The sequence below is a fragment of the Tetrao urogallus genome (genome assembly GCF_951394365.1).
Source record: "Tetrao urogallus genome assembly, chromosome: 9".
Lineage (NCBI taxonomy): Eukaryota > Metazoa > Chordata > Aves > Galliformes > Phasianidae > Tetrao > Tetrao urogallus.
Window position 1 is genome coordinate 6,821,684 of NC_136822.1, and position 72,089 is coordinate 6,893,772.

Here is a 72,089-nt window from a genome sequence, read left to right on the forward strand (position 1 = left end):
CTGCCATGGCCAAAAGCTTCTGCCCAGCAGGAAAGATAGAAAACACTGCTCTAAACTATACGTAAGAAATGATCATTAATAAAGAGTGAAGAGTAAATAGGTAGTATAAAAGCTTTTTTTAAACAAAGATTTCAAGCATATTACAAAATTAGCTTGACACAGTGATCCCTTATGGTATGGAATAATTTATACGCAAAGTTAAACAAAGAAGCCCATGCCACAGTTTTCACATTTTTCATCGTTATTACTATTTGCTGTGTATTTGAAAGGCTCTATCATGTGTTAGATACAGCCATGTGAGAGTGGAGCTTGATACACAGAATTAACCATTAAGATTGCATTGATATGACTTTTCCTTATGAAATCTTCCATGTCTAAAACAAATGAAATGTTATATTCTTCTCTATGGCCTCATTGATGACTCTGTTTTGCAGAAGGAATAAATTTTGCATCATGTAATTCCGTACACTGAACTGTGTACTGTGGCAGATCTATAACAGCTGAAGATCTCCTACAGACTTTGGTGAACAAGAATGCCAGCATTGAGATGGACAGAGTAAATTTCTTCATTGTTACAATAGTGACAAATAGAAGCTAATCAAGTGTGTTAAATCCATCTAAAAGTTGCCTGGGTGAGAAGAGAGATAATGCAAAAAAAACAAACCCAGTGTTGCATGTTTGTAATGTGTCTGCTGGTACAAACATTTTGAGAATCTGTGCTCCTCCATAAACTACCTTTACCACTACAAGTCTAATAGGAACTTCATTTTCTTTAACCATTCCTATTCATTCAAGGAAAAATGACATAGCTGTCACCACTTTAGCTTATGCTGATAACGTCACTTCTTCTGAGGGAACTCCTGCCTCAAAGCTACTTCTGATCGTTTTAAAGAACTGCCAGTGCCACATCAATAGAGGAAGAGCAAGTGCCAAAATTCCTCTTGCAGATGCTTCCACTGTCTCCAAACTATCTCACACGGATTCTCAGATGTGGATCAGAAGCCAAGTTTCTCAGCGTTGTATCTAAGCTGCTTATTGGAAAGCATCACCTTTATTGGCAATAAAGAATACCTGGGACACAGACATTTTTAGGAATCATTGGTTTCAGTTTTAGAAATGTGCTGTAGTTATGAACCATTGATGTAAATTGCTATCTATTATGCCTGCAAAGTGGGTATTTTTGAAAATCTCTCAGTAACAGTGGTGTTGGTTTTTTTTAGCTGTATTATTTATTTGGATTTATCAAGAAAGCTTGCAAAGACAGCTGTTACTGGTAGAGAGTCTGTCATTTCCTGACAGTTTTCTTTCTCAGTGTGTGCTTGTGATAAAAGTGGCAACTGCCCACTTTCTCCCTAGTGTTTCTTACCTTCATTTACTTTTTCTTGATTTAGAATTTTGTTTTATCTCACTGTAAGTTTTAAAGGCCATACAAATTAGACAGCGATAAGGGAGGCGGTGTCAGGGATCAAGAACCCGCACATTTTCAAGATATTTTTAACAGGAGACCCAAATGCTGTATTTTGTACCCTTACTAAATGGAGCAATTTACTGAATTTCATTTTCTGTCAGCAGCTAGTGGAAAAGAACATACTAGTCTGAAATACCATGACTTGGTGGTGGTGGTTTTTTGTCTGTTTGTTTGTTTTTTTGTCTATACATTCCTAATAAATTCCATAAACACAGAGTTTTTTCTGACACCAGCTCAGCTGGTATTTCATCCTTTACCAAACTTGGCCTAGCATACACTACCCACGATTTTAAGGGAGTTCCAAAAAGAGCATGTTCACACATGAAAATTCAGCTGCTCCTCTGAATGGCCTTTATGGAGCTATAAGATACCCAAATGATGCCTGACTGATGACACTGTGGTATTTTTAATCCCTAAATGTTCTGCTAAATTTGTTCCTTCAGCATAACAAAAACATCCACTGTACTTTAGCCTGCTCCTTCTCAGCTGACAGTTAGTCACTTGCACAGTATCATAATAACTAAATAGCAAACAATTAATCATGAACTCAGGCTGTCAAAAGTGAATATTGAGTTAGGATTTTCTATTATTAATTAAGCACAGTTAGATGACAAATAGCCCATCTACATTACGGGTGATAACAACTGGCACATAGCAATTACACACTGTGGCAATTAAACGTAATGCAGCAGAACTGTGAGGATCAGCAAGGTCACAACAGTAAGATGTAAATGACTGATCACGAATCATATCAATCAAAGGTATTTTTTTCACCTAACAATATAAAACTTCCTAACTTGTCTCCAGTGCTATGTTAGCTGCTTTGTTAATAACATTTATGTTATTAATATATACAGGTCTCCCTCAGGTCAGAAAGATAGTTGCCTACTTAGCTGAAATTCAATGAATTCAATTAAATGCTGCAGCCTTGGGCTACTGTTCTAAAATATTATTCATTCGGAGGCTTTCTTACAGCCTTGGAATTTTTCCTTAATAGCGTTCAACATCCTCAGGGTCCTTGTATGTGAGAAAGGAAGGTTTGGGGTCTGAAACAAGCTGTATTTTCAGATTCACCACCAGATGTGTTTGTTTTAGATAAGACCAAATACATCCAGATCTGACAGGGCAGAAAGGAGGATAATTACTGGCACCATAATGGAAAAGTCACATGTCCTGAGTTTGATCTTCAGCTAGAGGAAACAGAAAGTAGCCAGATATTAGTTGACTTATGTACAGGTTCATCAGTGTATCTGGTCCTCTACTGTTAAGTGTATTTTGGATTATCTTTTGTTTCCATACCTGAAAAACTATGAAAGCAGACCTGTATGGTTTTTTGCATCCGGTAAAGTAAATACTGATAGAAGTTTATCTGTATTGAATTTGAATGAATCTTTTGTAAGATTCATTATTATTATTTCTAGAAATGTTCCTTTCTTGTTATTTTCTTTCATGCAATCATGGATAAATCTTTACAAAAGAAAAGCACAGAAGCAATGAAAGATTTCCAAAATTGAAAAGATTCATGGTGGATCATCATTTGCTCAAATAAGAGACCAAAATGAACTTCATTGAGAAACCCTACAACTTTTGCAGTCAATAAAGAGAAGCATGAGAGAAACATGATACTTCAGAGCCTTGAATTCCTTCCATCCAAATTCATTACAAGCCATAGATTAGTGGTTGACCTAGATTTTCCATACACTACATGTAATTGAGTGCTTTCCCTTAAAAACTTTAAACTTACAACAAAGATGATGCTTATGAATTAAGGCCTGAAGGCAAAGAACGTAAAATATGCTTAAATGCTAGCAACTTTTACTTTACAGATTGTGCAACGACTACAGAAGGTATAACTAACTCCTTAGATTAGAAAAGCGCACATACTTGATTTTACCAGGACTTACCAGCATTCCATGTGATTTGGTGGAAGAAAAACAATGTGGTCTCCTGATAACCTAGAATTTAAATACTCCTATAGCTTTAGGTAAGCACTGTCAGCTTAACAAAGTACTTGGTGAAGCATAGGTTCTGATTGTAAAAGTGCAATTTCAGAATTTCACAAACTAGAAAGCCTAGAAAGCTAAGCTTAGAGATAGCAGAGATGGGGGTAACAGAAAAGATGATAATTCCAGTATTTCTTTTGTTCTCATTACAAAATCAGGGTTCAAATAAAGTCACTACTCAGCCAAAGGAAAGGTAGTGTTGTCTATAAAGCTCATTATATTCATAAAATTTACAATGTCCTTAACCAGAAGGATTGCATTGTATTGCATTTTGAATGATTTTTTTGTGTGTTCAATGCAAAAAACTTATAACACTAATAAGATCCAAGCTAACAGCACAGCTGCTGTGTTTTAATAGCCAGGGTATAAATTCTCCAGATTGAAAAAATTAAGAGTTTTCACTTCTTCAGTATATTCATTTTGTTATCATGGGTCAGATTCTTAGCTGATATAAGTAAGTTTTCCTTGCTGAATTCCACAGAATCATCATAATTTACAGTGAATGAAGATATGACTTACTGTTTCAACATAAGTGATTGCTAAATTTATAGGGATATAATTGTGATACTTTAAAAAAAAAAAAAAAAAAGCTTTAAATTTCTCATTTACAATAGAAGTACAGGGTGTGGGGGAAAAAAAAAAAAAAAAAGGGACCATGAAATGATTAGACAGCTTGTGTGACTAATAGGAATGCGGTCCCTAAAGGGAAAGAACATCTTACCAATGCAAGTGCACTCAATTAGAGTTTTAAATCAGAGTGTAATTATGTTTTTTAGAGGAGGGGAAAAAAAAAAAAAAGAAGAAGAAAGGTTTCATCTTCTAGGTGGCCTTGTTTTAGCAAAAAGACAAATTTTGGAAGTGTTTTTACTAAGATGATGGTCTACATCCTTCATGAATTTGGATTGAATCCAGCCCCCAAAGGCTGGAAACAGTTCTATTAGCTTCCTTAAACCAGACTTTAAAAAAAAAAACACAAAACAGCACAAATATAATAACAAAAATGAAGAGCCTGCACAGCAGAATAGTCCATGTGCTCACATTATAGAATCACAGAATCCATAGAGTTGGGAGGGACCTTTAAAGGTCGTCTAGTCCAACTCCCCTGCAATGAAAAGGGATTCTTACTCAAATCTTAGTATTTGGAAAATGAAAGCATTGTTTATCCCAATTACATATGAAATATAATTACAGAATGGCTTAGATTTAAAGGGACTTCAAAGATCATGAAACATGCAGATTATTGCTTACAGGCAGCAGCACCAGTGAAGCAACAGAAAATCAAATGATAGGAAATCTCAGTGTGCGCAGATCTGAACGGCTGCTTCACATCTTCTCCGGTTTTATGCAAGCCATGTTGCATTTCTTGCATTTTGAGTCCTGCACAAATAATGAAGCTGTGGCTATTTCAGTGTCTTAGAGCTAGTATAATAAAATAATGTAGCTCACATTAGCTTAACCTAAATCCTGTAAAAATTAATTCCAGAGAAAAGCATACAGTGCCTGTCTGAAAACTATTTATTACCTTCTGCTGTGATTTTGTCAGTCTCCACAGGCTAAACATGGTTAGTACTTGGATGTAGGACCTTCTCCTTGATGCACTGGGCGGTGTTATGAGTAGTTCAGCAGGTGACTTGGAGTGTAGTGATGTGGCAGTGTGCAGTTTGAGATCTGAACTGAAATAATGATGGTATGTTTTTGTCAGAACTGAAAAATGAGAAAGAAGGAAAAAAAATACAATAGTCCACTGAAAACATGACGTTTTCTCCGGTATGTTTGATTTTGGGTGGGGGTTATTTAAAATTTTCAATGAATGCTTTTTATTTTTTCCTACCAAGATTTTAAGCATAGGATACAATCTCAAAATTCAAAGTGAAAGAAATCTATCTTCAGGATTTCTGAGAAAAAAGTCTTGAAGTTTCAGAGAAATGAATTAGAATGCAAAAATTGTTTAAATGATAGGGGCAGAAAGCAAATAAGTTATTAAACTACAGATCCGTTTGTCCAAATCCAACACAATAAATTAAAACAAAGAGAATTTCAGGCAAATGAGGTCAAGGAATAAATACTATGGTTCAGACTTGCCATTATCTGCAGTGGCTACAGGCTACATCTGAAAGAAGCTCTAGAGGAAGCTGAGCCATAATTTCAAATACACACGGGTGCTAAAAGGAACCACGTAAGTTAACGTTGAGCTTATCTTCAAATATAGATACTCTCACATATTAAGGCATCTAAGATTTCCCCAAACTTTCAGGCTTTAGGGATTCAGTCTGCCTAGCATATGCTCAGCTGCCAACTAAGATTGATTCCCACCAAAGTTACCACTTTGGTGGTATATTAAATATCCTATCCTTTAAACCCTAAGCAGCTTGACAGCCTGCTTCAGCAATTATAAAGGAAACAGCACAGCAAAATGGTACTAGAGACATACCCACTACCTTAAACCAATACCCAACTTTTTAATAAGCTATAAGTTATCAAAAATGTTTACATAAGGATATAAACCTGATTTTTTTCTTCCAAGAACAGTACTCCAGTTGATCTGTAAGATCTCGTACAGCCTGTATCTCTTTCTTCTTCTGAAGCCATTACCATTCATAGGGGAAAAAGACCTGAACCTCTTCAGTTAGTGCATCAGCCAGAGGAACTTGCAAGTAGTTTCTCTCCCACTGAAAAATGGAGAACAGAGGATAGAGACACCTCATCTCCTTGTGATACATGCAGAAAAGCACGTATCCTAGGTGTCCTAAAAGACACTTATTGCTTGTGATACATGCAGAAAAGCAAAGAGAACATCTTTGTGCAGAAACATGAAGCAAGCTCTAACTAGTCTAAGCTGAAGTGGTATTTAATTCCTTACCTTCAAATCATTAAAAATGTTAGCATATCTTTAAAGAAAGAAGAGTAATCAGTGCAGACTTGTGGGGGGCACAATAGAAACGAGAAGTTGAAGTCAAAATAAAAGCTTCTTCAATTATATGTTTATCAGATTAAAATAAGAATCAAGGAGAATGTGGATCCCTGAACCCAAAGAGGAAATTGGCAGTATAATGGAGGCAGGATCTGCATGTAAATATGTTGTGATCTCTATTCAAAAGTATCACTTGGCATTTTTGTATTTGCATCTATTCTCTGCTGGCATACAGCTAGCAGCTAAGGCATGAAGGCATTTCTAGCTTTCTTAGCTGTAAGTGCAGTGAAAATTGATTGACTGTATCCAATGTATTAGAGCAGATAACCAAGTAGATAATTGTATACATATCTAACAATCATTGGATTGGAAAGCTGTAAAAGTAAAAAAAGAGAAGGTAGAGGCATGGAGTGAAATGTGTTTTGGTGATTATCTGGGAAGATTATTAGATTGAGCTTTTTTTGAGATTGTACAAGAAAAGGAAATTTTCACCCATGTAATCTGAATGTAATGAATACTTTTTCACTTCTTTCATCTACCGTTTTGTCTTTCCTCTCTATAATAGGTTTGAAGCCTGCTATTTTTACCTCATGCCTTCATATAATATCAACTTTTATTGTAGAGTAAAAGTATTATCTCTTTACAGTAATATGTTTGGAAATGCTTTCCCAGTTATAACTTTAGTACTTTTATCAAAACAATACAATCCTAGCAGTAACCAAAATGATCTTGCAAAGGTATTCAAGCTTCCTTATTCCTTTCAGAACAGTTTATACCAGTAAGCCTAAGACTCTCTAGTTGGCACTCCAGAATATTCCACATATAGCCAGAGAATCAAGTCACCTGTACCCTGCAGAGGTCCAATCTCACATAAAACAAACCATGATTTTGTAAGTGCACTGCAAGTGTTCCCATATTCATGCAGCATGACTTTGAAGCAGGAAGCACAATGCTTTGACATAAATTGAAATCAGGTCATATTTGTCCTCTGTTTTCCTGTTTTTAGTAATTTCTAATTGTGACCATGAATCATACCATTAGAAGAATAGTGCAGCAAGGTAACAAATAAATCTTGTTATTTTTACTGTTGCCATAAATCAAGTTACCTGCCTTCTAATAAATCAGTCAGGATTCTGTTGTCTGAAGCAGCTTTAGGTTCTAATGGGAAATAATTTGTGTGTGATAGAACTTAATGACTCCAACAAGACAGTTCTTGCACAGGAAGTTAAGAGTTAGTTCCCTACATTGCTCAGAACATATTCAAAGTTGCTCTTAAAATTCTACAGTGTGAGCAAGCCTCACATCTAGTAGAACTCTTACAGCTTCCTGCTTAAGCTTTTCATCAGTGACACTATATGACCTTCAGAAGCTACCCTTCTGACTGCATTACTGTAAAAGATTATTTTAAGAATGTAAAATAAAAGCACACTACAAGTTCCTAAATGGACTGAATTCTTGGCTAGTTGCTGAGAACTATTCTGCTTTGCTTCACTGTACATACACTACTACTACTCGGTCTCATGCTTATTCATTGATATGCATCTAATTCTGCAATAAACAGATAAGCTCTTGGCATAAACAGTCCATCTTTGTACTGTTGCTCTAAGGCTAGACAAAATCTTGGTGCATAGGAAGAAACGCTGAGGAAAAACACTAGAGTGTGGTCTAGTTGGTCTGCAGAAATACAGCAGAGAAAGCCACTTGAATATCAGCACACATCTATTAGCTCAGTTGGTGTTTTTTAGATACTTGACACAAATCACATAGCGTGAACATGTAATCTCGTGCCTGGTCATATTCACTTGCCTTATCTGAAATAACAAATAATAATTATTTTCTATAATGGGATCAAGGTGCAAATAAGCTACATTGCCATCTCAGCTTTTTAGCTACGAGTCACAAGACTTCTTTCCCTTCCCCTGCAACTGAAGGGCAGATTGTTTAGGGTCACATTACCTGGGTCCAGATGGTCCCACCTACTGCAAAATCTGTACAGCTAGTTTATTTTGACATATTTCTTTCTGTACCTTGATCTTTTAACAGCTCTCTAGAGAAGGAAGGGGAAGAGTTTCTAGGTGCAGTATTTTGTATTGTCCTCACTGAATCTTTTCCCCTCATATTGGTGATGTTTTTTTCTTCATTTCAGTTTGTTACTTCATTGTTTTCCAGATAAAGAACTGAATACACTAGGATTCTATTGAAAAGAGAACATGATTATTAGGTTACCTAATGACCTCCTTCCCATTAGGGGAACACATGAAAATTATACTTACAGAAAGGGCAACAGCTCCTTGAAATGCAATTCTTCTCCAAAAGGTACATCTAAAAGCATTACTAGCAACTGCATATTTACCATTTATCAGTGATTCCATGGTAAATCTACTTAGCCTCACAGGGTAATTCAGATGGGAATGGACCTCTCAGGGGGTGTCTAACATCCTCTGGCTCAAAGCACAGTCACTGATGAGATCAGGCTGGGTTGCTCAGATTTCATATTTACATTAAAATGTGAATAACACCTTCACCTTAAGTTCACTCACAAAGAATACACATCACAACTCTGCAAGTGCAGCCCGATGGACTTTCTTCAGACATGCCCAAACTTACCAAGCAGTTGAATATATAATTTACCAAATATTAGCTAGCTTACTACATTTTCTGGTAGGATGCCAAAGTCAGGTCTCCATGTGGGTAGGAGATGGTCAGATTGGAAAGTTTATATGGAAGCTACCCATAAATGTGCCCTGCTTTTAATGTAGGGAAAACAACTCTTCAGTAATTATTTCCAAATTAGGTTCTTATTAAAGTTAATTAGAGCATAGTGCAGCAGTCTCAGAACAAAGATCAGCCTCAACTGGTGCATCCAAATGCTGCAGACATTGCAACTCTGGCTTTGACGATGTTAATACCACATGACTGTGCCTCAAAGGGCAATTCAAATCAATTAACTTGAGAGAAACCTGTGTTTATGATTTTCACATTTGTGGAGCAGGTAAAGTCTGGATATTGTTGTGGTCTAGATTACACCTTTGTGTGAAGACTACAAAGGTTGTTACGAAGGTTGTTCTTCAAGCCGGTTAACAAGCACTTTTTCATATACCAGGTATAAGGTCACTAACCACTGTGTCCCTGAGATGTCTTTGGGATTGGATTCCCTGTTGTGTTTGTATTTTAAAGATTTGGTTGAAACAGCATAGGCAGATTTTTTTCCCCTTCAGATATGATCTCACATCACCATATGAGCTGATTACTTTTTTTCACCTTTGTTTGGTATTTGCAATGAAACCTTGGAATGTTTATTCCCTTTTTATCTTTTCTGTTGCAAATACAGGCACCGTAAAAGAATCCAGTCCATGCAAACAGGCTAAAGCTACTGCAATTTAGTGAAGTGCCAGCTGATTATGTTTAAGCATGGTAACAAAAACTAAGATGCTGAAAAAATGAAAGGTTAACTAAACTCTATAAAGAACAGCAAATGCCATGAAAGATTTTAGCTCAGTTGGACAGTCAGTATTGTATTTCCACCTTTAATACATTTTTTTTAAGGATCAAATGTGTGCTTTAAGAATTCTTTTAAAATGCCATTTAGTAAAGTCCAGTTAGTGATGTTTGATAATATTAGAGTCTTGAAGACTTGGAAGGCAGCAACTATCCAACTCTAGTTGTCAAGATGGTATTTTCAGCAAGAAAGTAAGGCTACCTAGATATTAATCTGAATGATTGGCATGTTACAGGGAAGAAAAAAAAAAACAAAACCAGAAAAAAGGTAGAGAAAAAAAAGGCACATTTCCATACCCTGTTTGAAAGTTTCTCTGTGTATTATACACAGAGGATGCACATGTAATAACTTCCCATTAGCAGAAATATTTTACATAGCCCATGTAAAACATATGTGCCTTTTATAAAAATGAAATAAACCTCCAAACCTCTCACAGTCAATGATCCCTTTACTCACATAAATCAGTATGGTATGTACTCCTGCATCATCACTGTTCCTTTGCTGGAATGACAGTGCATACGAGCAGAGCATGAGAAATGAGATTCTGAGTACTCTATGGGTATGTCAAAAACTGGTGCTTATAGAGAAATTATTTCAATTTTTACAAAATTCTCACCAGACTCACTTAAACTCTTTTTATGTGTGCCTCTTCTATCTTCCCTGGCATCTGCTTGCAGTTACAAATGCAAGAATCATCAGAAAATTTAATTCAGTGGTTAAGGATCTCCTAGCAGAAATTCACTGGGGTAGATATTTATAACCAGTCCTTGATTTTTCAGGCATTCTCCAAGTTTGTCTCCACCACAGTCTCCCTCATTCTCGTGTAAAAGTCTCTCCTTTTTATGAGATCATTAAGGTAAATATTTAGATAGTTGTCAGATTCTGCACAGTTCTGATTCCTACATGCTGTGAATGTGAATTGCTTGTGTTATCTTGTTCTGTCAGTAAATGTCTGCTTTGCCAAATTCCAAGTAAGTGCAGAAAGCAACATGTGAAAAAATTAAGTCCTGAAATGCCAGTTCTGTTTGTGCCAGACCTTGCTGCTGGGTTCCTCAGCAGCTGCTTCCTGAGTCTGAATGTCATAGTGGATACAAAAGCATATAATAGAAGATTGGTGTAGGTGCCTCAGTGCTTCAACTTTTGTCAGCAAAATATTCAAATCTTCTCTCACCTTTTGCTCAAAAAGATGGAGAATTTCTACTGGAGCTTCACACCTCAGACGGGTCACCGGGAAATAAGGAATCCTTATAAATTCTCTTTCAGTAGCTAACCATTCAAACAACAGAGAGGAAGCATTTAAAAACATGTTTCTGCTTCAGGAGCACAGGACTATTTCAACAGAAGTCCAATCATTTGGATGCCACAAGTCTTCTAATATCAGAACTAAGACTTTTTTTTTTTTATTTTAAGTTGTATTATTGCTTTAATGTGGGAATTTTCTACATCCCAAAGCAAAATATTGAGCTTTTTTTATTCATCCTTTTCAATTCCCCTGCTAAATATCAGTAGTTCCCAGTGTCCCACTGGTTCCCAGTGTCCCAGTAGTTTCCAGTGTCCCAGTACCCTGGGATTAAAATGTGATTCAGTGAAACAGATTCAGACAGACTGATCTAAAATTATAGACTGATTCTCTTTTAAATGCTTATAGGAAGAAATTGCTATGCAGTTCCAGTTATTGCCTCATTGCTATCTGTGTTAATGGTAAACATTCCAAAGTGATTTTGAGTTTCTACTCTTAATCTGTCAAAATACTTATAGCCTTGACTTCATTGGTTAATGTTTATTTAACCAACATTAAGATCTTCTCATTTTGCAGCTGGAGAAAAAATTATTTACCTCATGTCTTTTTCAGTACAAATTATGTGATTAGCACAGGCTTTACATTTCTGCTTTTTAAAACTGGGAATATTTTGAAACACGTTTCGATTTACCAGCTTTCTCTCCTACAATGGTAAACATAAATGCAAGCACAAATGTACATCAGCAAAGCTGCACAAAAATGGCTGTTGGTGTGGAATTTTACAGGCCATATCCAGAATCATCACTATCCTGTTCTGCCTGTAGGACTTTTTAAGAAAATAACAACTTTTAAAAAAGAGGTCATACCCGTTGATGTATCTGTGAAGTAGCAGAGAATGGAAAAGCTTCATCAGATCCCCCTTTGATCAAAATATCTTGACCTGATGTCTTCATAGAGTATTCAAACAGTACTGCCTAGTCTTGGTCTAAACTGACAACCTTAATTGCATCCTTTTCTCTTGTTTTGTAGTAGGATGTTGGAGAAGCACTACAGTCCTAAAAGTCATAATTTGATATTCTTTTGACATTATCTCATGTAAATGATATTAACATACTACAGTGAATACACAACTATGAAAAAAATATGTCAAGAGTTTTGTTTGGGATTTATTTACTATTACCTATTAAATTACAGGATGATTATCTAGGGCCCTAGGTATGCACAGTCACCTATTCTGCATGATGTTACCAGGCATGAAACATCTCTCCATCAGGAGAAGGGACAGTAGGCAGAGAATATTACCTCTTTCTTTCTTCTTTATAATAAATAAAAGAGGAGGAAAGCAAGACAAAGAGAGCTGCTCACCTCCTAGGTTCTCAGGGTTCTCTTGGAAACTTAAAGAGCAAGAACACATTTTATATTACTCTGTTCAGAGTGATAATATTGAATAATATACATTATTCACAGCACTATCAGGATAATGAACTACTCAAGTTATCCATCTCCAGCACGTCTAAAACATTTTTCATTTTCATACATAGCAAATCTCAAAGTGTTTTTTAATTATTCAGGCCACTGATTGTATTTTTAGTCTCCATGATTCCTGTTCTATCCTTCTACTGTATCCCAGTGTTGGTAATACAGTTGTATAACTTTTTAGATGAATGCAGTATATCAACCACTAACATAAATAAAATAATTTTTTTAAAAAGATTTCAGAATTAATTTTTTAAGCTAGCAGAAAAACAGATCTCTCTAGAAATGTAGGACTGAACCAAGCATCCATTCTCTTCACAGTTTGCCATTTACAACCATTATAAACATACTTGTATGAAATGGCAGCAGAATCTCTCCCGCATTACAGAAGCCAAAGAACAGATTGTAATTGTGGCCCTATATATCTTCTGGTAATAACAGATCTGTTTTACTTTCCTTAGTATTTTCTCAAATGCTTACAGTCTGCCCTTCTCCCAGTCTGGGTGAACTGCTAAAATTAATTTTCACTTTGTGATAAGGTGACAACTGACGAACAGTGCACGCGTATAACTAATTTCTTTTTAAACCAATCATTCCTTTGCATTCGAGCAGAAAGAAAATGTTCTTCTCTATTGAAGACACCATGCACTTTTGGTATGGGTTAAAATAACCTCCTCCATCACTGACACTGACAGTACTCTCACTATTTCCTCAATGATTATATGATCTCTGCTGTATCTGGGACAGAAAATCCCTGTGCCTTACCAGTAAGAGGTCATTTCATAGGGCAGTATTAAATTAGTTTCCAAGATGATGACTACAAAGTGGCCAGTTTTGCTGGCTAGCTGAAGACACTAATGAAATCAAGAAATCGTGGTTGTCATTTGCAGTGGTACTTGATTCTTCTCAGAAAGACCTAATCTGAGAATCACAAGTTGACAGAGAAAATGTGACAGTGAGAAGAATGCAACTGGAAAAATCATTCATAAGCTTTTCCTAGTCTACTACTGTATCTAGCTTAATGGAACTAAAGTGTTCCTGGAAAGGCAGTCCTTTGTACTATATCTGTTGAATTCATCCCTCACAAATCGAGGTATTAATTTTGCTTTTGAAAAGTGTTCCTTAGGGTAGTGAACAAGAAAACATTACTTACAGGATTTACAGTTTAATGAGTTCTTAGTATGTGAACAAGCTGGCAAGATGTAAGCCAAACTATCTGTGGGCTAAGTGGTTTGGCTAGAAAAGTTTCAAGGCAGATCTGAACATTGACTTTGGTTTGGTAGAGGCAGAACAAGCCTATTACTGACTCTAGGCTTCTGGGTATGACTTAAGTGTGATTATCTCCTACCTTCCTGCACTGTCATGTTTTGAAATCTCACATATCTTAACTTCAGTCTTCATGGATGTTAAGATGGTTGCTTTCTTTAGACTGACCCACAGAAAGTCACCTAGGTACCCTTAAAAAAAATAAAGACACAACACGGGAGAGCTGTGCATTAACCTGAAGGAACCCCCTCAGTAAATATGTGAAAACAGAGAACAGTATAGGCTGGTTGCCTTCTGTGCGTCAACATGAAAGCACAAATTTAGTGAGCAACCAACCATTGTAACAGTAGTTTGTCCATCAATAAATCTATGTTACCAAGAGCCTCGTGTGTTTACTTAATTATCATTATTACCTAGCAGTTAAGGAAACCGAGATGCTTGGTATAACAGAGTTCTTTTGAATAGAGGAGGGAAAACACTTTTTTACACTATGCAGCTTTTTTAGTAAGTTGTTTGCCTCTTTTCCTTATCAAGATTTGTCAGCTGTTGGAGAAATGCTTGTTTATTTAGTTTTAATAAAACATGGAGAGTTTCAACAATAGGCCAGTGGATATTCCCTTTATGAAACACCACCACTTTGTCTATTTATGGAAGGAGACTTAAGGAATTTTGTGAAAATGTCGCTACTTTGAAGATAATACAAAGCAATCAAAGCCACCCAAACTCAGCTGAATATTTTTAAGACTGAGCCTAAGATAACAGGGGGTGGATTGGAAGAGATTTAGGTTTTGTATCTTACTAACAAATCCATCAGTGTTTTTCTGTTTCCTCTGAAAACCTTTAAATGAGATTAATACAGCTGATCTGTTTTATGTCTAGCCCAGACTTCAACTCATTCTCCCTCTGACAAAGCCATTAACTTGGATAAGGCTTACAGTACTTGCAATCTTGATTTTTCCTACATCTGCCTTGCAGGTTTACATGCATGACTTGTCTCTACTGTAGCCTGGAATATCCGTCAGGTCCATCCTCTTTTACAATACTAATAATCACATAAGATTTACAGATTTGCATACATACTAAAATAACATAAGATGTTCTGGAAAACATTTTTAACAAGGTCAGTAGCACTCTAGAAACAATGCATTTGATTCTGGCCTTTACTAACAAGATATATTTATTCATTTATAGAGAATTGTAAAAACTCATGCTGTTTGAAACTCATTTCAGAAGAAAGTAGCATCATTTGAAAGCCTTGTGAAAACAAAGGTCTGTGTTGGAAATACTCTTCTGTAATAGAAAGTATAATTATTTTCACTTAGTATTTCATCAGTTATGAGCAGCTAATTCATCATTTCTAATATGACAGAACATCTTGCTACTTTTAAAAAAAGTGAGGCCAAATAGTTGACCTGACAACCTGTTACCTCCAACAACTGCTACAGTGCCAAGTTGTGGGTGGAATGCTTATCTTATTTTCCATATTGCTTTATATCTGATATGCAGATCAAATTTAAGGGCTTGCGATTGCATGGCAAGTATTATAACTAAAAATGGAAGTATCACAAAACATGCCATTGATAAACTTTACTGAACTCAGTGTTTCTCATAACTTTCCTCTATCACCCATGATTTCCCTATGGAGTTAAATTTGAGCACTAATGTTAATGGCTTAATATAATGCGTGCAGATTCAGGTGTGCTTTGTGTAGTTTCACTCTGAAATGGGCAGTGCTGGGGAATGTAATGCAGAGCCGCTCACATGTTGCTTCATTTATACATATTTTTCCCTGAAGCAGACAGCCTTTCTCCAAACACTCTCTTCCATCTACTAAGCTTTGTCTATAGTTATCAGCTCAAGTACCACTCAAATGCATAAGATCTATAGCTTCCAATATTTCAATTATTTCTAATACTTGAGTACAGAAGATCTGTTACTTCCAAGTATTCAATTCACATAAGAATGTACTGTGTAAGTGAAGATGGCTTGTTTAGTGCTTACTTATGGATATGTACATCATACTGATCATTATTGGAAGCAAAGATGATAAGCAGGAAGTGGGCAACTGGGAGAATTTAGAGGCAAACAACACAAGAAACACAAAATAATTAACATAGTGATGTGGTCTATGGTTCAGTGGAAATCTATTGGTATAAAAATGCTGTTTGCAAGCAGAAAAGGCTTTTACAGTATACCTCTAAGATTGGCTTAGCACCATTATAAGACTTCTATTAAAATCCTCAACTTTATAACATTATAAGTTTGAAATGTGTAAGTTATATGTTTCATGTTGGAATTTAGAAGGTTTTAATCAAGTGCTCATAATCAATTAAGCATATTCATCAGTCAACATTCTTTAATTATTTCACTATCAAAAATTAACCTTGGAGTGTATTTTATGATCCTATAGTATATCTCCATGTATTGACCCCTGTATTATAGATTCACCAGCAAAAGTGTTCGAAAAAGCCCTAGTAGTCAAAAATAAGTATCTAAGTAACACATGTCCTTCTGTTTGCTCTCTGTGAAATCAAGAACATCTATTTAACTGACCACAGCATGACAGAAATGTCATGAAATATACCTATGAAGTAAAAATCGGCAATGTCTCTGCTTTAGTTTACTAAATCAGAAAAAAAGATTTCCTTATCACAACATCTATCTTAGAAATAAAATTTCACACCTGTTGTCATCAGTGGCAAATTCTGAACAGCTTCAGTTGAGTTAGGATTAAATTTCAGAAGTCTGATATATGCCACATAATTTCTTCATCTGAATTGTGTTTTCCATAATGCACTGAGGCAGCTTCTGTTGTTTGCTTTTTTATTTTATTTTATTTTTTTTAAACAAAGGTACGAGCTATCCAACCAGATCAAAACTATCCTGGCCATTGCTATGATAATTATTAATTAGGTCTTAGTTGTCATTAAGGTATTATTTCTCAAATCCTTATTTTGTTCGAACTCGCCAACATATTCGCTCAGAGAAATTGCTTCCCTCTGGTTTCCACATAGAAGCCTAGTGAAAACTTTGTGCGTACCTCAGATGGTGATTTAAGGAGATGCTATAAAGATGAAAAATATCTGCCAGTAAGAGACTTCCTGAACTGTTCATTCTCTGGTATTGTGGATGTTTTCCTTAAAGCATTCCCTCTAAGGGTCTAAATACAAAATTTTAATTCTCTGTGTAGTCATAACAAAAAAAAAAAAAAAAAAAAAAAAAAAAAAAAAAAAAAAAAAACACACCACGATTCTGAATGAGTACGTACTTTGATTCATTTTTTAGAGGATCTATTAACTGTCTTGCTCCTACCAAAATCATGAAAATTAGAGTAGCAAAGTTGGGCAGTGTGACAGCATCATACCTTGGCCAGTCTGGCTTTCAATGCCTGGAGCAGCAGACTCCCACCATTTTGTTTTGGATAGATTTCCTCAGGCCACTTTAGCATAGGATTGACAGTTTTGGCTGATATTTAATCATTAATTAAAAAGAAAGTTTGCTTTCTTTATTCTGTCACATTACACTTGGCTGTGGAGGTTTGTTAACTTTTATTTATGTGAGGATAAACATAAGAGGTAAGCGGTGAAGGCTGACAAACCCTTTGTAACAAACCACCCATGCCCTTAGATATTTTATGGAGGGAGACATCCATACAGTATACTTGTACACAATAGTTACAAACTTAATCTTTAACACTTATTCCTTTCCCAGGCCAGCTCCAGGATTATTTTTGATTGCTTTTTAAGATCATTCAGCACACAATCTACTGTGTGACAATCATATAAAACTGTGTCAGACTCAGGCACCGGCTTTAATTGTAACACAAATGTAATGTGACACGAACAACGCACCCTGGTGTTCTGAGGAATAGCGCCATGTGTCACAGTGGCAAAGTGTGAATCGGGCTTCTCCATTGTTATGGAAATTATGGCCTTCGGATGAAGCTACTGCAGCAGCAGCCCAAGAATCTGAGCTCAAGAGAGAGTCCTGTCAGTGTGCTTGTCAGCACTGAATTCTTCTCCATGATCTCCAAATAATTTTAAAATGATACTAACTGACCTGCACAGACTTCAAAAGATTTTAATCAAATGTTTGCTCTGAAGGCAATTTTATTTCTTTTTTTTCCCCCTCCTAACTGGAGTGTATTAGGTCTAATCTTGCTTGGCATTTCCAGAATTCGTCTTCCTTCTTACTCCCTTATTTACACATCTGTAAGAGTATCTATTCATATAAGCATTTTAACTCACAGACAATATGTACAAATTGTATACGTATACCTATTCTGTTTTCACAAATCTCATCAGAATTAGAGACACTACTGACTTCTGCAATGCCACGCTGGTTTCAGAATATTCTTTGGGACTCTGTGATTCCAAAATTCCCTGTGGGCAGAACCTCCACACAGATGCCAACGAGCGCCACACAAGACAGCATTCAGGGCTTGCTTTATGAGCTTGCTGTTTCCTCATTCCAACCAGACTAAGCCAACTTGAGATCTGAACCTGTGTGCAAGCCACTCTGGACTTCAGAGAGCATTTCTGGTCCCAGAGAAGTGTCTACCCGTGTTGCACCATCATAATTAGACTCTCTGGACTGCATGGAATTGGTGATTACTAAGCCTGTCAAATGTACTGAAAGAACTCAGAATTACCCCTTGCACCAGAGGTGTTCATGTAATTAATATCATCAAACAGGCAGTAATGTTCTCTTGCAGAATAATCTGATTTCAATTATACTGCAGTCAGGGCCCCACAAGGCTGCAGAACATCCCTATTTCTGCAGATTACACTATGTTAGTGATAGTAATATTCTGAATATTTGTCCTTTTGCATGGTTTTACCCCCAAGATAGATATGAGATAGATAGGGTTAATGTTCCCACAGGGGGCCTCATTGAGTGAATTACTAAGATAGTAGCCATGTCTGAAATACTTTAAAAGGTTTCTAGAGCCTTCATTTTGGCAGCTGGCATTTGTTTTTAAGACTAGTCTTCTCTGTCAAGCAATTCACTTAACCTTTGTGCTAGGACAATTTATTTATCAAAAAGTAGATGATTCTTTCATGTTCCACAACAGAAATATACAGAACTTAGGGAAATTACTTGATTACAATGAATAAAAAATACTGGCCAATAACAAATTATAGAAAGCATTCAAACATGTATGGACTTGCTTGGTATGACTTACATTAATACAACACTGGAAAAACGTGATGACTCTAAGGGAAGCAAAATTGCATGGTAGAGCAGATAAAGAAATGTCTGTTAACACTATTTGATGATGTAAAGACTTCAGACTTCTTCACAGCCACATAAGTCATTTGCTGCTTTCTTATCTGTCTTTCATTCCAGCCACAGAACTCTTCTAGATTAGAGTTTAAATCTGATGATGTTGTTTTAGCAATTCCTCTCGTCTTTTATCCCCACTGAAAGAGTAATACCAGAGGAAAGCCATATAGAATTACGGCACACCTTCTCGTTCTTCAAGGGTAGAAGGTAACTATGTAACGACAAAGTGTAAGGCCCTGGAATGCATTTCAGATAATAGGACTAGGACACAAGTCTCTAGAAGTGGCTGCTACCATCTTTTTATCTTTTCACTTTGCTTAAAAATAGATAGTAAATAATCATACAAGTAACTTCTCTAACAACAGACTGAACAGGAATCTTTCTGAACTGCTCAGATTAACTTTAACAGATCATAAAAGAAAGCCTTTTTGCAGAAGTATTGTTAGGATGCTCACTAATTCTGTACCCTTTCCTCGTTAAGGACCCAGAGGCCCATGAATTTTTTTTTGGATTAGTGATTTTTCTCATGAACATTTATCAGAGTATAAGAAGTTGAAAAGAATTAAGAATTAAAGTGGATTCTCAGGTAATTTTTTTATGTACTACAGAGCAAAAAACGTCTCTGAAATACTTACCCTTTTATGATGGACTGACTAGAAAAGGACATGACATATTTTGCTTTTTGCAGTGCTTGTAATTTCAGAATCGTAATGAGAAAGAGAATGGATGGAAGATGAATGTGTTTCTGAGCTGAGAGAAAAAGAGCTTAATGGATTTCTGTACATTTGTGTGAGTTCCCTAACATTTTCTGATTTGTGGCACACACAGACATCAGCCGTATCAGGAGTTACTATCTACCACTCTTCTCTGACAGGACTCTGAGGTTGATCTGACATCTCTGTAAATTTTCCCACTGTCTTCCAAAAACTTTGGAGTCTGACTTTGTCTGGACATTTAACTTGTTTTCCTGCTCTAGCCAGGATTTCAGAGTCTAACATTAAGAATTATTTATGTATTCAGATCAGGAGGGATATTAATGTCCGTATCTTTTGTTGTTATGGATAAAGAACAAAATAACAAGATTCTTAATTGGGGTGAAGCTCATCGTTAGATTGCAGCGTCATAGTAACATCATATGAACAAGAACAAAAAATTTACTTGATGGTCTCCACTGACTACTAATAAACTTTGCAAAGTCATTTGAATGGTTTGGAGTACAACAGTTGTTAGTAAATACAGAAAATAAATAAATATGTCAAAAGATAATAGCTATTGAAAAATTCCAGTAAGGAAAAATCTGGTAACCAAAAATTAGCATCAGCAATGCTTGTGTAATAACCACATTGTTTCATAGTTCAAGCACAACAGAGGGATTCAGTTTCATTATAACACATTGTGAAATGTGACAGTCACAACTACTTCAGTGACCTCCATCCAACAGGACGTTGGTTTGAATGTTCAGAAAGTGATCCTCATGAAAGTTTTGTATTATTAGATCTACCTGATATACTCCCACCACTTCATAAATACTGTTTGCTTTCTCTTCCATTTTTCCAATCAATTTCTTCTTATCATACTTTTTTTTACTGGCAATTTTCTATAGAATACAGTGATAAGAGCATAGAGAAAATGTAATGACGAAGTGTAATGGCAATGGTGCGTGAGGCAGGCTGGTAAAAACTCCAATCAAAGTCAGGAAATAAAAAAGAAGAGCATTTTAAATGCTGCACAGAATCTATAGGAAGAACATAGGCAAGCCTTTTCTACATTTTTTCCAAAGGAAACATAGGTATCTTATGCCAAACAACATCAACAAAAGAAACTAGGCAAAATGTTAGATAGCAAGATCATAAGGAAGCCATACAACTGTAAAACAGGACTATGATTCCCACAGCAAGGTCTCAATACCTACATTCCTAGTTCCTTCACATATTTTGAGATGTTTCAACCTCTTTAGCTAACATAGGTTTTTTTTCTACTTGGCTCTGAAACTTTCAGTTTGAAGACAACATAGAAGAAATGATTAACCAAATAAACTTTTCGAAGTGTTCATATTTTCTGAAAGAATAAAGCGTGGCTATACAGAAAGAAAGAACACTAGCTGTCACGAGTTTGACAAGCCCAGGTGGCCTTTTAGCTTTCTTCCTCACTCATTCACCCATTATTCCATCAGCAGCAAATCATATCACTAGCTGCTGCATGGAGAGGGTTAAATCCTCAAAACATGCCACAATACACATAGAAATTCACCAGCTGTAAGGAGAGCACTGTGACCTGGCAAAGCAACCACCACTTCCATCACACTGGGGCTGTGCCAATGTTACAAATGACTTAATGATGGAACATAAGTGGTTTCTGTGTTCAGAAGTAGTGTCCAAGTAAACTCCATCTTTCTGTGAACCCAGACACTATCTGAAAATAGGCACTGTATCATTATTTGCAAATACAATTCTGTTCCTCTGCTAGTTCAAGAGCATTCCTTTGTGGCTATTCAGCATTAAAATTTGCCGTCTTTTCAAGAAATAGACATAACCATATCTGTCACATTAATGAATTAAAAATACATATTTTTTTATAATTAGCCTCTACTATTAATATCTGCTAATGGTGCTTTACCTACTACTCGATGAACTAACCTACTAATTTACCTAGTAACCTATTAACATCTACTAATAGTTGTTAGTCACAAACAACGCAGTGCAATGTAGATAACTTAAGCTGCTTAATTTTTAGGACACATTACTGTGAATACTTGGGCACTGTGAGAATGATTTCAGATAAACTGGCTCTAGACTGGTCATCTCTCTTCCCTCCAGGCTTCTGAACCTTCTTTACTAATAGCAGCAGAAGATTTAGCCCATTTTTCTTCCCGTCTTCCCCTTAGTCAGCATTGACCATTTCAGCATGAATACAGGGGCTGTGCAACTTTCTCTCATTTTGTCTGTCAGAGAAAATTTTATCATTATTGTTATTCTACTGTAGAGAACAGCAGCAGCCATGATAAGTGTATAGTATGATATAACAACAGCAGGTAACATATTCTTGTAATCTCATCTGCACAGGAATTGTGAGCTTTCTTTCCCCACTGGTTATGCCAGGATCTCCCAGTGCCGTCAACAGTACTTCCCTCTTAACACCGCATCACAGTATCACAGTCTGCTATCACTCCTGAATACCCTGCACTCCTCAGTCTCAACGTTTTCAGTGTATTTCCAGTCTCAAAAGCCAATTCAGTGACTAGCACTTCAGGAAGGGGGGGCCTGGTGACATCTGTATCCTACCTGTCCTTCTCACTATGTCTTTTTCAGCCACCATCATTTTAGTGATGCTCATGGAGATCTTCACATAAATCACCTATCAGAGTCAGCATTTTGCAGGCATAATACTACTGTGCTCACATAAGCATTTACCACCACACATTTCCAGAGACTCAACCACTCCCTCAGCCCAGTATCGTCAATCCAGTTCACAAGCTATCCCACAGAAGCACAGTTACCTCCTCCCACTCTGAAGAGCTATATAAAGAAAGGCAAGCGTTACCTCATGGTAATTAGCAGGAATGATTAATATCTTCTCTATGCCTACTCTAGTCAGCTCGCTCACTAGGTGACATAATTGGTGAATATCTAGATTCATATTCTCATACGAGTGAAAATTCTCATAAGACTGAGTGAAAATACTCTGTTGCAGTACAACTAGCAAGCAAATACCTTGCTTGTAGGTGCCTAACTATTAACTTACCTGCAGGGCAAATGAAATAAGAATTTTCTTTAGTATTGCTTAGCTACCAAAAGACCATGAAACCGTGTTAGAGATTACCAGGCATACAGGTCGTAATTGTCCTTCTCCCAGTCCCACTTAAATGAATTTAAAGGCTGGATATCTTAAGTGGAGGTTGTAACTCACCTGCTTGGCTCAAGGCCATGAATGAATACGTACAATGAAATAGCTTGCAGTTGATGGTAAGAAAGAAAGAAAGAAGCCACGTGACACACAGGAAGAAAAAAAATTGATGCTTGTATTTCTTATATTCTTTCTCATAAGTTTAATTCATTTCAGCTGTTTTGACACAACTGAATCAAATAATTAATCTCCTTCTAGAGACCAGATGGCTGAAAAGTAGAAATAATGAAGGAAAATTGGTTTAACAAATAAGTATATCCCAATGACAACTTTCTTTGTAGGATTCATCCAACTTATATCAAACAGTCAAAATCTTACAACAAAGCTTGGGGAATATGGGACATATATTCCACTGCTGACATAATCCACTTTTTTTTCCTTTTTTTTTTTTTATTTTTTTTTTTTTTTACGATCTGCCCCTTTCACCTTAAAGAGAAATTCATGAAATTAAATGCTTCTACGGAAGGTCCACATCTGGGTCACAGTTTAAAGGCTGTTAAGATGATACCTTGTCAGCCACATGAATGAGCAGACACATATGCACACAACCAGGCACATTCAGGCAAGACATACCTGTCAGCCAGTGAGTCTTTGCAGTGATTTATTTGAATTTAGGGTTGACTCCTATTTTCTGTGCAGATTTCAAGGGAAATTGCAAACATATATATTCATCAGGCTCTGTCAAAGGAGGGTCAGAAAGAGGAATAAAATAAATAAGAATTGAATTTGATTGAAAATCACAAAACAAATGGAACAGCCTAAATAAATACAGCATTTTTTGTAAATTATGACCTTTCATGAACTTGGTATACAGATGTTGTGGTTTAAAGTGGCAGGTGGCTAAGCAGCACGCAGTCATTCATTCACTTCCCTCCCTTCCCAGTGGGATGGAGGAGTGAATCGGAGAAAAAAAAAGGAATTTGTGGGTTGAGATAAAACCATTTACTAATGTAGGGGAAAGGATAATAGTTATGACTATATATATACATATATATGTATATATATGTGTGTGTGTGTGTATTAATATATCTCAGAAGTGATGCACAAGCAATTGCTCACCACCCCACAACTGATGCCCAGCTAGTCCCCTAAGCAATAGAAGATGAACTCCCACCCCTTTAAAAATTCCTTCTGCATGATGTCAGATGGCATGGAATATCCCTTTGGCCAGTTTAAGTCAGCTGTCTTAATTCTATTCCCACTCAGCTCCTTAGGCCTTTTGCTGAGAATGGTCTTGGCTGTATACAACACTGCTTAGCAGCAGCTATGAACATCAGTGTCTTATCAGCATTGTTTTTCTCTCTAGAACCAAACACTGCATCATACTAAACACTCTGAAGAAAACAATTCCATCCCAGCTGAAACTCAGACAACAGATTGACAGCAGTTTTTTTCTGATTTTCTTATCCTTTTTAGGTATTTTAGTATGCTTTAGAGTAAAACCTACTGATATTTAGATCACTTTTATTTTACATTCAGACAGATCAAAAATCGAATGACTGTGTTAGATTTTGATTGTCTGTGGACTTACAACATTTTTGTTTCAACTTGAGTAAGGAATATATATATAGCCCTAAAGTGGTCAAGCAGTGAGACTAGATGATGATCATTGAAGGTCTCTACCAACTAAACTATTCATCTCATTTTTTCAGTAAATACCACTGCCTGTCTGACCTATTCCTATAAGCTGGACAACTGCAGGACCTAAACATCTCACAAATTCAGACTTACTCATCCTCACAACACCTACTAGAGCATTATTTTCCTGGTTTTTAAAGTTGGGAAACTGAAGAATTTGAGGGAAAAAGAAAAATAAGTTATATAAGTAATAGCAAATGATCCAAAAACTTTTAATATTTTAGTGGAAACTGCTGCCCAGATTAAGAGAAATATTAAGTGTCCAATTGCCTTTGATTTTAATGGAAAAAAAGATACTGCATTAAGATCAGTTTACAGCAATATTCATTTAGTATTATTGAATGTGAAATAGGAAGCAGCACTTAAGGACTTGCAGGAATAAAAGTTTTCTTAATAAAATTCTGCATAATGAAGTAAGTACATCTAATATATTATTATGTTTCCAAGTTTTGTATATGTAAAGCTTAGACAAAGGGAGGCAGATAAAGGTTAAAAGGGTAGACTAAGACACACTGAGGAAAAGTAAGTGCAATTTACCTCTTAGGATTATATCTCTTCTTTCTTTTTCCTGTCGGTGGAAGAATTGCTTTACTGACAGGGTCAAGAAATGAAAACAGAATATATAACTTAGATTTGCAAATGTCAGCTCCATACATCTCTGAACATCCAGCCGTTCAAACATTCCCTTTAGCTTACACCTCATGTTTCAGCATCATTCTCATTTACTTCTGATGTAGTTGCATACACTCAGTGTACACAACAAACATGTAGGGTACTATTTGCATCATGGCATGGTTGTGTATTGTGTAAATACATGCATATGTATTTTTAATGTAGGTGTAGCCAGCTGGAATGATTAATGGTGTACAACAGTGCATCTCCTCTATTTCTCTTCCTCTTTCATGCACTATGTTGCAAAGTCTTTCTTTAGTTTCATATCGCCTTTCATCCTCAGAGATCATTTTGTATGTACACAACTGAGCTTAAATACAACCACTTCAAAGTGCAAAGGAAATATTACGTAGTAGAAAGGGCAGTTGAGGAGACAGCCTTCAGATTCTGTCCCACCAAATTTGCATCTCTAGTGCCTACAGTGAACAAGAGTTTCGTTTTTAAAGCTTACTCTTGCAGAAGCACCACGTGCAGAGGATTGTATGGTTCACAGAATGCTGAGTGGCCAAAATTAGTTTTCATTTGTTCATGACTAAGCCAAAGGAACAGAGAAGCAACCCTATCAGTTCAAGTCCATCAAGCTCAATATTGCGTCTCTGACAAAGTCTACGGAGAGGACAAACTCCTAAGCTTCACTGTGTTGTCATTTTTATGTTGATTAGATAATCCAATAATATGTAAATTACTATTCATCTCTTAAAAGGAATTATTTCCATAAGCAACAGTGTAGTGAGGCCTGGTTTCCTCAGATATGTGCTTCCAAGTTTCTGGTGTTGTGAAGTGAGACCAAACTAAAGCTTTTCATAGGCTGGTGTTGCAACATTGCTGTGTTTTATAGATTCTCTATTATTTAGTAACTCATGAAAGTGTGCTGCAGATTATTAGGGGCTGTATGAGATCTTCTGTCTCTTCTGATTTTCATATTTTGAGACCCCCCCCAATCCTCTTGTCAAGTTGGTTGAAAAGTTGGATAAAACTGAATAAAATTTTGCAAGGACAGAATAGGCAAAGTGAGACTAGTAGCGCAGACACGCATTGCATAATTTGCATGAAATGTTTCAAATTGCACAGAAATTGTATGTCACATGCTTTATGATGTGCACACATAGTGGATCAAGAGAGGGAGCACTGGGTAATGGGATACATGATTCTTCTGTGTTATAATTTTCTTCAGAGTGGTTCTGAATCTTGTCCTATCCCTATGGCATGTTTTAGCCCTCTGTCTTGGCATAAAGGGAATTCTCTGATACTGCTTCCTAATCTAATGTTAAGGACCGTTCATTCTACCTTTTTTGCTTGAAGTGTTTGGATAGGTAGCTCAGTCGCATCCTTTTCTCTTTAATTTAGAACTCTGCAACTAAAGAAGATGAAAGGAGTTTAATGAAATTCCAGTTTGGCTAAATACTCTGCAAATAATTTGTATTTGTTAAAGATTCTTTGTAGAAATCTTCCAAATGTTGTGCCTCTTTACTATTGCATTCCCATCCCATTTTGTGGTGTATATGTATCAGCAGTCCTACAAATAATACAATGTAAAGTAGGAAGTGGCATTGAAAGCCAAATGCTATACAAAATTATAGAGTGATGAGCAATTTCCATTTACTTCACTGGATTTTGGATCAAGTCATTACAGCAGAGAATAAAGAACCAGATTCATCTCTTTTCAGATAAATAGTAAAATTGCTACTCAGTAGCAATGGAAGCACAAAGAGTGCTCTATCACTATAATTGCCTTTATCTTACCAAAAAGCAATTATCTCCGAAGAATTCCATAAACAATCTAGATATAAATCTACATAACGAACATATGACAGATATTTAACCTTAACATGCTTAATTTTCAAGTTTTCTTAATTTAAGAGTGCTTGAAACCCAGGTGTTTGCACAGGGCATCCAGGTTATCTGATTGTGTTTAAAAAAACATGCATGCAGTACTGTATTTTGGCACTATGTAAACCTTCATAAAACTATTATGAAAAGAAGCAAGCATTATTTATCTTTAAAATCCAGTAACTGAACTTGAATTTCCTCCTAGAAATTTTAATTAGCAATCTGAAAAACACTAAGGCAAAATATCTGCTCTTAGTTGTCTGTTTAGGTTAAATTAAATTATTTCTGAAAGTAATATAATTAAAATCCTTTTAGTTCTTAATCAATATTTTATTTACATTAATTTTCCTTTTAGTACTTGATTAGTTCTTTTGAAAGGGTATGGTAGCTTATTTTCTCCTTATTATATACTCATGAGATGCATCTGTACTTTTGTGCTCTTGCAGCACAGAAACACTGTAAAAATGATAAAATTGTATGTTTATTCAGGTGGGCAACTGGAATTCTACCATATCTCAAGAGAAATTAAGTTAATCCTTTTTTTTTTAGCTCAAGCTCCTACTTGAAAATATCCTTCACTGGAAATCATGTAAGATGATATATATTACACACGGCCTGATTCACCTAGTTTCACTTAAGCCCCTATAAAATGGAGTGAATAAGAAAAGTAAAAATCATAATTCTTATTTGAGAATCCAACATATTCAAATTAAAAAAAACTTAAACCGGGCAAAACTAAGTCCTACAGCTGCCACTGCTCCACTGATATCGGGAACTCCACGTAATTGTCCCTCAACAAACGTGCTTAATGATTAATCACACAACAGAGACTTTCCTACCCTTAATGTATAAAGCTAACACTGACCATATCAACAATTATTAAAATGGAAAGGTATTCCCTTATTTCAGTACAAGATTTCTGAAAACTTAGGTCAGTCTCTTCTTTATTTTCATCATCATATATAAATTAATCTGAAACTATGCTGTGCGTAGTGTTGTGAGTGCTAATTCCATTCAGGCTTCACTCTCAACAGAACATGGTTAGTTCAGAACACGGTGGGGGGACAGAATTATAAATTATGTTATTGTACACTTTGGAAAGTTTTTTCAGTTGTGCTAGCTAATCAGTATTTATTTCTCTACAAAGTCAAACTCTGTAGGGTTCTTGGGGGCTACAGTTGTTTTGCCCTGGGGGCAGGAGAAGTGGTGTGAGACTGATGTCTGAATATCTCCATGAAACTTTTAATCTGACATGAGGTTCTGTGTCACAAGAGTTTGGCAGATGACTGCAGCCAAGGAGCCAGCTCTCCACAAGTGATGTGAGGAGCCATGTCTGGCCTGCATGGTCCTGAAGAAGGGAGGAAGGCAATGGCTACCTAGCAGCACTTGAGTTGGAGGTATCAGATGTAACAAGGTGCCTCACTTTCATGCATACCGCTTAAGACTTGACAAGTCTGTTAAGGACTATCTCTGCTGGACACATAATGGTGCTCTCTTTAGCCCTCACTAATATGAGCATGACCCTTGACAGAACCAGAGATTAGAACATTAGAAAACAGCATTATATACAAGATATTTCAGTGCACTGGGTCATACTAGACACCAACATTTTAAGAGATTCTAAGAAACAAGAAATGTGCACTGCAAGTTTGAAAGGAAAACTCTACATCAGAGGTGATTCTCTGATAGTGCATGCTTTAGAGAAAAACTGTATTGAAGTATTTTAAAGTATGTCACAAGAAACTGGTTTCAAAAGAACAGAAAGCAAACAAAAGGACTGAGTTTGGAGTTAAATGATCCTGCCATCTCCTACAAATTTCTTCAGGCTAAATTATTTCTATTCCTTTTGCAAAGAACCATCATATGCCATCCCAGTCATTCAGTAGAGAAATAGCAACCAAAGCCTGCAAGTCTTCAGATAGATAGAGGATCTTAGACATATGAAATAAATGCACATGCATGCACACAAAACTAGAAAGAAACTACAGAAGAAATTGTGTATGAGTACAGTAGTAACTGGCTCAGAAATATCCACGATATCCAGATATGTCTTCACTCAGCATGAGTAAGATTCAGAAGACCTGACTACTTTCATATGAGATTGTAGGCTAATTAGATAAAGTATAAAAACCTCAAAAAACTCTGAATTTGATTTCAATTATATATTCTTTATCATATGAATACAACATAATTATATTAATAGGAACTATTCCTGATTACAGTAATATTGGAGGACGATGACCCTGAAGCCTTGTATTAAACTATTTTTAGGTCCTTATGTGTTACTTAAAAGTTAATATTATCATCAAAATAGAATTAATTCATTTAATAAATAATCATGTTATAGTTTCAAATAAGAAAACTGTGTCAGGACTTGAATAGCAATTTAATTTGCCCTAACATATTATTCTAAATTAATAAAAATGTTTTCTTTTTTTTTTTTTGCTAATGCTTTTCATTTGTGTTTTGACCATTTCCTGATGTTTCAATTAGTTTTGTTCACAGATGTGTACTAATGAGCATCAAGATCAAGGGTTACTAAAATTTATGACACTTACTCAGCCAACCCTTGAGCCCTGTTTGACTTCATATGACTCGATGTGTGTAAACACAGCTAATTCAGCTACTGTTACTTATGTACCTAATTAATATAATGTCATTTATGGAACTAGTCAGAAAATTTTGAACTAAATACTTTCTTCTCCAATTAACGTTATGCCAAAACTGGAACAATTTTGAAAACAAATACTGACTTTGATGAAGTTCTGACAGGATTATTTCTAAGCTCTACAATAGGCTTCCTAGAAGATGAGAGTAGAAGATAAACAGTTTCTGGAGCCAAACATGAACATTTCACCGAAGTCCCATTTTTGCCAAAAGTCTTTGTGCACTTGGTTTTCATTCCAGAGTGACACAAAAAGATCTTCAAAGCCACAGAAAAATGTTAAAAACTAGGAAGCCTTCCAATGAGCTCTAGCTCTTAGCTGTAATTGCCATCTTTGGCCCAAAGCAGTTTCTGTGGCTTTATAATATGTTCATTATTTGCATTAGTTGGAAAATCCTAAAAAACTGTGTTGGAGATGGAAGAAAGAAAGTGCTTCAAGTTGCAGCAAACTTTCTCCACAGACTGGATGACACTGAATTTTGTTGTCATTAGAAGAGGAAGGATCTATGCTCCCAATAGAGAAAGAGAAATTCAGGCATGAAAGCCTGGAGACAATCTGCAGTGCTGGACTCTAAGTCCTCTTGCTAAATTGATGAGAAGAATGAATGAATGTTCGTCTCAATGAGAATTATGTAGTCACTGATTTTGAACATTCAACCAGACATGGTTTCATCTTAAAATGTCTAAATAAATTTAATAAATCTCAATATAGGAGACAGAAACAGACACTATGCAGAAAGACAGAATTAAAATGTCCTAAACTAAAGGCAGGAAGGCCAAACCTGATTTGATAAACCAAGATCGAATGGTGGTTCAGAAGGTCAGGCTGATGAAGTCAAGGTTACTGAGAGACTTATTTTAAATACTGTATAAATAATTGGAAGAGAGGTCTTTGACATTTAGGGAAGCCAGAGATGGAGATCATACAGTACTGAAAAAGAGACAACAGAGATGTGACAGAGAGCACAGATGTCTCAATGGGAAAATAAGACATTAAGCACAGCCTAGCAACTGGAAAGCTCTGCAGGCAGCATGGATGTGGACAGGCAAAAAAAACCAACAAAACAACCTTAGCTCACAACCACGGATATAAAAATAGTAAACACAGGATACTGTAACCTGAAGACTTTCTGAAGTTGATTTCTGCAGCATTTTCTTATGTTCCACTTGGACACACAAGAAAGATCCCTGAAAACTCCTCATTTCTCCATTCCCTTGCAATTCAAAAGAAATATGAAAAAAAATATTGAAAAGCACTTTTCTTTGAATGGGTTTGCACCTAAGTAAGAGCTACAAGGTGTCCTCTCACTAAGTAACTGAATTAATACTTTCCTGGTATGAATTAGTGTTCTGCGTTGATTCCAAATGCCAGCAAACCATTTTCTGAAATGGAAAGTGGAGGCATCTCAGAGCAAACACAGTATCCCATGACTTACCAAGAACCATACGTTTATCACAGTGCTGCCACAGTTTATAGAAAAATTGCAAATGTTTTACGTAATTTCAAATTATTTATGAGGCAAACATTCAACTTCAAAAATGAGCTGTTTAAAAAGGAATTATCTTTCAGTCATAATTATTGCATTACATAAAGCTGTATCAATAGCATGCCATTCTAAGATCTAATCTAGTCGCAATCTTTTGCCACATAAAGTAATGATAGCTCAGATGTTTAAAATTTGTCCAGTTAATCATCCAGCTAACTATGCCCACAGCATGGGAAGACATACCTGTGACATTTAGAAGACAGCACACAGCTATTTGACTATGTAATTACCAATCTGCCTGACCTGATATGAGAAACGGATTCTACATTTAACCAGCAAAAGTATTCACAGTTATTACACTGAAAGTCCCACTGCTCTGCCTTGAGGTTAACTGGACATCAAATTCTGGCACAAATAAAGTTTCCTGGTCCTCCTGGTGAACTCTTTCAAATTTAAGAACATGTAAAAAAAAGAGTAACTACTATTCATATGGCTCAGGAATCTGAAACTATTTGTTTATTTTACAGAATGTTGGCTCAATTTTAATTTTTTGTCTGTTTTAAATAGCAGAGCAAACATCTGGGATATCTGATAGATGCTCTTACAAGAATAATGACCAACAGCCAGGTTAGAACAGGCTGCACAGTAATTCAGACATGATGAGCATATGTGTACATGTACACAAATTTCATATATAGGAGAAGCAAGAACAACAGCAAACCACTAATGTGATTATGGTTTCAATTCCTAGCCTGCACTGTTTCTAGCAGAAGTTAGCACTCTCTCAGCACTAATGCACAAAGAGCTACAATACCTGGTTCCGATGCTGCGGTATCAATCTCTCCTCTTCCCTCATATATTTCTTCAGCTTTATCCTGTAAAGTTTTAGAGGGAGATTATTATCATTAAGCCTTAAATTATCTTCTGTCTTTTTCTTGAATTTTTTAACCTTATTCTAAGTAGAAAATCTCTCTTCAAAGATTATTTCAAGTAGATGTAGGCTGCTCTAAAATTAATGCCTCCTATTGATTTCCACGGAAACTACAACTATTTGATAAAGCAAATTCTCAGCTACAAAAAATATATATTATATTAGTCACCAGCATTAGCTATGGATTTTTGCTAGCGATGAATAAGAGCTTGCATACTGTGCTTGTAAAATTCTGCACCAGCAGAGGTGACTTACCGTTTCACAGCACGATTGCTCGGAAAATGTTGCCCATGCAGTCCATCTTTCATCATCCCAAACAAACAGAAGTCAGAATGTGCCAAATTCAGACTATATAGTGGATGTGGTAGGACTCTCCAGCCAAGACTGGCAATGTGCTTCACTGTCTTCAAATTGGTATGGGGCCTGGCATTATTGTGTTGTGGGAGAAAGGTTGTCTTCTCCTCTGGCCATTTTGACTCTGGCTCATCACCAGTAATGAGAGTATCAAGGAAACTGTCATCTTTATCCTCATATTGGTTCAATAGGTGCTGATGAACATGCACACAGTATTCTTTCATGCTTATGTAAGCATTTGTGGGACCCATCTGGCCAAACTTTGTGAAATTCCAGTGTTGCCGCTATCATTTTCAATGTAATGGAATATTCAGCTCTATACACAATTCCCTCATCATAATCTACCAATTTGTGTAGATGAGCTGATCAAGACATTCTTCATTTTGTGGAGTGACAGTTCTGCAAGGCCACCTGGATCACAGCTTGTCTTTCACATCACTGTTGCCATTGCTGAAACTCACCGCCCAACTCCTCAGTGTGCGCACATTTACAGTTGGGTCTCCATAAACGTTCAGCAAGCACCAATGTTTGTCAGTGGGTGACATTTGTTTCCTCATGGTGGAATTCAATTCCACACCTTTGCTTCATACGCACTTCCATGTCAGATGCCGTCTTGTCAGACTGCTCCTCTGCTGCCATCTGTCACATGCAACAGAATGTAATAGAATATTTGTAAGAAGGTTCAGCCTCTGCTGCCATACCACTAATATCCACCTCTGATGGCGTGGGCCAACATAATAAAATAAGAGGTATTACTTCCAGAGCAGCCCTCATAGACTCTGGTTTCAGACTAGTTAGTTTTTCACTTAAAAGGAAATTGAAATAAATCACCTTGGTCCTTCATAACATCTATTGATCTACCAGACAATTTTACAATACAATACAATTTCATTTATAGGATATGTCATAATACCTACATCAACAAAATGACTTACAGTGAATTTCAAACACATTATCGTAACAAATCCATTGACTAAATTAGAAAAATATCCTTGGTTTATTTTTTCTAGAAATGCTAAATATAGAAATAAATCGTTTATCCTGAAGAAAGTAATTATCATTTTGCAAGAGTACAATGAGACAATAGCAGTTCATCGATAAGTATTTGGAGGAAGAAATTAACAGGTATGCTCAGATTGCTAAGACTTGTAATAAAATGAGTCTAATCTTCTTGTAAGAGTTATTTACAAAATGGCATGTAATACTCTTTATTTTCAAAACAGGAATGAATAAAAATGTCCCTATACAAGACGCTTGAGTATACCAGGCTATTTAGTGGATTGCAGAGAGCTTCCATAACAGAAACAGAGGGATGTTTATGCAAAATATGAAAATGAGTAAAAGTTTCTCCAAAATTTGCAAATCAGTAAGACTATGAAGATGTGTCTCCATCCACCATCCATCAGAATTGTCAAGGATTTCCATGTAATGTACAACATGAAAAAAAGCTAATACAAAAAACCAAAATCATTTATTTTCAAAGTGCAAATTCTATAGGGGGAAAAGTCAACTTTAGTGGTAATATAACTTTATCCATACCTGTTTTGGTCCCTACTGTTGTCATCCATTATGGCTTGGGAAGGGAACTAAGAAGAAAGGAAAGGAATATGGTGTCAGTGGAATAGCAAAGCTTGCATGGATTTCCTCCCAGGAACATAGGAGAACCAAGCACTAGGCCTAGAGCCTACGTGAAATGTATGAATTGCTCTGCAGTCTGTAGGAGAGAGGATAAGTGGGAAATTCTCACAAAGAATGCCTGCAACCTACTCAGATATCAGTCACCTCACATATGAGCACTGACTTGCATAGGACACTTGCTCACAACATAGCCACTAATTCTAATTTCAGTCTTTGGTACAGGGTCCTTGTATAAATATGCAAAGTTGCATTCAACAACATTAAATCAACCTAAAATTACAGGGACAAGGTCATGCAGATATGCCTAATTCAAAACATTTGCATTAAAAATAAGATTTAAAAAAATGACAATAATTTATTTCTGATAACATAATGGCAAAGCAAGTTCAAATCAAAATAGTGTATCTTGACAGTAGGAACAATCTATGCAATTATATTTTAATTCATCAATGTTTTTTTGCCATCAAAACCATAAAAGACAAAAAATTAACTCACTGTAAGAGCACCATAGATATGTACCACAGATGTGAATACAAAGGGAGTACAGATATTTATAAATTTCCATGAAGTATTTTGTATTTCTTTTCATGTCTACTCTGGCATAAGAATGTTGCATTTCTGTTTATTTTGGGGCAAGCTAGTGTATCTGTATGATTATTTTTAGTTGCTCCTTCTCTTGTCTTAGAGTGTTCATGACTTGTGATAGTGAGAGCACTGGAAGTAGTCTCTGTATTCTCTGTAACACGTTATGACCTATTTAACCACCACTCCAGCCTGCTCTGTCTGCACAAGGGAAATAAGCCCCTGGCTGGCTGTGGAGAACTCTTACTGTGCTCAGTAATTCCTGTCAGCGGTAAGAGGGGCCACCCTTTTGCAGAGGCGCGCATCTAAAACAGCAGAATCAAACTTGCAGTGTCGTAGCCATAAATGTGATTGTCTCTTCCTCTCCAACAATTCCTACATTTGCCCCTTTGCATTATATACCAATAAGCTATCTGTAACAAATAGGCATATATGGCCACCTCATCAGCCAATGTGAATTTGATTCAAAAAAGCTATTCTGAAGGGTATGTGTATTTTTCAGTATTTCTTCCATTGAACTATGCTGTAGTGATCTTTTCTTAAACACTGCAGCTTCTCATTTTTCAAGCTTAAATTCCAAAGTCATTTGATGCTGGGTAGGAGAGAGAGCAGACGTTTAAACACTGCTCTGCATGTGCTAGCTGCTGTTTCTATCTATATTTCAAGGGCCTGAAGATTTCTAGAGATACTTGTTTCTCCTCAGGATGATAATTTGCCCAAACTCCCACACGAGCATCTTGTAAGAATTTTACCAAAATAAGATATCATTCTTTGTTCAGCCAGCACAGGGAGCTCGGCAACATAAAAGCATGATGAATTTTCACATTTTTAATGTCTTACCCAATATCGTAATTTTAATTATTTCTGTTCTAGTTGTCACTATAACCATTAGGAAATCCATCAGTCACAGGTAGAGATAAAAAGAAATATCAGCTTCCAAAAGGCATTCGATACAGGCAGTTTAAGAATTAAACAGCATTGCATAATGTCTTCTCCACTTTTTTTGCAGTAGAATATATGACGACAGAAGTTAGAAGCAGTTGAGGAAGTAGCACTCTATTCTGCAATTAAAAATGATGGATAAAATGAGAGTAGAACTGCAAAGCTGTCATTTTTAGATATTAAAAAGACAAGCATTTTTCTAAGATGACTGGAAAAATCTTTCACTCATCTACTCATTCTGCTTAGATGTCAAAAAAATAAAAGCTTTATAACACTTAACATTTTAATAATAATTCATGGGGAAAGAAAAAAGAAAAAGGAAAGAAAACTTAGGCCTAAACTTCCTCTCTTTGAACAAAATGAGAAGTTCTGTCTTCAAATTCGAAGTAATCAGACTTAAATTCTTGGTTTTTAAAGTAAGTATTATCTCAGAAGATGTTAGTATAAATATGGAATAACATGTACTGTTCTGCTGGCATAAATCTGGAAATAAGAATAACATTTATTAGTGACAGCAAATTCGGAAAGATTACTTATTTTTATCTTTTTTTCCAGTTTACAAATTTTCTAAGCAGTTACATATCTATGAGGCAGACATCCAAAATCTGGGAAAGGAACCACCCAAGGGCCTCCTTATGAAAAAAAAAAAAAAGCCAGGCCCTACTTTCCATTTCCTCATTAGACCTTTTTTAGGCTTACAGCTGCCTGAATGCAAGGAGAGAAAATTGTGTTGAAACTTTGACCTTTGCAGTAGGCAGGGAGAGTTTGGGTTGTTGTTTTTCTCTGAAAGTAGGATAATTCCCTAGTTATATACAAATGCTTCAAATATGGGTCATTACAAGGAAATAGCACTGAAGAATCTAATTACAAATTTCCCAGTTTTTGAGAAGACCTGGTCAGTGAGAACTCACCTGGTAGAGTACATTTAGCACTCTGCCTGTCTGTTAGAAGTCTGCTTATTGCTATGATAGTCATGAAAAAATGGAAACTGTGGTTTGGGTTCTCAGCCCCTGGAAGAGTCATGGTTACAGTGGAGTACAAAGATTAATGTAGTTTTATACACACGTGAATGGGCCACCCAAAGCCATTAGAATATGCCCCAATGCTTGGCCTAAGAAAGCACAGAACAAACTGCAATGTTTATAGAATTTATAAAGTACAAGAAGGGCCACAGACATCCTCGCAACATTAACTGTTTGAATATTAATGTCCTGAAAAGAAGCCAGTGCACTGCTGCAAAAAAATAGTTTTTCCTAGAGGGATTCTGTGCCATAACAGCAGCTAACTGTTGCACTCCTCTGTTTGCTCTTCCTGATCAACTGTCTCCCTTCCAGCCCCTGTAATTCTGTGATATCATCACTGAGCTGTGTACCAAGTTAGGTGTCACTGAATATGGCCTTTTGTCATGGTGCACCTTCAAATTCCTGAGACAATATAATGATATTAAAAACCATCATCCTTATCTAATTACTTCTCTCTTTTCTGTGAAGAAAGTTAAATAATATATGCCAGCAGTAAATGAACAGCTAGAAATAATTTTGTCCCGACATCACTGTCCCAGATTGCGAATTACTACTCTACCAACCATGATGCCACTGTCACTACAGCATCACAGCTCTGCAGAAGCCTATTCCTTAGCCAGAGTAATTTTATACCATTCTTCAGGCTTTTCCCCCAGGAGTAAACCTGATGTTTCTACCTGTACTTTTATACTTCTGGTTCACATCAGTCCATGTCAAAGAACAATACAACGATAATATATAACTCTAGGGAATACTGATGTTATATAAACTGCAGCATAATACTTACCATATTAAATTCAATTTTTCAATTTAGCTATTCTCTGTCTGTTTTACTTGGCTTTAAAATAAACAAATCTCCAGTGCCAAATGCAGCAATTGGAACTGACCACCTACAGCACAGGATTAAGGAAATGAAAAAATGCTGTGTATTTGTTCTGAAGCTTAAACCTTCTTCTCTCCAGCTAAGGAACTTCATAGATTACAAACCACACTGCTCTAAATTAAATAAAATGGAAATATAATGAGCTATGGTGGAGTGAAATACAGTTTATTTAAAAGCGTTTTCAATCACATAAACTCTAAGGGAAGGTCACTCTTCTGTTAAAAGAATTTGCAGGCTTTTCTCTGGAAAAAAAGTCTGTTATCCTGGCAACTTTATTATAAAAGACAACAGAGTGCAAGGGACTGAAGTTGACTTCCATTCATTATTTTTATTTCTTTTTATTTCTTCTGTTTTCCCATCTGTATATAAAAATCTTATTGACAATATCACAACATTTGGGGTTCTGTGGAGCAAAACCCTACTTTGCTACTGCATTCAGACCCCTGAGTCATGTAGGTGGAAGACAGGAGACAGGTTTCATTGGCACTCAGACTTCTGAACTTTGTGAACATCTTTGTAGCTATCTAACATGAAGCAAGAACTCCACTTGCCTACCTTAAAAATGTGACTCGTGTTGATGTTATTCTAACTCAGGGGAGCCCACTGAGAAACCAGCATCAAGAGATAACAGATGATATCCAGACAAGGAGTGGCCATGTTACCTGTTCCCTACAAAAGGAAGCTCCAACTTTTCTTCTGAAGGTTGTAAGCTCACATTATTTGTAATGCTTACCCAACCATCTAAATCCAAACAAAAATTAAGCCATAGATTATTTCAGAAATATAATAGAAAATGACATGATGATTTTACTGGTTTTGTAGTCATTTCGATTATTTATAAATTACAGGTAGAGTTGACTGGAGGGTGTAATTGTTTAGTTAAAATATGCATATAAAGCTAAGTTCTATTAAAGTCAAAGGAAAGAATCCCAGTACAGTTTGTATGCTGAAGAATAGGAGTAATGTTATGGGTCCTTCTCTGTAAGCTCTCTCTCTTCCCCTCTGACTGAAAACCAGAATTCAATATACCATTCTGCATAGATTCTAATATTGTCCTCCACATTCACTGAAGAAGCAAGACTGAGAAATCTCCACAGTGTTCAACCCTCTTATACTGAAAATCATTTCTGCTTTTCCATTTATTTTCAAGCTGCTTGACTTACATGTTTTATATTACGACATACTTGTGTGAAATTTGAGAGGCTTGTTTTAAGTTACAAGTCAGTTCAGGAGGAACAGAAGCATATGAAAAGAAAAACAGGAAAAAGAGTACATTACTATGATTTTGAGGTTACTTAAAAATATATAAAGTTGAATTCATGGAATATCATGGAATTTAATCCAAATTATAATAATACTTAATAAGTAATTTCCTACCTATTTACAGGTCAGTATTCATCATGTAGTTCCTACATCCTCTGTAGTTTGCGACACAGAATTAACTTATTTGATAGCTGGTGCTAAGCTTGCTCTTTTTTTTTCAGTGCACCAGATCCGTGTATGGTAGCTTGGAAGCTCAGAAGAATTCAGTGAGTTCTGATCAATGCACAAGATACAGATGTAAAGGGTGCTCTGTAAAATTAATGAAGAGATACTGGTAAGAGGCCCATAAAGAACTACCAGGTCCTGGTTTGCCATGTCTCTCCTTGAGGTAAGCAAGCCAGTAAGTTGTATTCTCTTGAACAACTCTTGTGAAGGAAAGCATTAAGTCTGGCAACTCCATTTTGTGACAGTGAATAGCAACAGATCTTTTAGGAGGTCTCAGAAGAGAGTGGGATTTCGAGCTATATTACATTGTAGGTTGCCAGAGAGAGTGATAAGAAAGACAGAAAAAATGAAGAAAGGCCAAAAGACTGAGAACAGGCATCACTTGAAAGATCATTGAGGTGAGCTAAGTGTGAAGCCTTACCAAGAGTCAGCCAAGAATTATGACTCAGCCAATTAGGAAAAGGCTTTTTAGTACCATTCTCTAAAATGATAGGGAAAATTAAACCCTAGTCAACTTATATTTACAACTTATATAACAATTTCTCAAATTATTAGCTTTATTCACAGAGATAGTTCCTCTCAATTTGGTTTACTAAGCTTCACTCCAGCAGAGTGGTAATTGCAGCCTTAACCCAGCAAAGCATACATAAAAGTGATCTTATGAGCAGTTGAATTGATTTTAGTGAAGTATAGATACGTTTAAGATATTCATACACTCAAATGCTTTGCCTGAGTATGGTTTAGATGAACAACATCACTGTTATTAATCAACCTTATCAGCCTGTCTAGCAATGCAATAGAGCCAGCACAAAGTTAATGTAATTGCTAAGTCATTGGAAATAGGACAGGCACAAGTCTATGAAATGATCTTGTGAAAGCATTTGTCTGAAATTAGTTTTTTTTCCCCTCCAAATTATCTCATATTTCTGACCAATGAGAGAACTGACTATTCTGTACAAAAATGAAGAAATCAAATAAAACTAAACATGCTAAATTATTAATTAGATTAATAGGTGGTACCTCTCAAAAGCACTTCTGAAAGAAAGATTGTTCAAAGATCAGGTGCAAAAGTTTATGCATTTGACTAATGACAGAAAAATATTATTATTCATATATCTTATTAGTCTTAAGTAACATCATTTTAATTAAAATCAATGCCCACTAAATTTCTGGAATGGCATTTAGCAGCGATAAGGAAAACAATACACATTTCCTGTAAACACTTTGTTGCACATAATTATCAATAATTATCAATTCATTTACTTAAATACCCAGCTTGTGTTACAATAGTCAATGAGGCTTGTGCTATACAACAAATTAGATTTCTTAAACCAAGTGTGATAACAACATGGGGGCTTATACTGAAAAATCAGGACATGGTGTAGAGCCCAGCAGTTAAAATGATTACTAAGGATCCAGGCAGCAATAAACTCCACTGCCCGAGATGGGCATCAGGAGGTGGGTGCTGACAAAATGCTGTGGGACCTGGAGCCATTTGTGTTGACTAATCAGGTTTTATTCACATCCCAGTCGAAAGAACAAGAAGCAACCATTTCCAGAACTGCCTGATTTAGGAGATTGGATCTCATTTCAAAGCTCCTTGAGTATTCAAAGTAGTATGCAAACCTAATGACACTTAATCTACGAGACCCATGTTGGGTTTTTTTGAAACAAATCAAAAGATGCATAAAGTTCTATTAGGTGTCTCAATACTCTTAAAATGAACCTCCGTATGTATCTGTGGTATATGTATCAGTATGTATATGTGGTCCTCGGTAACTCTGAGACATAGTCTAGTTCATTTCAATGTTCTTTTTCTCACTTCAAGAATGTTGTTTAGAGGATTCTGAATTCAATGCAAAGCCTTTTATTATATCAGTGATTCTGAATATGATTTGTTTAAAAAAAAATCGTGCATATCTCAGTTTGCAGACAGTCAACAGAACACAAGCACCAGATTTTATTTACACACTCTTCCTAAGTCAGGCTATTTAAGATCTCTTATGAAAACCTCTACCTCTTCTCATTGCATCCCAAAGGCTTTAGGCCTTTTAGAAATAAGCTGTGCACAGGAGCATTATCAATATGTCTTCAGCATTTGCCTTAAGTGAAGAAGGCAAAGTTTGTAAAGCTGCTGTTTTCCCTCAGGGAATTACATAGGGACTTTACCTCAAAACTTTCTAAACCTGCTATAGGATTCTGTTGTAACCCTGATGCAAGGATATCAGAGAGGCAGAATTGAGAATCTTTCATTAAGCCAACAGAGATGGAAAAATACCTGGCTGAAAAGAAGCAGCCAACCTTCAGCTAAATAGGGGCTGCAAACAATTGCTCCAAGTTTAACACAAGGAAGCTAAGCAATTAAACAACTTAATGATCTTTTCTCCTTGTTTCAGATTATTATCTTTATATTAAGACCTTAAGCCTCTGCAGCAGGATGGGAAAAAATGCCAGGCAAGAACTGTGAGAAGGTAGTTAAAATGAAAATGGAGAATATTAAAACGTCCCCTAAAATCAATATCTCTGCTTAATCCATGGAACTATTGCTTTTGTATCCAGTAAAATTATATACTTCTCTTTCCTAGGCTTTGTTCTGAAGATATTTTCTAAGTCTACCATGAGAATTTGAAGATAAACTACTGAATGACAAATATTTTCATTTTCATTCAGTTGTTTCTATCACTTGCTGAATTGTTCAGTTCCATCTACAGCGAATGATTTTGCTATCACTGCTGTCATTGGTACATTTGGTAGTTTGGGTGATCTTTATTTTGCTTCAAGATGACCATATGAAGACTCCATGAAGTACAAAGGCATGTTTTCCTTAACTTGAATTCAGATAGGTAGGTATCCACTAATCTTTTTTTTTCTATGTTCATATGCTTAACAAAAATTTCTAGGCAATTTGTGGAACAGTCCCTAATTAATGATGCTCATGACAATAGCAACATGGTTTCTTCCTTTACAGAAAACAGAAGGATAGACATTATATAAACATAATCTGCCTGTAAATCTTTTACTGTGATTGAGCCAGGATAATTAGATCTAGTCTTGCCAAAACCTCCAGCAACATAATTCTGTGAAACTATCTGGGGCTGAAGGCCCCGATTTCAGAAATAAACATAATATTTACATTCATTAGACTAATGGAAACATAATAAAGATGTAGAATAAAATATAGTCTTTTATAAAAGCTGCTTATATTCTGTTCAAGTGCCTTTAATATATTTTTCAGCTCTACATTAATGGTTTTAACAATAATACACCAATTTTTTCAACTAAGAGGAAGACCCTCAAGTCATATGCCTTGTGTACAAATTTATAGTAAAAGGTCTTTCTCATCTCAAACAGTTTAGTATCCAAATAAGCAACATGAGAGAGGGAAGGAAGTTGTCTCCAGCGCACGTGGGAGAGGCCAAAATACACAGATACAGTCTATCTACGTGTGAAATGATGACGGAGTGAACAACTTAGCCTAATCAAAGTTACAGGTCAGGGATTTATGAAAATGAACCCAAATTGTTTATTGTTTGTAAGACATTCAGTGTGCAATTTTCTTAACGTCTCCAAAGCAAAGATTAACCCCAACAAACTATAGATAACTAAGGTGTCAATCTTTTCCCTAAGCAAAGGTGTGTAATGCCATATGAGATGTTTGGTTACCAAGGACATCTGCAAGATTTTGGCCGATTCAGTGCAGCACCTGCAAAAAATCTACAGACATTGGAATCTCAGCAGCAGGGCAGATGCAGTGGCCTGCAGCATCACAGATTGCTTAGATGTCTATGATGATACCGTAAGTGAAAAACATGTATTGGTCATCTGCATTTTCTATGCTGTCTCTATAATCAGAATAATGAGATACTGATCTTCAGTAGGACAAACAGCTCTCTGGAGATGCCACTCTTTCTCCACTGACTTTGTAGAGAACCTTGGCCAACTGTGCCCCTGAAGAAGGTTCGGCATTTAGGCACTGTGTTATTTTTTACCACATGGTTTTTGTTGTCTTTTAGAAAATGTATCCTATCTAGCCTTAGGCAAAAGGCTCAGTGTTTTTCATTACTATTTTGTTTTGATTTTTTTTTTCCCCATAATCTTGTATTTATTCCTTAATTTAATTATTTAATTATTTATTTAAATGGTAAAAAAAAAAAAAAAAAAAAATAGCTAGGTGTACATGAAAAACAAAACAACTGAATAAATAAATGGATGAACAAAAAACACCACCCAAAAACCCTACAGCATTACTTACATCTTCATCAGAGAGCAAACCACACTTAGGAAAAATGTTTTTCTCAGCAACTAAGTACCAGATTTAGCTTTGAGTACCCAGGCTTCAAAACACTTCCACAACTATTCAATCATTTGTGAAGCATGTCTGAAAGCATTTACAGCTGAAATAACTATAACAAAATTATTCTAATATGTGCTGAATAAAAGGTAGATATGTATTTCTTTTAGAGGACACACGCAAAATAATTATTCCAATAAGAAAAATCCAGGACTTCTAAGCTTGTTTCTACTCCTGTAGACACATGTTATTCAAGGACATTTATACATCCAAGCTGTGAAGAAGACAGCTCCAGACTTGTCTAACCTATGCACCCATCTCTAACTGAAGAACTGAATATTACACACACTGACAGGTCCACACATGCATCTATTCTAGAACAGAAGAAAATTACAGGATTTTTTTGTTTGTTTGTTTGTTTTAACCTTAACACAAATCTCTTCAAGATTTCTTGAAGCCTTTATCTTTCTTGCTCACATACTGGCTACGTTTCACCAGTACACAAGAAAGACTAATTTGTAACATTTCTCTTGGATTGACTTTCTGTTGATTAATTGTGGTATGTATTCATTACAGAAATGTGGCATTATATGTTGCATATTTTGACTTCCATTGTGTTTTAGATTGCTGTCTGTTAGCATACATGTAACCATGTTAACTAACTGTTTGCATATTTATGAAAACACAGGGGAAATCTTAACAGAATAACATCAAGTCAGAGTGGAAAATTCTTGTCTTACTCATCCTTCTTCCCTTTCCAGAACTCTTGGGTTTTTAAATTCAAGACAAAAATATCTAGCATGTATTTCTACATCTTCAAATGTATTGTAGGACTTCTAGCATATGCAACAACACAGCCCATAGAAGAACATTATCTAAAAAAATGAGTACATCATATAATAAAAACAATGTATTTTACAAATATGCCTGTGCTATTGGTTTAGCATTTCTTCTGCAAGACATATTTTTCAAATAGTTCAAGTTTTCCTATCCAGACACTCATAGGCAGTGCTTTTACATTATATTCTTACATGATATATATGTATGTGTTAATAAGAATCTGGGAACAAAAAGCTGTATTTACTTGCATGAATACAACTTGTGACTGGATTCAGAAGGAATGTCACAGTCCAATAAAGTCTTTTCACTGTGCATTCTTCTTACCAAAGAGAGCTCTATTTTTGAACATGGGTGAGATGGCCAGAGACTGGGATTATTATCTTCTAATAACTTCTGTCTAAATTGACAATTATTACAGATGAGTTACTACAAACCTGGTTCACCTCAGATGAAATGCATATTCTTTGCAATGACATGATCTAAAAGAAAAGATTTAAAATCTGTGAATGTTTCAGTCCTATAAAAAGCATTTCTATCAGGCAATATTCACTTTAAGAAAATCTATGGCTTTTAATCCTTAAAAAAATACATTTTTTTCTCTAACAGAGTCACAGAATCGCAAGGTTGGAAATGACCTACAACGCATACATACAGCCCCTTTTCAGCTTTTTCGGAGTGATGCCATGTTAATCTAGTGAAGGTCAGTCTGAGAAAACTCAACTAACAAAGAAAGTGCTCTTAGGAATCATATCACGTCATGTCAGGCTCACAGATAAATGGGCATTAGCTATAGATAGAGATACTTACCAGTTCATCAAATTCCTTCATATGTCTGGTATTTTATCTTGGATTATGTACTATTGGGTTCAATTTATTATTTTGTAAGTTATTAGTTTGTAATTGCTTTCATATATTTGTACAATAAATACAGAAGGAGTGGGTGTAATCTGAAGCACAACTGAATTTTCTCTCCCTCTGCTACAATATAGATAATCGTGATTTATTACAATAGGTAGTAATTTGCCTGCAATGAATCATATTTTATCAAGAAGTAAAATATGAATTTTTATCTCTGAAGAATTCTCTGTGCTTTTTTTTTTCCTTCTTTGTGTTTCATTTGTAACTTTTCTTTATGGCTTGGGAGTGTCATGACTCAGAAACGCACTAGAGCACAGGTATGTTGACAGATTTGCTTTCTGTCATTTCATTTAAATGAAATCAATTTTCTATACCTCTAGATGATACATTTCTGAGACGTACCTTTCCATTTTTAAATATCTTCTGGTTTTCCTTCAGTTGTGAAGTAATTTGTTCCACCACACTGCAAAAATATATATACTATGTATCAAACCTTAAAAAAAAAGTAAAATATTATTTTAGAAATTGTTACAATTTTTTTTTAATTCAAGAAAGTGTCATAAACTGCTTACTGTGCATACACAGACAAAATAGATAACTCTATTCTAAATGTATGAATGAATAAATAATTTTTTATGTATTTTATGCTACTAAGGATGAATTTGATCAACTAAATATTAGTTAAATTGATGATGCTTCCGTATGAATTTCTAGACTAGATGAGGAATCAGTCTTACATCTTATATTCTGAAGCTAAATAACTTCTTTTTTTTTTTTCCCCTATATATTTGACTACTCTAGCTCAAATTTTGGACTGTATGTTTTAAAGACAATGTGAGATTTAATAGCCAACGGAAGAGTGGACGGATTTACATATCCTTTCTTCTCTAACTCCTTCTGATCTTTAGGGAATGTTTGTCACACCACCATTCAGAGTATTTGGAAAGTAGCCTGACTCACATTTTGGCATGATTATACGGAGACCTGCATCATATGGCTGTCTCCCATTTTGTTTCTTCAAAATACTTTTGTGTATTCATTTCATCTTGGCAGGTAGGACTGTTTTATGGTGCTGCAGACTGTTTTATTTGATAAGAAGCACTAAAATAGTAGAAGTTTCACAGAAATAGTGAAAAATATAAAAGCTGGGATAAAGAGATTCAATGATAATTGGAACGAGTTTTCACCTCAAACAGTAAGTGAATGTTTCTTGAGTTGTTTGAGGAAGAAACAAGGGATGTTATTTCTTTCTGGGCTGGTCTAAAAGAGGACAGCTATAACCGTTCACATACACACGTTCTTACCAGTTCGGTAAAGTGAAAAAGACAATATATAGCACCACAGAATCACCAAGGTTGGAAAAGACCTCCAAGATCATCTAGGGCAACCATTCACCTACCATGTACCTTATATGTTAGTTTATGTACTGGGAATTGAATAAAAAAATAGTGAACACTTCAGTATACAACATGTAAGCTAGTCTGGGAAAAGCATTTCAGCTGGAAGGCTAAACAGTATTGAAATAAATAGCCTGAAAAGTTTGTGAGACCAACATCTCATCAAGAAAAGGGTAGGCAGACATTTCAGACATTTGTAGGACTGATCTTGACTTTAGTTTAGAGCTGAACTAGATAAACTCTCTGATTCTTTTCTAGACTTGTAGTCTAAGATTTGAAATTGAGCTCACAGGTAAAATATAACAGAAGGACTCTGAATTTCCTTCTTAAGTACCACCATATGAAGGACCAGAAGTTCACTGGATTTCCAAATATTAGGTAAATTTATTCTAATATTCTAATTTCAGTGAGGTCCTGATCCTTACCGACAGAGAGAACACTGGAATTCATTCTCCTTCAAAAACAAAGAAAGAACAAGGGAGGGGGAAGGATTTTCATTCATGACTGACTGAGAGACTGGGAAAGGTAATCAGGATTTTTTCATTCATTCCTTCAAAAGATGGTGGTTTTTGTGATTATTCCTCAGTTCTGTGTGCACACATTACAGAAAAATCTCATAGGCTTTTGCAGATAGATATCTAAACATACTGCAAGATAAGTTCCTGTTTCAGCTGTCCAGTTCAAACTCTGGATCAGAGCCAGAATTACTGCATTAAATTCAACTTTCAGAATCATATTTAGCTGGAATGGATTTGACTTCAGAGAAGCTATACAGGAACAAGTGAGTATGCACAACTTATTAGCAGACAGAAATAGATGAACTCAGTTGATGTGGACTATTTATAGAACATAATGTTACATTAGCAGCTTGTCTGAGAGCAGATATTTACTGTTTTCCATTTCATATTCACTTAAGTACACAAGGAAAGCAGTCCAAGCTCTCTTTGGTAATGGCAGGGAGTAGAAAGTGTCTCACCTAATAGCAGAAAGTTTGATGGTCACATAACTAACCCTTACTTCTTGGTCTTTGAAGGAAAATGTAACATACTGTAATAAGTTACTGTTTCTAAAAGGACAGGTGTGTATTGGGCACTGCAGAAACTGCAAATACAAATAAAAAAACAATAATAATCTGAATCTTTGAATCTTGAAGTCTTTACAGTTTAAGGAGACTGCAAAGATTTAAGTGTGTACCTCAATGGCACATGTATTGGTCACTGTCACATTCCTCCCTTGACTGCAGCAGGATTAGTACTACGTGAACTTTTGAGATGGACAAATAAAAGATAAATAACAAGAGCGTAACGTTTCAAACTAAACAAATCTAAATTAAATTCGCATTTTTTTATATGAGTCCTGTACATTTCTGGCCGTTACTTCTGAGCAAATTCCAATACCTTTTTAGTGGTGACAGAAGCTGTGAGCCTGCTACAGCAACCTGGGACACTCCGTATACTTGCTTCCATTTTTTTGCCTTGTTGCAATTGTTCAGAGAACACACCACAGACTGACATCTGAGGATGTGTTTTTCTCATAGAATACACCAGGGCTGGCTAGCTGAGAAGAGAAAGCTTTAAAGGGAAGGCAGGTTGACTTCAATGGAAGTGCTCCATGACTAAGGTGAAGATTTGACCCAGAAAGGTCTGCATGTTTCTGAACAAACTGAATTATCTTTTGCACTTCTCAAAGATGGATTGCTTAAAAAAAAGTGTAAAAGTTTATCTCCCAGATCACATTTTTGAAAGAAATTATTTTCTGCTATTCTCTATTTAAAAAAAAAAAAAAAAAAAAAGCCCTCCTATTTTACTTCTGAACTGCATGGAAATTTTAAACTCTAAGCTTTTCTTTTAAAGCAGTGAATTACTTCTGACAGTTCTTTATTGTTTCGATTGTTATTAATTCCACATTTACCTCTTTTCATGCATCTCTTGATTCCCTTTTCTTGCACAGTCAAAACATGTACTTTCTAAGCAGCTGCTTAGCATATATGGCCTTATACTTGTGTTGTGGGCATTTGTAAGGAAAATAAATACCACAATATAAATGAGGGTACAAACTGTGCTTGATCATGAATAGTCAAGTCCTGTTGCTTCTCTAAAAGCTAAATTGTCTCCATTCTGGCTCAGTAATACTTTTATCTATAAAAATATATTTTCATCATTCTGAAACATTTTTTAATCTACTGAATTTATTGCATTTTGTTCAGGATTATTTGATCAATACAGTTTAATTAAGTTAGTACTTAAAATATTTTTCATATCTGCTGACATATTTTTAAGTATTTGGGCATATTTCAGAATACTTAATCTATTTCTGCTGATTTCAACTGTTCACTATATTTAAATGATTTTTTTTCCACATCCTACATGTCTTTTCTTTGAAAATTTTATAGAAGAACAAGTCCAAATTTCCATCTATCTAATGCTGATTTCTACTGCCTACAAACTGCTGATATTATAATATTATGTTTTAGCTTGTTTTAATGTATTGATTAAATTCAATATTGTAAAGTTAAATAGTTAACAGTATCCAAATAGAAGAATATTCTGTACAGATGTCATTTTTTCATGCTGCATTTATTTTTCAGTTCAGCATATTCCTCCTAATCCTGAAACACATCCTATAACTGATTAAAGGTGACCAGTTAGAAGAAGAAACAGAGAGAGATGCATAATAAAAAGTGAGCTAATAACATTAAAATGTGGGAAATCATTTTCAAAAAGTCTGAATCTAGACTTGTGCTTTATAAATCACAACCTAGAAGAGGCTGGGGATTCAGCCAGATCTCATTAATTGCACAGGAATAGAACCATAAAGACTGAAATTTATGTAAAACCAGTTCAGCGGCCTACTCTTTTATGGGAACTATTTGGAATCAATCTGTATCTGCAACTCTTCTGTGGGAAATGAGTAGAAGAGCTACAGCAGGTGCTCTAAAGTAATAAGGGATTTCCTATGAAACTCAGTGGACTGATGACTCACCAGTTTAATTATGGCCTACTCTTCTGTTATAAAAGCAGAACAATTATTTTTAAAAGGCTCTTGTTGAGTAAATGAGTTTGAACAGAAAATCTTTCATAGGGAAAAAAAAGATACCCATATTTTATTTTAAGGAGTTGAAGATTTATAGAGAATGTCTGCAGACTACCGTACTGATTAGTGTTGTCTGAGTGCTCCTGAGTAACTAGAGAGATTTAAAGTAGCTGTTTTTATGCAGTCTGCCTTTTCCTTTTTGAATTTCTGATATATTTTCTCTCTGTTCAGCTGTTTGCCTTATTCCTAAATTTCATATATCCCAGTGAGACAATGCCATAGTTCAGTTGGACACTGATTCAGTTGCAGCATTCATTGCTATTGCTGTCACTAAAATTACTATTTCCTCCTCTTACAACACAGTTCACTTTCAGCAGGTTGCACGTCCGGAAAGTAAGGCAGGCTTTACAAAATGGTGAACTACCTCCTGTTGCCATCAATGAGAATTTTATTGTTTACTAGGATGACCAAAATCTTTCGCCCAAGAAAATGCAAAATAAGATCTTACATAACTACATCTCTGCTACAAACAATACACACCTCAGATCTGATGAGAGGATAATTGATCTCCTTGGTTTTGAATTCCAGTATGTTGGGCTGCAAGAAATAGCAGCTATTCCTCAGAATCCACCCCGAGCAATGGAGTCTGCATCAGTCCTGCAAACGTATCTTCCTCCTATGACCCTGCTGCAATAAGCTCTGCAGAGAATAGAAAAGATGTCTGTTAAAATGTTTCTCTTTTCCTTTTTCCAGCTGCAATTATCTGCAGTGACTGCACTAGAAGGACACCTGAGAGTGAGTTCTTTTCCTGGAATTAGAAAGCAGGGCAGGGGTGAATGTGACGAAGACTCAGGCCTTGATATTAAAGAAGTCATTTATATAAAATGCAGCATGCCATCCCAACAACTGATAAAAACTCAGGGAATCATGACAGCTGAAACAGAAACATCTGCCTCTTTACAACACTCATTGCAAAGTAGTAGTTTCCAGTGAAAATTCCTGTGACAAAAGTGAAGGGGCTGTCTGCTATTCAGGGTATGGCAGATGGCAGTGGGTCATGTAGCGTAGCTCCCTGATGCTGTTCATTTTCTAAGCTGGTTGGTTTCATTTGACAGTTGTACTCAGAAATCATTAACCTGATTTGCCCGTGTCTGTCATGTCTCTAGCATAATGCATCTTCACGATATAAGGTAAACTGGGTACCTGGAGGGTAAAGGAAATAAAAAAGACTCATAGCCTATATAAATCAAAAGAAAAAGGAGAAAAGGAAGCCACTTAGAAGAGCAGGTGTCACTGATTGACTGTAATTTTAAAGGGTCTTTCTTATGATGGACAAATTTCTGAAGTGTTCATTAACTAATGGAATTATGGTGGCTGACTGCTGATGTCTCCACAGAACATCAGGTTAAAAAGCACAGATAAATAATGGGTTTTCCTTTATCACAGATCGGTGTCCTCACTGTCTGGAGCTTGTGTGAGATGCTGGAAAGGATCAAAGGGCTTTCATTACTGAAATTCATGTTTATGTTTGTCTGTTCCTCAATAATAGTATGCATATGCACAAGGGAATAGGAAGGGGAAAAGAAAGGAAGATGGAAATGTTGCCAGCAGAGAAGAAAATTCTTCAGAAATGCTTCATAATAAATGCATTTCCTACTGCAAAACACCAAATGAAACTGAACTCAGGGGGTTAAACAATAGAGGCATAGCACCTGGGCTTTCATATATTCAATTATGCAGAAAACAAAATCAATTTTGTTTTTGTTAATAGCACTGAAATATGCATTACACTATTTTAATTAAAGCAGTCTATTACGCTTGCCATTCAGTTCATTCCTGCATATTCCCCTAGGGCAGTAGTCATGTACTGTGATAAAACATAATGAAAATAATTTATAAAAGAAACAATACAATAAATCAATCTGATGCCTAATGAACCTTCATTGCAAGCATGGATGCAATATTTTCTTATAATATGTAGTGCTTTCTCCTTAAGTTATTGGAAGAATGCCTCAAATCACTTAAAAAAATAGCACTTTTCTTCATCTCAGCATGCATTCAAAGCATCATATCTTAAAATTTCAGCAGATCTTGGCAAAACAAACAGCAATCCCTTTCATTTACACTAGCTTTCTGTTATTTTCTCTTATCTTTAGTTAGATTCATCTGCCTCATAGTGACACCTGTAGAGACCACAGGGATTTCACTCATTTGCATACTTTAGCAGTCAGCTCTTTATTGTCTGTATTCCAGTAGACCTAAATTTTATAGGTGAGATAATTTTATGTCTGGGGACCTGAGCTATTCAAACATCAAATATAAAACAAGCTGTTCCCTGAAGATCTCACAGTGCCAGCAGGCAAACAGAAAGCTAAAAGGTGAGAGAGAGGGGCCATTAACATTTTCATACCAGACAAATGAAGAAGGGCAGTGAGCAGAGGTGATGTATTCTAAAGGATTCTGGATGCTACCTCTGAAAGACCAGAAATCTACTGGAGGAACAGATTTCATCAATGACTATGCAGAATGTCCATGGCCCAGCCCCGTCCTTCCATCCTCTATATGTTCACCATGTCATGAGAATCTTCTACATATGCTGCTGCAAGGTTAAGTTCTACCTCATCTTGCTCTCTTGTACAGGGTAGCCATAATTCTGGCAGCTGTGAATAAATAGTTACTCAATGGGAATTCTCAGTGCCACAACTGAGCCTTTAGTAGACCTGAAGTTCCTGTGTAGGAATTCAGAAATAAAAAACTATTGCTCTGGTTATTTATTATTTTTTCAGGAAAAATTGGATGTAAAGAAAAATAATGGTTCAAGATAAATAGTATCAATTACTTAAACGCTGTTGGAGAGCAGTGCCAGAGCTATTAGCTTCTATGCGCTTGTCTCCTCTTGCACCAAACCACAAAGCTGCTCTAGAGTACCGCAGGACAAGCTGCTGAAGCAGTTTGCAGAGACACTCCAACACATTCCAGGCAGGCACCCAGAGGAGCAGTGCTAGCCAGCTGCCAAAATGGCCTGGCAGGAGTTCATTCCAGAGGTGTCTGCTGGTTGGGAGCATACCCACTCACAGGAAGCTGCTTTGAACCCTAACACCCAGTTCATACTGGGGTACAAATTCAGCAGGAACAAGAATCATTGTCAGCAACAGCTAACAGCCACTACTCCATACCATCTTGTCTTTTTGAGGAATAGTGTCTCCTGGCTGGCCAAGGTACTGTTGCTAGTCCTGTAATTGCTGTTGGATTAGAGTGATGAGGTGCTGGAACAGGCTGTCCAGGGAAGTTGTGGATGCCCCATCCCTAGAGGTGTTCAAGACCAGATTGGATGGGGCCCTGGGCAGCCCAGTCTAGTATTAAATGTGTAGGTTGGTGACCCTGCATATGGCAGGGGGGTTCATGATCCTTGATGTCCCTTCCAACCCGGGCCATTCTGTGATTCTGTGTTGCAGGTAGCTGTTACAGGCTTGTCCTCTAATCTGGGAGAGAGGGTATAAAGTCCTTGGAAGCATGCTAATATGTGCAGTATTAAACTTGTCTAAAGAAGCCACAGATCCCAAGGTTACTACCAGCAGCCTTAGGTTGACAAAAAAGACAAGCTGACTGTTCTGTGGTTCTATAAATACTTTACCACAAATTTTTATTCCTTTTGCCTATAAAACAAAAAACATTTTGCTGAAATAGGTAAGCAAACTTAAAATGGTCAGAAAAAGCTCACACAGACAAGCAGGTAACATAAATTCTTTGCATTTTCTCTTGGTATTCATAGTTTCTGCCATATGTGACTTTTTTTCTAGCTGAAAAATCATTTTACTTGTCAGAAATGGTGTTCATGTATGAAAAACTACCCTAGATGGAAAAAAGTGATTTTGAGTGTTACTGTTGCCATTGTTTGCTCCTCTAGCCCACAGTTTTCTGACTGCTACACTGGTTTCAGTAGAAAAAGTAATGATTTTGCTCCATTTTAAATGGCATTAGCACAAAAGAAAAAGAAAGCCAATGATTCCATTCAGATTTTAGATTCCTTTGTTTCAATAGATCTTATCTTTCTAAGTAAAATAAGTGGAAAGCATTAGCTGTCACTTGTTTTCCCTTTTAATAATCAGTAGCTTATTTTAGGTAGATAGAACAGAAATGGATAAGGATATAAAATCTCAAGTATCACAGTAAAAGCTACTGTTATTTGCCCCCAGAACTGTCCTTCCTGAGGGACTTGTTACCACACAATTATTGGCTGAAAGTTTTGCTCACCTTTCTTTCATCTTTCTTTCCATTCTATGTCAACAAGAAACTAACAGATGGACTGTTGGATTCAAGTAGAATTACTATCTGTTGTATTCATATGCCTCACTGTATATTAATTACATGTAAAAATGTAGATGATTATTGACAGATATTTATTTTGTTGCAGAAAAGAACTTGCTACTCATTGCAACTATTCCATCCAGTTCCATCATTTCACATAGACAGAAGCCTGAGAAAAACTTAGGGAATAAGCTATACTGTAAAGTAAATTAATTAAAATATAATTAAAAGTGATAAAGTTACAGCATATGCCAACATCCATCAAATCTTGATTGGACATGAGTGAACTGGAATTTATTACGTGGTCAAATTTGAACAATTTTCAACAAAAAGAAAGAAGAAGCTTCTGCCTGATGAATACACATCAACTACTTTTGATCCAAATACTGAATCTTTCTTAGGAGTCTACAGTCCATATGTAGAGATTCTTTCCTAAAGTCTTTGCTTGGTTATGTGAAGATAAAATATCTTAGGGTCTTTTAACATGCAATGAAAATTAAAGAAGGGTGGCAGATAGATATACTACAAAGAAGAATTTTCACTCTCTGAAGTACAGCAAATTAACAAATAACTGAAGTAGCTTTGGCTATTAACAAAACATTTAGGCAATCTCTAAATGTAGGCACTGCCATATATGCTTATTTCTGTATACATCAAATTCTGCTCTCTGTTATAAATCACAGCCAATACCTGTCTACAAAATGAAAGAATTTTGGCCTAGTACCTCTTTGGGGTATCTCATTCTGTTAAATAACTTACTTCTGAGAAACTTAGCTAGATATTCACTGTTCAGTAACTCATGATTGCCTTTTTAATTAAAAGCTTGAACCTTACTTTATACTCATTAATCATATTAGATTGGAGTGTTGATATAGTGGGCATAGTTCACCTCTCAGTCACATTAATAGAAATTTTATTGAAATGCATAGTAAGTTGCTTGAGGATTTAGAAATTCTTCTTTTAGCTGCTCTATTTCCACATAGCCTAGCCTAATTCTGTACCTGGCACTACTGCTGCCTTTCCGCAGATTCACTTTTGATCCACCCAATCACATTGCATGAGAGAAGCCAGGCTAACACAAAAGAAGCAGTGGGACACGAGACTCACTTGTATGTTCTGAGAATCTCTTTGCTTCATGACTGATGTCAAATGAACTCCTTAGCTTCATCAGACAAGATTTGAACTCTGTCATGTACACAAAGCATACAAAGCTGAGATGCAACTCAAGCCTTAATCCACACCTACTCATCCACAAATCTCAGAGTTATTTACACTGTGTTCTTCTACTTCGTATGCCCAATAGCACACGCTGACTATACAGATATGTGCTGTTTACTTTTAATAAGCATGGCTCCTTCAGTGAGTGTCCATTTTCCCACAAAAATCAGCATCAAAACTTAAGATGATTTCAGTGTTTCAGCACTGGGTCTGACAAGTCTGGCTTTTATAAGAAATACAAGCCTGAGCCTCTGCTGGTATAAATCAACACAAGTCCCCACTGGAGCTAGGCTAATCTACACAAGAACAGGATCGAACTTTATGTATTATTTTCTTTCTCTTCTGTCTTGCTGGCAAGAACCCAACAGCAAAGCTTTTTGTGCATTTGTTTCACTTTGTGTAAGGTCAGCTAAGGTTTTATGTAAAACAGATGGGCAAACTTAAAAATGATTTTTCACATTGCATCGAAAACCAGTAAAAAAGCAAAAGGGGGAAAATTACTCTTTTTGTTCTTTCAAAGGTTGTTGCAATGACCTTTATTTTACCCAGTGTCTCAATTTTAAAAAAGGAAAACAAACCCCTGTTTTTATTACAGTGGAAATGTTTTCTCTGCTGTTCATGGAGGTCTTAAAGAGAATCAGCAAGAGGACGAAAATTCCCAGTGGTTCATTGGCAGTTTTAAAATGGGAGCGTGATGCCCAAGTTACAAAACAAGGAATATATTTAAATATTCTTTAATTTAGGCTGCTGCATTTTTGTTCTCACAAGTCTGTAATTTTGTGGGAACTAATCCTGTGGAACTGAAACTGTATACATAAGTTAGAATGCATTATTGCACATCAATTTTAACCAGCCTGTCCTCTTTAAAAACAAAAAACAAAAAACACGAATTGGATTTCATGCTTACAGAACGTTTCATTCTAGGACGCACAAACCAGAAGTTCACAAGGCTTCTGTGGCTGTTTTGATTGCTGAAGCAGAGTGGATTTTCCAATGGATCAGGTTCTTCTCACTTATTAGGACTGGCATATTTAGAAATTTCCATTTATTCAAATGCCTGTAGGCTGCAGTATGCCATCCATACTGTCTGCTGTGGATACTGGGGATATCCTTAAGCCAAAAAGAAAAGCCAAGGAGAAGCTGGTTTGTGCTATCTGCCGCCACAGCCGTGTGCTCATCCCTTGAGCCTCAGCTCCGGAGGCTACATTCAACCAAGATGTGAACCAGGGGGAGAGTATTAAAGAAGATCCAGAAAACAGGGAGGGTCAGTACACAAATTCCCTAAGGCGAGAACAGATCAGCAAATGATCTACAGACAAGCAGGAGATTGGCAATAAAATAGAAAGAGATGACTAGAAATGGAAGAACAGTCTTCAAGTACGTAGAAAGATACTGTGAAGAGGAAGTTTATAACTTGTACTGTATATTAATGAATCAAAATAAAAATTAGGAGAATTCACATTAGGACCAAAAAAATGGAGTGATAAGGACTCACCAAGACAGGTGGGGCTAGTGATCTTCTCACACTGCCATCATCTCTTTAATGACAATTTTGACAAACATCTGGTAGAAGTGACACAGGCAGCACTGATTCTGTCTTGAACATGCAGAATAGACAAAGCTGACCTCACAAGGTCTTTCCAGTTTTGTAACTATGGTTGCATGCATCCATGTGCATAACATCCAGATCATGAGTATGGTAGAAAAAATGTACATCTGTTTGAAGAAACTTTTATGACTTCAATGAAGTTTTGAGAGGACTAAAATGCTATGAGGAAGCCTGTCCAGGCATTGACTTAATATGTACACACTGACCAAAATAAACTTTTGGTTATGCATATATATGCATTTCTATTAGTTAATTTCTAAAGCTTATAAAAACAGCTATAACAGTGTACAAGGGCTGCACTGAAAGTAATGCCCTCCTATTTTATTATGTTGGCCTGTACCATCAGAGGTGAATGCTGGTGGGATGGCAGTAGAGGTCGAACCTTCCCACCAATATCCCATTACATCTTGTTGCCGTGTGGCAGATGGCAGCAGAGGAGCAGTCTGACAAAATGGCATCTGACATGGAAGTCCGTATGGACCAAAGGAGTGGAATTTAATTCCTCCATGAGTTAAAAATGGCACCCACTGATATTCACTGATGCTTGCTTAAAGTTTCTGGAGACCAAACAGTAGATGTGAGCACAGTGAGGTGGTGGGTGGTGTGTTTCAGCAATGACACCATCATAGCAGCTGTAGAGCAGTGGGTCACCTCCACTGGTGTGGAGATTTTTATAAGCATGCTCTTTAAGCCTGCTCATTCTCTAAGCAGGCTCTCATTCACTGCTGGTGAAGATGCATAGCTAATGGTGCTGACTCTATTGAGAAGTCATGATTTGTCGCTGAGAATTTTCTCTATCACGTAGTGTTGTTGTCCTCTTTGTGCCTGTTGTAGTTTCCATGGAAATAAATAGGAGGCATTACTTTCTGAGCAACTCACCTTAAATTGTATGAATATTTAGTTACACAATATTTTAAATATAGCAAAGTAATGAATGCATTTTCAAACAAAATGACTACATGACTGTTTCCAAGCCAGCAACTCATATTTCATCTAGTTTTGTGCTGGCTAAATACCATTTAACCAGTTAAGGCTTTCCTGTCTAAGAGTAGCTGTGTATTTATGTGTTCTCTTAGGCTAATGTATCAATTAACCATGTATTTATTTGCAGTCTAGTGCTGGGAAAAAAAAAAAAAAAAAGAAGACAAGAAGAAAAAAAAAGCTTAGAGTGAAGTTGAGACAAATTGATGGCATTAGTAAGCGTTTAATTCATTGAACTCTACAGGAAGAGACAATTCTCAGAATGAAGGAGCTGAAGCTGACTATGTAACCTAAAACTGACTGAATTAAAGTTACTCGGGGGGAAAAAAGGGAAAATGACCTATCGTAGGTTCGTGTACAATTGAGCTTCAGAGGCCTTTTCAGAACAGAAATGTGACAATCCTTTAAAACTGGAAAAAAATAATCAAGACAATTTTCAATCTTTGTTTACCTTCAAACATTTGAGAAGACAAAAAGTCTTAAAACAGTCAAAAATGCTTGGGGTATTTAAAAATTAAAATACTTTGATGTACACGGACAAATTGAATCCAGGATGCATCTGCAAGAGCAATAGAAGTAATAAAGCTGCTGACTGCTAGCAACTGCTATATCTTTAGTCTAGGAACTTAAAAATGGTTGTGGAAACTAAAGCAACAATGATTTTTATTGCAGATGGCTGTGATGGTTTAAGAGTGAAGTCGGCATTATGACTTGCATTTAAAACTGAATATTTGGCAACTTTATTATATTACTGAAATAAAGATAGCAACCTTAACCACAAATAACTTGAACTGATGTATTAGTACCTCACAGTGGAATTAGGATGAGGGTTTTTTTAATTTTCTTTTCATTTTTTAAATGAAGCATTGCATCCTGAACTTACTGCCGCTCACTCCATCCTCCTCCTGCATTTATTTGAAGATAGCACCTACAGATTAGATTACAAATACCTGCTACTTAAGTAGTCCTTAGAACTTCAGGACTCAGGAGAATGCTCTTTTTTTCTGTGATCAGGAAGAATGCAGGAAGAGGATATTAATGAATAACCAGAATTGTTTCCCTAGGAACTTTAAGCAACTTTAATAAATTAATGGTAATTTAATTGCTAACTTTGACTTATTGCTTGCCAGCTTAGTATGTCATCGTCTAGAAAGTGTTTGATAATAGTGAAAAAGCTCAGCATTGCTTACAGTGCTTTAAATTTTACAAGAGCAAAACAATTACATCATTTTCTTAAGCAAATGGAAATAACTGATTTCTTATGCAGGAAGCTAAGAAAACAGACTAGCATGAAAGGACACACTCTTAATTTAAAATATATTTCCACATACATACACTGTAAGTCTCCAATTACAGCTGTGCAGAATTGATCGTCTGGGTGTTGAGAAACAAATGGTCTTACCCTTCTGAAAATTATGAATATACAATTTAAGGAACTTGTTTTTTAAATAACAGAGCTTGGGTTCTTTTTATTTGCCTTTGGCTTTCAAGCTTTTAGAAGCACTTGAGTCATGTTTTCATGCTTTTCTGTTCAGCTAAAAGAAGAAGAAATTAATTTTTTAAACGATGCCCAAGAATCTTACATGATCACACCACTCCAGGCAATTGGACTTGAGAATAAATACCCAACACTGTGAAACTTTTGATAAAAGCATGGAAATATCTACAAAATATTAGTATGCTGTATGTGTTTTAAAACAGAAGTCTCTCTTTTAGGATGGCAGTAGATTACTAGACTACAAGCATTATTTAACTATGCCTTTACAAGATTGAACACATTCTATGTCTGAAAAGTCTTGCACACTCGTGATACAGAATTTTTCCAACAAGGAATAACAAGGCTGTGCTCCAAATAAACAATTGTAGGGTTGTCGGTTTTGTTGTTGTTTGGATTTTTTTTTTTTTTTCAAAAAACAAAAACCATGAAAAGATTCATAGTGAGGAATCACCTGCCTATCCAGTCTTTGCTGAGAAAGCAGACAGATGTTATTCCACCTGTCGACCTTTTAAAAAAAAAAGGGAAGCAACTGCAGGCATAGGAAAGGTTTGGAGCCAAGGGAAGAGTAAAAAAGAAAAACAAGTACAAAACAAAACATGACAAACTGCGCACTATGGTTGCATAGTGCTTCTAGGCTGAGTGCATCTCACTGGAAAAAAAGGAGTACTGTGTGGTGAATTACATGGATTTGGGACTTCAGTCTTTATTATTTACACCAACTTGAATCATGCTTGTGGCTTTTTTTCTGCTGAAGGAAATACGTAACCAAGTGAATAAGAATTCCTTAAGAGAAGAAAGCCTGCCATGTCATTCTGTGACTCCTCAGAATATTTCATTACTGAGTGCCTTTGGTCTGTGAAGTTTGCATACACTTCAATTCTATCTGTAGTGCTAAGGCTTATCCAGCTAGTTGTGATTTGCAGCAGCAGGTTTCTCCTGATTTGCTCTTCCAAAGATATCCTAATTCACATTACACACCACTTAAACCCTAGTACACAGGACAAATCATTATGACTTTGTTCTACTGGGTAGCAATTTCAACTAAAGCTCATAGTCAAAAACACTATAAACAAATGCAGTTACTCAGTACAATCAAGGGATTATGACCTTATGATCAAACTACCTACAAACAGAAGTATGCTGTCTCTGAATCTTTAGCTAGTGCCACTTCTTTCTATTGAGATAACTTTATGGTCACAGAAAAGTTGATCTTTATGCAATCATTTCTCCACTGGTCCAGTGAGCTGAACCTATCTTCTGGAGCCTGTAATTATGGGTCCCAGTGCTTTTCATTCTCAGGCCAATGTCCTCAGAGACTATCAGGCTCTGGTTCTGCACCAGCGCTTCTCAAAACCTTTAGGAAACATTGAAATTATGGCCAAATCCAAAAGAAATGACTAATGTGGATCAGAAGTCAACAGTGCTAGGCTTACACAACTGAATTCTTACAGTTCTTTGGTTTGATGCCACTAGGAACAGACAAGCATCCTCAATGTAGAAAAACTGTGGAATTCAAGACATTTTTGAATAGCTCATGTAACACCCACATACATAAACAGCAAACATATTTCTGACATTTCAAGACCAAATTATTGAACTCTGGATGTTTTCTGGAAATTGAAATTGACTCCTCCTTTTGTCAAATCAGTTTCCAAAGGCATGTAAGACCATTTCTCTACACCTAAGTCTTGACTGCAAACTGCCCAGCAGGTCACGTTGATTGCCACTGCTCAGATTTGATATCTTTTGATGTCTTTTTAACTTTTTAACCACAGTTGGCCAATTGTAATTTCATTGACAGAAGTCCAAAGTGAGACTGCATTTAAGAGCTGCACTATATCTGTTCTGATTTACACAGGCGTGAGATTTAAGGAATGATCTTTCACATTGTTGAGCTACAGGACTCCTCATGTTAGCTCTCTAGATAAAAAAAAATATCATGGTTTCACTGAATGAAAATACATCAGTCAATGAACATGTTCTTACACCTCGCCACTGCTCAACATAAGAAAACAAATCACATTTGTGCAATGTTTCTGATTCACCTCATACCAGTAATATTAACATGGAGCTACAAAGCACTATATTTTGTAGAGGGGTATTAGAAAAAGCAAGAAGCCTTTGGATAACTTTTTAGTTAAGTACTTTGCTCAGTGACAGGTGCTTTTGCAATTACCACTTCTCCTGACCTTATGGGCTACCACAGTATGTATCAGAGATCTCTGGGAAGTGAAACTATCACACCTAATGTGTTTGGACAAGTCTAGCATGTGTGCAAATTAATAAGAATGGCTTATTTTATTCTTCTTTTTGTTTTGCAAGGGTTGTTTTGCATTTGTACAACCTGCACATCTGCTTACCTGCTTTAACTAATGATAATGGATCTAGCAGAATGCAAAGAACACGACATGGTCTCGAGTGCTTTTTTCTTTTTTTTTTTCTTTTTTTTTTTTTTCTTTTTTTTTCTTTTTTTTTTTTTTAATGGGGGAATCTATTTCCTTTACTGAAAGGTAGAAGCCTAAACCAGCTTCTTAAAATAGAGAATAGATTTCTTATGAATTTTTCTTCAGATACTGAAGGAAACCTGAATGCAACACAGGAAAGGAACTGGGAGTTGCAAAGAGCACTGCAAGTAATCCTTTGCAATATACACAGTTAAACTGTGAGAAGAAAATTTCTGATTTATGTGTACTTTTGCCTCTAGTATTAAAAAATAAAATAAACAGCAAATATTAAACGCCTCATGGTAACAGTTGCCTGGTATACTTCATTATGACATTTACCTCTGTAAGAAGGGCACATCTTGACTTCATTTTGTCTTCTAACATTGCCTTTCTCTTCTAAAGTAGTCTTTAAACATTTTTTTTACCAAAACTATACAAAGCAAAAAAGGAAAAGCTGTAGTAATGCACTGCTGAATAAAAAACAAACAAAAAACATTCAAATACCTCTGCTATCCTGTTTCAATGAATAGATGAATGCCTCTGTTAATAGAAGTTACCACAGAACATCTTTTTGTGAGTCACTGTGTATCAGTGACCAAATGTATAGACCTGCCTCTGGCTGCCAACATATTGTGTATTCTTTCTCCATGAAGAACAAATTCCCTCTCTTTTCACCCTAGCACAAAACAACTGATACTCAGCAGCACAGTGGCATCAAATACAAATGCTGTGTGATAATGAACATAGATAAAGCAGAATCTCCACAGAAAAGCAATATTACAAGTGCAGCTGTGATGCTACTCATCAGCTGTATGTTCAGAAGTATTGCAGAACTTCTACTGTGATCCTGGAAGCTGCCAAGACTTTTGCTGGGGATTCAACACCACTCAGTTTTGACACTGAGAACAGAAACATTATTTTGATGTCTTTCCACATTTTTGGTAAGGATTCTCTACAAAGCCTGACACAGAAGCTGTACGACATGCTCAACAAAGTAATAGAATTTTCCACATACTTGTGTAACTTCCTGTTAAATTTTACATATATGTTAAATCTTTACACATCTTGAGCAGTTACTCCTACAAAGCACCTTTTTCCTGCTCTCTATCCAGAATAGCAACATCTAATGTCTTAAAAATGAAAAAGAAAAAAGTCATATTTCATTTCCTTTGCTTTCCTTTGGGAAAAGAGATTGCTCATGTTCAGCTCTGTCTATGAGCTAATGCTAGACTTCAAACCACTCTCATACCAATTTTAGCATTTATTAACTTCACATATAAGGTTTATGATTTCTAGATTAGTAAATTATCTAGTAAGGCCTTGTAATAGATTTAATTGTGTTAATTTTAGTTAAATTATATGGTATGTTAATCCTGTGAAGAACTCTGTTGTGCAAACCACGATGTAAAGATGCTATTAAGTTTTTAAGAGCCTATTCCAAACTTTGCTATGCTTATGAATCAGCAAGTATTCCTGCACAGCACTGAGTACCAAGATCTACATTGCATGAAGATGGTGAGCGTGTGCACATCCTTGCAGACAGGAAAGTTCATTATTACTCTATTGGTGTATATTAATTTAATAAAAAGATCACTTTGAAATTCCCAAGATTCCAATTCTCAACTACATAGATCTCTTGCTGTAACTGGAATTACTGGAGGAACACTGCATTTTTTCCATCAGATGAAACAGTGAGTATTGACTTTTAATAAGCTGTTGAATATTTCAGCACTTCTGAAATATGAACTCGACAGCTTATAGGATCAGTGCTCCGGTTTGCAATTTGCTTTCAGATACAAAGGGATTGTTCTAATATGTTTGGTATTACTGCCAGCTAATCCTTTTCTGCTTTCTGTGAGTATGTCACAAGAAAGTGAAATAAAACTATGGGATGCTGTTTTATGAGCAATGCAATAATAAATTCCCAAATAAGGCTTTTCTTAAAACCAATTTAGCCTTCAAATAGCAGCTTGAGGAATGCTCTCTGAAATCTAACCTACAATGACTCAAGACCCAATTTTCCCAGGAAAAGGTCTGAATCAGTGTATCAGTATTAAACCTTTAGGCTAGGATTCAGAATGTACTTACTCTTTTTACAATGTATAGGATATTTTTAGCTTAGTGCATTAATAGGACAACATAATAAAGGAGGATTATGACCCTTGTTCACGATTTTGCTCAAAATTTATAGGATGTTTGCAAAAGAACATTTGGATTTCTTAATTCCTACAAATAAAGGAAAAACATGAGGTCCACTTTGGATTTTATTTAGCTTAATAATTATAATAAGAATAATATCCAAAATAATGGCTTAAATTTAGGAGCCCAAAATATTGTTCAAGTCTCAAAATAAACTTTGCGTTTTGTGAAACATCTGCACATCCAATAAAAAAAGTCAATGGTGCGACAAAAACTTAAAACTGAAGTTTTATTTTAAAAGTGAGAAAGAACTGTTCTTAGTTTACTTTGTTAACATCGCTGGTTGACGTCCAGCAGCACACCAGAGGACACGGCCAGCAGTGCTTTGGTAGGGGCACCCAGATTAGTGTGCAATTCATGCTGCTGTCTCATACATCTATTAGACTGAGGGTACTGGAAATTTCAGAGTCATGGTTTTTGAACTGTACCCTCTAACAGAAAGAAATCAATTCAGAAAATAAGGGAGATGTCTTGCAAAATGAAATTCTCAGGACCAAAATAAGTGCATTCTGAACAAGTCAAACTCTTTAATTTTAGGTTAGATTGCTCATGCTTCACCTGACTGTAGGAAATTTGAAAACACCGAAACACGTAATGAAATAGAAAAATATTTCACCAAAACAGATCTTGCTCAGAGGTCACATCTTGCTGTGCTTCAGTAAATCTTGGGCAAATGACAGGTTTTCTGATGAAAACAATTTAAGCTGGAAAATTTCTACCTAGGTCCAGTGAGCTGCTACTTCTTTCCACCTTTGTTTGGCAGAATGAGCACCAGATAATACCTATAATTTGGCCTTCTAGAGATTCATGTGCCACACAGCATTTACTACGTTTTGTTGCTTATAATAGCCAAAGTATAACTCTTTTGGATTTGGATAAATCATTTGGCCTTTCTTTCTCAGAGTTATGAAACTTCTCCCTGGATTGATAACTTCAGGACTCGAGGAAATGGACAGACATGAGTGGCAACAGCAGCAATTGGTGCCCAGTATTAGTGGAAAAATAAGGCCCAGGGAAGCCATAAAACAGAAATAAATATCTGGCATAAAGAGACAACACAATATATAAGATGAAAGTGATTTCTTAGTGAAATGGATCTTGAAGCATGAGCCTGGTACTAAGGCACAGTATTTGGTAAGGAGAGGAAATTAAATTTTACTTTTAAATTTTAGTCCATGCATCTTAAAAAAAAAAAAAATAATCTGCAGATAAAACAGGCATCAGCCGTTACAAAACATGGAACTAGATGGGCTTTTAAACAACAGGCTTTCACAGACCCATATTTTAATGTGGCATGTCCTGGGATAATACAGCATATCAGTGGTTCTCAGATTCTTTCACAGCACAGATCACCTTTTAGGCAAAACTGCCTAAACTGGCTTGGACCCCTCACCCTTGCAATGACATTCATAACCAAAGCTGCACACACCCTACCAGCAATCAAGCTACGAGTGCACATGCACATACACACATAAAACACTGGTCAGCAATAAAAGCAATTTACTCTTTTACCTTGTGAGTACAGGAATTTTCTTGGGACTCCTGCTTTAGGTTTCCAAAGCTTTTGCCAGCAAAAACAGCAGTATCATCCCCATGGTGCAGATGCCATCTGTGGGAGAAGTAAGTGTCTCAGGACACAGGTGGTGTCCTGTAATCACTGAAGGGTGCCTGCAGCTCCTGGGATGGAGCAGAGCAGCAGTTAGGACAGTGCTCCTGAACCTCACACCTGAGCCCCAGCTCAGCAACAGGCTGAGAACCACTGGAACTCTGCGACTCCTTGACCAGAAGGAGCCTCATTTCTGACAGTAAAAGTATATTCTGTTCTTCCTGGGCTTTAAACGTGTAATTCAATGTAGCAATTAATTAATTCTTTACGTAATTAATTACCAACTGCTAAGGATTTATTGTAACGCTGTATGTGGATGTAATAAAATTACTTAAGGGTTTCAGAAAATTCTTCAAGAAAGCAATTATTAGTAGTTGTAGTCAAAATTATTTGTTATATTAATTACCTGTAATCTCTGCCTAGACATAATTAGACAAAGTAATCTTACAGTGGTGCAACATAATTATGTCACTAATGAGAAAAATAACACATTATTTTACATAAATTTGTCATATGTTTAAGAGCTTGCTAATTAAAGAACAAAGCAAGGAATTAAAGAGCAAGCACCCACAAAGTTTGGGGATAAGTTCACACAGCAGTAGCGTATTAAGGCAGGTCTTAAAACCTATTACTCCTTGTTAACTACTTAGAAATATGAACTGAACTTCTGCTCTCAGTAAAATTTGGTTTCAAATCTCAGTTTGTAGCTTTTCAGTAGATCTGGACTCCTGTGCAAATTTCACTCAGTCAAATTCTTTGGGAATGTCTCTTTCAGGCATAGCCACTAAATCCAATAGGAATGATCCAATGGAAAAAAAAATCACTATTTTATATTTATAATTGACAATTTTTTTATTTTTACACTAGCATTAATGTCAGTCAGACCCATTTCAGCACAATGTAAGCACGGGTTATTAATAATCCAACATTTGAGATATGCCACCAAAGCTTATTTGCACACTCAGTCCTTTTTACCTGTACCTTTTAGTAAGGTCCAAGCACATGCTTGACAACAAAGGAGTTTCTGAATTGGAGCACAAATTAATAAGGAAAAAGGTAATAATCATAAAATATTAACTAGTTATACGGAATGTTTCTCTTTGAAACAACCAAAGAAGTAACTTCTTGCTTTTCTTTTTTTTTTTTTTTTTAAATAACAGAATGTGATCATAGATCATGGGAGAAAATGTTTTTTACTGAAAACTTTTAACAACTCTGTTTTTGGGTGGGATGGTGAAGGGGAGAGAGAGTGAAACACATTTTCAAATTAGGTATTATTCCAGCAGTGAATGAAAATATTTCTGACAAGTGCTTTTAGATAGCTACATCTTTATTTACGTATCAAAACTATATACATATTTAAATAGTTGTATATGGCTTAGACAAAAGCTATGCTTTCGGTCTTCTTGTGTGCTTTTTCAATATATGGCGTGTCATGATTCCACAGCGTACCATAAGTAATCCAGATAATTTAATAAGCACGAACTAAACCACAGTAGAGAGATCAGTTAGATTTTTATTTACCACCTGTAGTGGTACTAGTTGGATGAGAAGTCACTGACAAGAATTATGAAATAGAAAACCAACATATTTCTAAGGAACTGGCTTTTATTTGTATCATGTATTACTGCAATTACTCGCCAGGGTGTTCAGACAGATGCTGTAGCTTTTCTGCTGAGGAATGCAACAATAACCCATGAATACTCAGAGTTTATGTCAGTAGCTCTCACTCGCTATTTCCACACTGGATGTTAAGGCAATCCCCAAGGCAGGCTGTACAGGAAGGAAAAAATGGTTCCTGTGCATCTGCAAGCATCTCGTCTAAATAAAGGCCAGCTCTTTCTGCAGTCGTTGGCTTGCAGTGGAAGGATTGCAGTGGAAGCACAAATTAGCTTTTGTGCAGAGTGAGGTGCATCGCTTCACTGATGAAATTACTCTCATGGCTTTACTCTGTAAAATGTTTTAGTACGTTTTCAAAGGGCTGGTACATATAGAAGATTGCAATGTAATTTCCCTTTTCCCAAAACCTTTGTTTATGATAAATACTTTCTGTGACTACTAAACCAGCTGGTAGACCTATAAATAAGAAGTAATGTAGGTAATTAAATTTTAGGAGGATGCCACCTGCAAAGTTCTTCCTAAATAGCTGAATTTCTAGAATGCATTATATCTTCCTGCTCTGTTTGTTCAAAAAATCAGAACCCTGCACATACTTGGCTTGCCTCCTTCAAGCTACTCACAGCAGTAGCACTCATTAGAGACCTAACCTACTTTTCTTTACTAGAATCTGAGGCAAAATTCTCATTCATATAATCAGAAGTCTGAAAATAATATTCGCTTCTCTCTTAAAAAAAATGAACAACACTACAATTGTTTCCAGTTTTTAAGTACCTTATAGCTCTCAAAGCTCATTTTTGTAAGTGACTTCTATTGGAAACAAGTATTTAAAGCTACTTTTAAATGATAACTTACTGTTAAAATGCAATGCATCTATTGTGTGTTTGAGGTCTTGATTTTGACCCCACACATTTGGTGCTAATGACAAATCCCCTTTAAATGAAGTTTTAAAATAAAGCAAACCTCATTAGGCTTTTTTATCACCTTCTTTTTACATTGCATCAAAATCTTTACTGTCCTGGATAAGACTTGGTAAGTCTTACGCAAATTAAAAATGCCATATTAAAAATGTACTTTTAATCCCAAGGCATGCATTGCACCATAATTTATTGTAGTAACATTGTAGGAATGAACGGCACTGATGATGTAACACTGTATTTCAACATGTTTTACAGCACCACAATGTTATTCTAAAGATTGTACCATAGTTGGAGCAAATATTACCAAATTTGAGACAGATTTATTTTGTTTGTTGATCTGTTTGAGCCAGGAAACAGAGGATCTATGTGGGAAATCTTACTAGCATTACTGAGCACTAATTGCTTACCTCCACTGCGTACTAGAAGTCTGGCTGTCTTGTACATTAGCACTTTTTCAGGTTTGATTCAGACCATCCCTCTGTAAAAGGAGGAACCAAAGCAGGAAAGCACTTCAGTCCTTTACAAATTCTTCCCTCTGCATCCACAGCTCTTTAGAAATCGTCCGCTGACACTCATTTGGAAATGGAAACTTGGGCCAAATCTCACACAGTATTTTAGGAGACATTGAGCTGTTCTGAATGACTAAGGGCAAACAGTGCAGGGCAGGGCAGAGCAGCACCCAGCCTCTGTCTCTCATTCCAGATGCAGAGAGCAAGGAGGCTGCATAAAGGACTAGGGAACTGAAGAACCTCATTTTGCCATATTGTCATAAGATCACAGTTTATTTTCAGCAAAGATAAAGTCAGGTTAGGGACAAAGAAGTTACTGCGACTAGTGAAATCTGTATGTCTGACCAGACACAAATGAGAACAGACTCATTTGGTGAGATGCTGAGCTGCAGGAACAACTGGTCACCACTTTCCTTGTTTCTGACAGTCACAGACACTCTGTAATGTTGAGGAAAACCACTGATAATATTTTCAGCAGAATGCAAAACAGGAGAGAAGAACTCACACTTCCAAGAGTAGATTCTTACATTAGCAGCCCAGTTCTGGACTCTATGCTCTGGCTTGTGAGGTTTCCAAGAAGCATCTGAATTTCTAACCTGCCTGTCAGTATCTCTAATGAAGAAATCCTGTTTTCATTTATACTAGTGTATTCCCACTGAGTTCAGCAGACTTTCTCTGGAATAGCTGACTTTCACATAATATTACATTACACACAGAATGGCCGTATCTGGTCCTATGCACTCTTGCCATTCATTCATTATAAAATAAAGGCTTAACTGCTTCCATTTCTAGTGTCTTGGTCATTTATAACTAAAATAACAGAAAATAATATATTATAAACATAGCCCCCTGAAAACTTGATCTGTGATTAGATGGAGTATCTTTTACCTTGTGCACTGGCCAGAACCTCCAAACCAAGCAGCTGACGATGATGGTGAGCAGAAGCTGGGCAGTATTTCTTCACTGTGAGTTAAATGTTCCAGCGCTTCAGAGAACCCTGGGGCAACAAAAAAGGGAATAAGTAAGGGAAACTGTTTCAGTTTTTTCTATTTGGAACCTGCTTTGCTGTAATTTTGAGACAAAGACTAAAGCACAGGTAATTGATCATAATGAAAAAAATGCATTAATGAAAGTAATTGACAAAAGCCAGTCCACCTGTCAAAGAAGAGAAACCTTGAAAAGAAACGGCAGGCTTTTGAAGGTCAGGGCTCAGTGTGGTGTAATCCCTACCATCTGCGTTCAGGCTGGTGCTATTCTCAGACTGTCATATGCACTCTCTTCTTTGAAAATAATAGACAAGGGAAAAAAAAACCGAACCCAACAGGGAGCCTAAATGTAGCTAGCTTTATAGAAAATGAAAAAGCACCACTGTATAAACTTTCAATGACCCTTAATTTTCCTTCCCCTTGACCTACACACATCCACAATCTGTTTCAGGACTGCCCTGGCACTGGGAATGAAAATAATTCAGTACCAACAAAATGTAACAGTGTAACAGCAAGTTGGAATAGTAGGCAACCGTACCCAATGCAATCAGTCAGGCATGGTATTGCCCTGCACACACACTGAAGTGATTAAGTGTTACCCTTTCCTCCAGCTTTTGAAAGATAGGCCTTGAACTTGCAAAAAGCTGTGGGCTCCTGTACCCATGCCAGAATTCCAGCCCTCAAAAGACCTGCTCAAGATCCACCCAAAGCTGCAAGATGTGTTCAAGATGTCCTGGTCATTAAAGCTGTGTTTCTGGCTGTTTTCAGAGAGCACAGAGAAGCCTGACACACTTGCCTGTAAGGTCCTATGGGATTGAGTAACGTGTGCATTCATGTCCTAAGCACACACAGCTCTATTAGACCTCAGCTTGGAAATTGCCCACAAGCTCCCAGCCCATACATACATGGCTGAGGCAGGCATCCCTGAGACCCAGCACAGTAATAGCTACAGCTTAGAGTGGGAAAAGCTGGGATCAGTTTTCTGACCACTGACCACCAAGTAACAGAGCAATTAGCCTTCTTAATACATGCTCTTTCATGTTGCTTGCGCATCTTAGAAAGCATGAATGAAAATCTTCTTCACCTACGAAATACTGTAGCTTGCTGATCAGGTCACTCTGTGTGGTCTTGGAGTTCAAATCCCTCAGGCAGAAAAGGAAATTGAATTCAGGTTTCCCACACTTTGACAGGATAAATTAATCACTGAGTTATTACATTAAATAAGGGCATTAGCTCCTCCATGGCAGTTGTGCTTTGAAGGAAAAGTATCTGAAATCCAGCAAGAAAAGTTGTCACTTGAATGGGAATCCCAGGTGTAAGAAGGTGTCCTCCCAGCATGCAAACACTGAAGTCCTGGTGTGGGGCAACATTTAAGACACAGTCTTGTTCTTAGCATGTCATGTCAAAAGCAGAGGCAACTGCATACTTTTTGGTTCTCATTCCTCTGCTTTCACACATCCACACACATCCTCAGGGAGTCTGTTCTGGAATTTGTTCCTTCCAGAAGGTGGCCAAGTATCTGAAATTTCTGTGTTCCAGCTTTGGTCTCAAAAAGCCCCTTTAGGTCCCTCTGATGCTTTGGCGATTTATTTCAAACAAGAAACTCAATCTGAAAGCTTTTCACAGCCATTACAAAATACAGTGGGGACATGGAGTCACTACCTATCTTGGAGATTGTTTTAGAGAGGAAAACTTTTTAATGAAGAAGGTTCGTCTATTAGAATAATGACAAAGAAACACATACAGAGCTCTTTATTCCACAGTGCTAGACCTAGGGAACTGCGGAGCACAACCACACAGATCCCCAGAAGTCGTGTTACATACGCTATGCAGGAAATGGTATGTATAAAAGCTTACTTTTTCTATTATTCTGAAGTCATAAAAACTTGGATAGTATATCTAAACAGCAGGTATAACTAGTATATATACATTACATATATTACTTGCTCCTAAACAATTACATTAAAACTTCTGCCTCCATGCACAAACCAGAACACGCCACATAAAACATCCCTCTGTTAAGTGTAGATTCCTGGGAAAACAACCCCAATAAAAATAACACATAAAAAATAACAGTGCCTCACAAATGTCTAATTAAAAAGGGTCTCCACCTCTTTGGAAGAAACACATTTTATTTACCCTAATTAAGGTGACCTAACCACTGTATTTCACCCTGCCCTGCCTGAATGTCATCAGTATCATCCATGAAAAGAAAATACAAGAGGAGAAGAACCATTCTCTTTCTCTGAATTGTAAATGCCTGTCTTTCAAGACACACAGTCACTTTCAAGCATATACTTCAATTAATAATTCCAAAGACAAACTGTTGACATTATACTATCTGTACAAGTTTAGGCGTAACTAGACTAAATGGAGAAATTCAGAATGGGACCTAAAGCTTAAGATGCTCCCAGGGAGGCTTCACTAATAACTTTTGCTCATTAGCCACACTGACTCAAAATAAACATTTATTTAGTTATTTTTTGAACCACAACCTGAAGGCATACCCTCTGCTAATAGAGTAAGATGCTAATGAAACCTCTTGCTCAATGTAAAGCAGCACTTCTTTCTCTCATTTGCAGTAACTGCGT